Below are 71838 nucleotides of genomic sequence, written 5' to 3'. Positions count from 1 at the left end.
AAGAAATGCGGGACTGAAAACGGAAAACTGGCCGTGCGTTGTCGTGTAAACGCAGCCTTAGAAGACTATATTTGTGACAAGACGACGGAACCACAACTATACATGACGAACTGAAGACGAACACATCATGAACTCAAGACGAAGACACACTGAACTCAAGACGAAGACAGCTTTTCACACCACAGCAACACGCGCATGCACCAACATGACGTAGATCTACACACGACGTACACAAAATAACGTACTACAACATATGTATGCATACTAAAGTATTCCTCGACTCTCTGTTATGACATAATTGTACTAATAACGGGGTCGCAGAGGTACTGTCAGTCAACAAATATTCGGTGCATGTCTATTTTCGGCTATTTTCGGCCTGGTCATGTTTGGCCGAAAATTTGTTGCAGGCGAATTTTTTTCCAATGTTCAATGTGGCAGTGCATACCATGTATACAGGCGGCACCAGTATGGGTCGAAAATTTGATGCAGCCGAAATGTGTTTTAGCCCCGGGAGGCCGAAATTCGAATGGGTCGAACATTAATTTTGTAGACTTACAGCACGCAGAATGATGATAGCCCAGCTGTGTTCTTTCATACCCACTCTACCCAGGTGGTGAGGAGGATTGCGTGCCCTGACAATGACAAGTTCCTGGTGACATGTAGCTCACATGGCTACGTCGGTATCTGGGACATCACTCGCTTCGGCACGGCTCCACTGCCGCATGGTGAAGACACGTTTGACGAGATCATTGACCCAGAGATCATGTGTGAATGGCAGGCGCATACAAAGAGCATCAATTGTGTAGAACTAATGGAACACCGTTCCTTGGTAGGTTGAGGTCTCACTACTCTACTAATCCTTTTTCATGTCATGTGAACCACATTTGAGGATGGTTTGTTTTACAATGGCACTGATGATGATGTCATAGCATGATGTCATAGCATGATAAAGGTACATGCCGGAAAGGTGCAATGCTACCGGTGCCGTTGTTGTCGTTGGTATAGTTGTGGTTGTTGTTGTCGCTGCCGTTGTCGCTGTTGCTGTCATTGTTGCTGTTGCTTTTGTAGTTTGCTTGCTTCTACTAGTGCTGCCGCACGTATACTATATGTGCATGTGCATATGTGTGTTTGCATATGTCCGTGAATGTGTGTCCGTGAATGTGTGTCCGTGAATGTGTGTGTGTGTGTGCGTGTGTGTGTGTGTGTGTGTGTGTGTGTGAATGTGTGTGTGTGTGTGTGTGTGTGTGTGTGAATGTGTGTGTGTATGTGTGAATGTATGTGTGTGTGTGTTTGTGTGTGTGTGTGCACATGCGCGTGTGTGCGCGTGTGTGTGTGTGCATGTGTTGTACATGTGGCTGCACGTGTTGTCTCTTTGTCGTACCTGCTGCTGTAGTTGTGTCTCTGTGTCATACATGCTGCTGACCCGTACATGCTGCTGCGCTGCTTTGTTGTATTGCTGACACGTGCACCTTGTTGTGCTGACATCGAGTACACCACGTTGTGTGCTTATATCGAGTACACCATTTTTTGTGCTGATGAGGGCACCAATTTCCGATATGTTTCCTTTTGCCAGCTGTCAGTTCTCCCGTCGTCCTGAAGTGCATTACAGAAAACCTCTCTCTCTCTCTCTCTAGAAATAGAGAACCACTACTTTCCTAGACCCTTTGTTTGTGTGGCGGGACGAAAGTGGAGAGGTAGTTCGTCCTTAGGGCAGACAACATTTGGCGCCCAGCGTGGGGCTTGAACCCACGACCCTGACATTAAGAGTCTCATGCTCTACCGACTGAGACACATGTATGCGTGTGTGCGTGTTTTTCTATGTTTCACGTCTGTTCCAGCTCTTGACAGGCTCTGATGATACATCTGTGCGATTGTGGACACTTGAAGGCGACTTCATTGGCTCGTTTGGCCAGGAGTGTGCGTGGGCACTCGACCAGCCGGGTACGTTCCAGCATCCGCGAGGCCCACCGGATGTGGCCACGTTGGCTTACCTGCATCCTGGCTGGACAGCCAAACCCAGTGGCTTTCAGCGGTTTGACTCCATGATGAGCACTGACAATGCGGCGGTTGCCGGTGGAAATGAGAGCACCAAACGTGCAACCAAAACCGACAAAGTTGACCGTGCTAGCACCACAGATGGTGCGGATATCACTGATGCTGCGGATATCACTGATGGTGTGGACGCCACGAGTGCCACTAACGACACAGACAATATAGCTGAAAGCCTCGCCGCCGCGACTGCGATGGCGAATGCTGCCATTGTTGGTGCCGCCGCCCGTACTAACGTTAGCAACGGGCGCGCCGTAAAAGACAGCGTATTCGACCGTGTTGCCAGTGCAATGGCAGGTACAGACGGGCTTCTTGAAGGGAAGTCTGTGAAACTCCCCGCTGACAACAGGAAGGCACAAGGTGGACCTCATGATAAGCTATATAAGCCTACTATCGGCAATATGGATACGGAATGGCTGTCTGCAAAAAAGACAAGTTTTGCAGAAGCTCTCGGTGAGTTGGAAGACTTGTCCAGAAAGGAGAAGTTACGGCGATTCAGACAAACTGACTCCACCGTGAAGGATACTATCTGCGATTTGCTACACCGTGCCCGGGACTGCAATAGAACTCTGCCGTGCCCGCGCTTTGCCAAGTCTCGTGTTCGGCGTTCGGCCACCGCACACCAATCAGCCCCAGCTGGTTCTCGACAGACTCCACCGAGCACGGCGACGAGCAAGGTCAAAGAATCCCAGCAAGCACCATCTGCAACTGAGCAAAATGAGAAAATGAAAAGTAGTCCTGGTCAGCCAGCTGCTGCTGCTGGACATGGCCTTGTTGGTGGGGGGAGTGTACGTCCTCAGAATACAGCAGCGGACACAGAACAAGCTAGCGGGAAGAAAGGAAAACCACACGACCAAGTAGGAAAGGAGAGGAAAAGCAGATCAATCGTCAACACTATTTCTTGGCCAAGTCTACCTAGCCAAGTTGACAGTGGACTCACCGGCATGCAGGGCAAGGCGGCTGGTGGAAAGCCGATATCTCGGCAGAAACATCTGCTGGATCGCCACAAATCATTTGCGCACAAACCATTTGACGATACGCTCTACATGAATGGTTTTCTGAGAACACCAGGACCGATGGTCAGTGTTCCCGGACCGCAGGTGCGTCACGTGATTGCCCAGCAGCAAATGAAGAGGAAGCCTGCGGCTGCCGTGTTTGATTCCACGTACAACAAACTAAATGTGTACGAGCTGAAGGATATGACGCTGCCAGTGAATGCCATACACTCCTTCTTCAGCAGGAAGTTGTCAAAAGAAACTCTTCAAAAGTTGCAACGGAGGAACCACCGGAGGCAGGGCGAGAACGGTGCTGTGAAGTTGCCCAAGATCTAGCTCGACAGGGATCGAGGACAGGCAAATTCAGTACTTTCGGGTGCATGCTGCATTCCTGGGCTGGGCATGGCTCATCAGTTGTTGTCACGTCTTTCAATGTACAGTACACAATGTACAGTACACAATGTACGGTACACCTGTTTTAGTCTCCGCATATCCGCCGTGAATGCTTCATACTATACTGCCACCATGCCATCAGCTGCGATGATTAGCCACGTGCCCTGAGGTAGGAACACACTGACACTGTACACTGTAGCCAAGCAAGATAACTACTAATACTATGCACATAACTATTTAGATTAGTAATTCAAAAATGGTTCTATCATAGGCGTGACTGATGTAGCGATGGGAATTTTGCCATTATCACAGGCCTGCATGTCTGAAGCTCGCTGTGAACTTTATCATAACTCAGAGCTTATGTACAAGACATTACTCATGAGAAAGGCATTCATCGAATGATCTGCACATGGTGCTGCCTGTTGTTCTATACACCGATCCGACTGTGCTTTATACGTTATACCGACCGAATCCTAACGTAACTGAAGCCACAGATTCACCCGGCGCCACTGCCAAACTGGTGCCGCCGCTGCCACGGCTGCTGCTGCTGCTGTAGCTACGTGATTGCATCACATGTCTTAGGGTCTATCCTCGTTAGGCCACCCTTTGTTAATTCATTGTTTAACGTCCTTTTTTTCGCGAAAAGGTACGCGGGAGGGCGGAAAAAAAACAAAAGCCCATTCCAAAAACTGGAAACCCCAATCAAACATTTTGACCAGTAAAGCATGCGATATATATACAATATTTCTGGGTCTAGCGGCACTTGCAGGCATGAACAACACTCTTTGATGGTACATTGGAGCACATGCCTGATGAATCCAACAAAACAGGTACATAGCATGGAGTTAGCATGTCATGAATTCATTACATCTGGATTTTTACTAGGGCACACACCGTACGATATTTAAAAGCCAACAAAAAAAGAAAAAGAACACAAGACAAAGGCATGCCCGGGAGGCAAGATTATAAGTTTAAGGTCATGATCGGCACACTGTGAAACTACACAATCATGTATTTACAACTTCGCATATTATTGGTACTACTACTTTCTTGTTTTTTTTTCAGGTCGGAGGCAAAAAGGTACGCGGGCGCGGACGTTAAACAACGAAAAAAGAAAGGGTGGCCTTAGTAGACAACCCGGGGGAAGGGTTCCAATTTTTGCCGTATATCAATGAGTATTATCTACTATCCGGACTTAAATGTACGCATTTCACGTGTCAGGGGATTTTGGATCGTTGTCTACTAATCATCGGAGGTTTGTCGTGTAACCGATGTCGTGCTACCGAGGGTAGACCTGTATTCCACATGCAGCTCAGTGTGTTATTACTGCCCAGTATGCAGTTTGACTGGCTGCTCAAGACTAGAGGTTGTGGTGTCCCAATAGGAATGTCCTATAATTACCCAGTCGCTGAGTCTTGTGACTCACAAGACTCAGCGACTGGGTAATTATAGGACATGAGTCAGCAGTGACTCAGCACTTCAAAGTATGGGTCGTGCAGCCTGAGTTCACACAACAACCTAGGCAATGCCCTTTTTAATACAACAATAATAATAATCACTGCCATCCGCACGGGACAGCATTCAGTGCGTGCCAACTAGTTACTTTCACCCCAGCTAGACGTCATCAGCTACTAATATCCGGGGAAGTACCGTAGTTGGGCCACTATTCTATTACCCTACCACGACCAGAGAGTGGCGAGCCGTACACTATTGTGACATAATCATACTGACTGTGATTATTTTATGGATACCCGGATAGGGCATTGTGCAATTTGTAGTCCCTACCAGTGACCATGGATTGGTGACTACAGTTTACAGTCAGTAGACTCTACGCAGTGGTCTACTCAGTAGTCTACGTAGTGTAGATACTAGTAACCGGTTGACCATGGTTGCCCAGGATCAGGGATAGGACTCTGACAAAGACCGTTTTGCTTTTAGTGCGTGCAGACCTACTATGGGGAGCCCTTGACTCACTGCTTGAGGCCTCGCCCCGCGACTTGGCCTGGACCGGTGGAAGTCACGTGATGTCCATTTTTGCATGTGACAGCCTGGCGTATGGTACGAGATTCCTGACGTATGCCGTACATGTATCAGACTTGGCAGCTCGAGAGAAATTTTTGAAAATAGACCTTTCTGTTCAAGTGTTGGTGTTCACTAGTCTTTATCACTTTACTTGTTGTATTGTGCTGCATGAAGAGTACTCTTGCTTGTATTGTAAGCTTATAAGCGACAGTAGGACAATGGCGTCCCACGGAGCCAGGTCTCTAGATAGCGCCGTGGCCCAAGAGGATGAAGCCCCGCCACCTGGTCCTCCTGCTCGTATTGGAAGCAGGCCAACTCTCTGGCGAAATTGGGTAAGTTCCCATCAACATTTCAATAGCACTTGTGCAAGATTCAACGTTGCAGTACGAAAGTTTCTTTTCATTTCATTAGGCAAAACGCAGCTTCAGTGCCGAGAAAATGTGAATGAGCAGCTTTTCTTTTCACTGAGGTTTACACTGTAGATATTAGGGAGGTTTAGTCCCACGTAATCCGTGGGTACTTTACGTGTGTGTACCACGTGATACTCAGTGACCCACGTACAGACGTTTTCTGATTCACGACATACCGTGTATGGAGGCTCACCCACGTTCCGCCAGAACGTGGGTGAAAATCAGAATGGAGCGCATTTTGCGAGCTGTGAGGGTGCTCAGCTGAAGAAATTTCCGAAGCACGAAATCAAAATATTCGATGAGCTTCTTAGGCCCGGGTAGCTTCGTCTTTGACCAGGTTTGGGCCTTTCGCTTCATGCTTTTGTTTGTTCCGTGTGACTAAACACAACATTGCAACGTGGATGCCCTTCATCCACTTTACGTGGATCACCCACGTACGCGTTTCCGTTACGTGGGAACTAAACCTCCCTATTTACAACACAGTACTGCGCCTGTGTTTATGGATACACTGAGACTTTGTAATTTATGAATTCATGCATTATATGCACTGTGTGGTGAACTATCCGGTCGCATGGGTCAAGAAGCGCCCGCTGCTGTGCACGGGCGCTATGAACGGCAGCTGTGTGTGCACAAGCGTGTGCGGCGCCTGTGCACAAACAGGCACGGCATATCGATTGTTTTCACAAGAAAAAGCTGCTCACACGGGACACATGCACAATGCAATGCATTTAAAAAAGTTAAGACCAGGCTTTTCAAATAATTGAAATTTGGTTCAAGGTTTTCGAATGATTTCTTCGGAACATTCCTCAGATGAGTTTTTGCAATTTTCCTCATATCTATCTACATGACTTTCCCCTTTCCATTCCCTCGATCTGCTGAATCCATTCAGTCAACTTTGCGTATAACGACACTCGGCTGGGCATCAGAAAGGTGTCCTTATTCGCGAAGTGTCCTTATACCCGAAGTCTCATTACAGTACTGCCGGCCGCTGAAGAACGGCCAGGCTAGAATTTCACCAATTTTTAAGAACAGTCTAGGCTGGAATTTTTGCAGATAAGAGCGGAAACCGTAAATACAGTAATGTACACTCAGACGTCTAACTCTGCATAAATGTACATGTAAGACGGTGCCGTCGAATAAGAACGAAACCGCTGTGTTCGCTAAAAATAAGAACGGGCTAGGCTAGAACCCTGACCCCCCAGTTCTTCGGCGCCCCACAGTACTGTACATATGTATTGCAGTTACCCGCAGATTGAGTGTATTGCAGTTAGATGGGACTTTGCTCTGGGCATGGAAATTCTGTCGTTATATCCGCAGTCGTTTTTAGCGAAGTTGACTGCATCTACATGTAAGCGATTGGATAATCAACATCCATTTCTGAAAAATTATTCCCAATGCTTGCCGGAGCCAAAGTAATCACCAGCAAAGATTGTTGCAGGACTAACACTTTTTGTGTGTTTTGTTTGTTTGTTGGAATGACGGTCCATACTTTTGAAACACACCGTAACCGAATAAGCTCCTGGTTTGGGAAAGCATGAAGATGATTCTGATGGAATTCTGTGCATGCGGGTTACAAGTCGGAAGTTAACGGTCATCCACCTGAAGTACAAATTACTCGTGTGGTTGTGATGGCTTCTCTGAAAAATTTCAAAATTTAGAGCCCAAATCAGTGCTTGTCATTGATTCACGGGGTAGCTGGGGCAAAGAGTGATACAGTCAATACCGTAGTGACCGTAGCTTGTCCGACGCCCCTGGGACTCAGCCATGGCGCTGCACAGCGGACTGGAACACGAAGTAACGATATTCGAACGTCCAGCACACCCTGAGCTCGATTCCCCGGAACGGATTTTCATCCGTGCCGTGTGGAACATGCATTTTGAGGGTGGGTCTCCTGTGTGAATCCTTACGAAACTGTCATCTTGATGGCATTGGTACGGTGTTGTATTATACATAGCCTGTATACTCGAATAGGCACTGCACTACAAGAAATAGTCATATGAGTAACAGGACACTTTAGCTAGGAAACACATCCTCAAAAATCAAATTCCACTTGACTTACATGTATGAGGTTTGCATGGATGATGGTTGTCGATATATCCCTGAAACAGATTGCCTTCTTCTTACTCGGCACAATCAATAACATGTCCTATGTCATTATCAACTCGTCAGCCAAGACCATTGCAGATAGGTAGGGTGTGTGCGTGTGTGTGTGTGTGTGTGTGTGGACGCGTGTATGGTGGTTGGGTTATGGATACGCCACTCCTGTGATTATCGATTTGTGTTTGCAATGACCGTGTTTGGGTGGTCATTCTCGATATTCTGATTGTCTTGTGCGTAGTGCTTGGCTGTCAGACTGTGTACTAGTAGCTGGTTGTTGTCTGTGATTGTTGGAGTGTCGTGAGATAGTATGGCACCTTTCTCTTGATGACTGCACCTACGAAATCAACTCTGCTCAGTAATGCGAACATTAGGGTTGTTTTATTTTAAGTTTTGTTTTGTAGCAAATACCGGTGCTCACATACTGGTGGCCGGAATTTTTGTAAGTTCCATCTCCCGTCTGTTGCACATCATGCATTGCACCAAGCAGACGTGGGGTGGTGAAAAGTGTGTGACAATGAGTGCATGTGAAAAGAGAAGCATCATGCATAATTCTGTCTCTCGCTTCCTTACTGCTGTTGTTGTCTCCACTGTGCAGCTTTCACAAGTCAGATGATGTGTCACTGATCCCTTGGGCAAATGTGGCGTTTGGCTTTGGAGCAAAGTGTAAGTGACCAATTCCAGTCACGGTGCCAAATGTGTTCCAGATCCATATTGCAGGTAGTAAGAAAGGGTAAAGTGTGCACGTCCACGTGACAACTGGCTCTACAATTGTGTTGAGAAACACAACCAGCTTAGGAAGTTTCGCTTGCGCTAGGCCACCACCATGCCTTAGATACTTTGCAGGTAATGCATTTAATCATTTACTTTCTCCTGGCCTGGCATTGGGTATTAAAATATAATATTTTAATACCCAATGCCAGGCCAGTTATTTAATAATACTGCACATGACCATGCATTCCAACTGCAGTGCTGTGAAGTGTTGTTGTCTAGCTGCTATACTTAATACCCTGTGTTACTAGAAATACAACTAGTACTAGTGCTGTCTCTTGTACACGCTACTCGCGATAAGTCACTCACTTTTAAATCACGCATTTGCAAAAGGTGGCGCACTTTTGAAGTCTGGACAGTATGTACTTTTGTATAATTATGTTGACACTAGACTTGTGTAAGTCACACACTTGTGATAAGTCACATATTTTTTGTCTCCAAGACTGGGTACGAGACTTATCGAGAGTACACTGTACTCAAAGCGGCGCCATTTCTCTCTCCCCCCATACTACCCGATGTATAGTAGATGCTAGGTTATCTTTACTAGCCTCTAGCGCTCAGTCTCATTACGTGCCTTTCTGTTCTAGTATGCACTGCACCGTTTGACTTGCTGTACTGCATTCCGGCTGATGAAACTGTGTAGAAAATCTTTTGGGAAATGTTTTTGAGTTGCTTTAGTTGTTACATTGTCCGCCTTGTTGCTATGTATGGTTGCGTTTGTGTCTCTTAGCTTGCTTTCCTCCTTGTGTTACCACTGGCAGTAGTTGTGCATTGCTGTCTGAATGCCGCTGTGTGGCTACAGGTAATGCTTTAGTGGTTTTCTTCTCGCTTTGCAGGCTTGAATGCTTTCGTCCTTGTTCCACTTGGTGTTCCCTACGGCATTCGCATATTTGTCAATGGCGTCCTTATGCTGGGTGGTACGTCTTATGCTGGAGCGCCCTCTCCACCTCCTTGTCTGTTGTCCACTGTCTATTAACTTTACATGTGTGTGTGTGTGTGTGTGTGTCCATGTGTATCTGTGCCCATGTGTATCTGTGCCCATGTGTATCTGTGTCCGTGTGCGTCTGTGTCCGTGTGTGTAGTGTATGTGTGTGTGTGTGCATGTGCGTATGTGTGTATGTGTGCATGTGCGTGGTGTGTGTGTGTGTGTGTGTGTGTGTGTGTGTGTGTGTGTCTGTGTGTCTGTCTGCCTTCGTCTATGTCAAAGTGTTAGAGTCGAGATGAATGTTAAATAATCTCAAGCCATTGGTAGAGCACACAAGAGGTGGATAAAAGTACACCCATCAGATATGCATAGAAGAGCCAAACTGAAAGCAACATTCATATGAAACCAATGTTGATGTGGGATGATTGTGCATGTAGCTTGACATGTACTACCAAGAGTACATAACCCCCCAGAGTGTGCAACGCCGATCCAGCTCTGTGTAGGGTCTTGGTCGAGCGGAATCGGATCTTCTGATGTCATGCGTACACTTCACACCAGCGCAAGGCCGGTCTCGAGGCAGGGCACCTGTTACTAAGAAAAGCTCACTAAAGGGAACGCACACTCACACAGTGACACATTCCACATTCGTGCACAACGGAAAGCGATTCGAAGAAACAATAACCTTGAACTTTCTACATGAACTCCGAAAAGCAACTGTTCACACCAGCTAGTCTAAAACACTACTAAAAGTCCAACAACCAGGAACTAAACAAAAGCAGCGCAGCACAGCGCGGCGCAAGCTCCGGTGCATGCATCCGGGAACTCGCGAGACAGAAACATGCACGTGACCGCTCAGGTCTACAGTCAATGCTACCATGAATGCAAGCATACTAGAAGCCGATGCGTAGCAGTACAGCACAACCATGCATGTGACATATAGTCGTTGGTTCAGACCTCGGGATCTTCTGAACAGCACCATTGTTTTTGATCCAAGAGTACCCGCGACTCCCCGGGTTCCCCTCAGATGTGTACGGTATTATGACGCAAAGATCCGATTCCGCTCGACCAAGACCCTATGCAGAGCTAGATCAGGCGTTGCACACTCTGGGGGGTTATGTACTCTTGGTACTACCCACTCATAAGGAGTTTTTGAAAGCATATAAAACACGGCCAGAGTATGATTGTGTGCAGCATGTTAGTGAGTGGCATGTAGATGATTGATGATCCAGTGTAGTGATTCCTGCAGCGCCATCCAGCAGCAGCAGTAACGCAGCATGGTCGGCTCTGCTCGTATATGATACCTCCTGATCACACGGCTAATACTAATGTCCCAAACTTGGTTTTATTTGTGTGTAACCCTATCCACAGGCCTCATAGGTATCGCCTTCGCTCCAAGCTTCACAGTTGCCATTGTAGCTATTGTGAGTAGCCTTTGCATTGCCTGTCTCAGTTGATCTTTGCCTTTGAGGTAGACTGTATAAATGTTATGAGAATATTGTCCTGTAGAAGCGATGAGTATGTCCTTGATGACTGTATGTGTTTGTTTGACCATGATCTGCACTTTCCCCCTCACCAAGCCGAGTGTGCCTGCTTTCAGGTATTGGAGAAATCTGTTGTAACGGCTTAGTCCTCATTTGCTAGACTTGCTCGTCTCTATAAATGTAAATCTCTCTGTTTCTCTCTCTCTCTCTCTGTCTCTCTCTCTGTCTCTCTCTCTGTCTCTCTCTGTCTCTCTCTCTCTCTCTCTCTCTCTCTCTCTCTCTCTCTCTCTCTCTCTCTCTCTCTCTCTCTCTCTCTCTCTCTCTCTCTCTCTCTCTCTCTCTCTCTCTCTCTCACACTGCTTGTGTTTATAATGTTGTAGGTAGTATCAGGCTCCACTGCTGGATTTGGTGAAAAGTAAGGAAGTAGAGATGGCTGTGTTGTTGATACCAAGGACAGTGTACACATCACCGGAGAGCATACAGCTCCAGTCTACGTTGTCCGCAACGCCTGAATTTCACATCACGTGACACGATCGTGCACACGATCTGCACCCTGTGCATGATATCTACGGGGTTGTACACCGTTCTGCTTAGGGTACAAGTCCCTGGTGCTCCCCAGTGGTCACGCTGCCCTGTTTGCCAGCGTAACCGTTTGAAGCAAGTCAAGTGATGTGGAACTCTGCCGTCGCAGCACTGGATGGAGATTGTACAAACAGTAACAGTTGTACACTCTTGTGGGTCATGTACTCTTGGTTGTACGTGTATTGCTGTTTGCTCGTTTATGTACGGTGGTCCCTCTATATTCCGGCACCATTTCTGCCACGGAAAATCTGCTGGATTAGGGAGGGTGCTGGATTAACAAATCTGGTTTTCTGCTAGAATGTGCATAAAGAGAACATTTTGGCTACTGAAAATCGTGCTGGTTTATCGAGGGTGCTGGATTAGAGAGGGTGCTGGATTAGAGAGGGTGCTGGATTAGAGAGGGACGACTGTATAGTGTTTCTACTACTCACTGGTCTGCAATGCATTGGGGATAACAAGTAAGCATTTGCACTATGATGGTTTGCTTTTCCACAATATGGAGGCATGCTTGGAGGTGATGATATGGACCCGGCTTGACGGTAACCATTTGATGAAAGAGCTGCGGCACGAATACCTTGATCTAGACTAACATTCATGTGCTTGACGACCGTAGTCGTGTTATGCATGCTCATGTGTGTGTGTGTGTGTGTGTGTACGTGTGTACGTGTGTGTGTGTGTGTGTGTGTGTGTGTGTGTGTGTGTGTGCATGTGTGCACGTGTGTGTGCGTGACTGTGCGAATCACAGTGTTGTGCTGGGCTACTTGCGTCTGTACAATCCCGACCTGATCACGGCCTGGTCCAGCGGAACGGGAATGGCCGGTGTGCTTGGTGCTACACTCTACATTGGACTCTGTATGTATTTATAGCAACAAGCTGTCTCATTCCTGCCTTAACGCATGCACTAATAATATGCATTGGGAGAGGAAACTCAGAAGAGCAAACTACAGTCCATTAAAAAAAAGATGGACTCCTAGCCATTGTCCATAATGGATCAAACTTTGAGTTTTTTTTAGAACTTTTTCTGGCAATCCCCCATGGAATGTTCTTTCGGTATGTTTCTGAAGTCTATAGTATATCTCCAAAAAGCAAACAGTAACAAGAATAGAAATCCGGCCAGGTTTTCCTCCAAAAGCACTGAATTGGGGGAATCCAGGCCGTTTCACTCTACTTGCAACAGTACATTGTGCGGTTCGAACCCCAGTTGGGTACTTTTTTGGACCCCTTTTCACCATGCATGTACGATAAAGTCGCCAAAAACGGAAGCTCGCCAGATCAGAGCCAGGGTCCATCTATCATGGCTGGTTTCCGCGACGAACACGTCACTGCGATGGCAGAACAGCGTGGCTCTGGCCGATTTTTTCGACGATACCGACACAGGTCCATCCGAGAGCTGTTCGGCGAGCTATGGGTTCACCTGGTTCTCCTTGCACTTCTTCCAGGGCCGTATGGAACTCCGCGTGATCGAGACCAATGAGAATGTCGACCACCCTCGGGTCGGCAGGCTTGGGGAACTTGATGTCTTGCAGATGGGTGTATCTGGCGGCTTAAACGTTCCAATCGATTGGCCTCAAGCTGCCGGTCACATTCGTCGTGGTTATGGCGGTCATTGGGGCGATAAACTTTCCGTCGCTACTCTCCAACTGGAAGTCTACCGGCATTGTCTCAAACGACTCTATCCCACCATTCAGTACGCTGACAGACACCCGCTGCGTCTGCCCTTCTCCTCCGAGCTGAGCTGCAACCGAGGCATTCACATAGCTCTGAGTGCTGCCGTCATCCAGTAGCGCATTGAGCGCAATCCGGCGGTCCCCGCTCCGTGCCACAACGGAGACGGTTCGGAGCGCTATCTTGCCGCGCACGCCGAGGTTGGTGGTTTGAGCCGCTGATGAGCTCCCCTCCGTGGGAGGTAGCACTGCCAACTGTGTTCGCTCGGTCGCACCGGTAGCCTCGTTGCTCGACACTGCTGCTTTGCTGTCTCCCGCCTTCTCCGTTGGCTGCTTATACAATCCAATCTGCCGGTTTTCGTGAAGCAGACGATGATGGCTTTTCTGGCAACCGTCTATGCCACATGTCTGTGCCCTGAAACACTCGCGCCCTGAGTGACCAGAATTCAGGCAACGGAAGCACAGGCCTGTCTCCTTCGCGACCTTCTATCGCTTCGCCGGTGTTGCTGCCTTGAAGGGCATGCATTGCGTGATGGAATGCGGGCCTTTACACTGGGAACACGACCGTGGCTTGTTGTCTGGTGTGCTGACGAATGTGCTCTTCTTCGGACCAGCGAATGGTGTCGACCGTCGTGATGCGGAAACACTGCTACTCGCACTTGCCTGACTTCTCGTGTCGAGGCCTTCAATGGTTTCTGCTGCCGTGGTATGGAATTCAGCCTCCAGACTGCACCATTCAAGAAGGACCTCTACGGAGTCTGGCTTGGCTCGGTCGTATCGCCATCGGTGGAATTGGGTGAGGAGCTGCTGGTCGAACTTCTTCAAGAGCTTGCTGTAGAAAGTGCCAGGCTGTAGTTCTGCACTCCGCCCAGCATCCTTGAGGTTGATCACTGCTACCGAGAGTAGATCGACAAACTTCTCAAGCTCTTTTGGGCGATTCGCTCTCACTGACTGAATGTGATCCAGTTCTTCGACATGAGCAATGGACTGCTGTAGTCACATCGCTTACCTCTCCATGCGCGTGTGCTTGATGCATGTTGAGTTGTTGGATCTGTGCAGAACCATCCCCATGTCTAGTGGTCAGTTTTCATTTCAGTATAAGTCGTGTTTTGGAGCTGATCAGGGGGGGTTCTAGCTGATCATGGGAGAGGGGATTCTCGCTGATCATGGGTGAGGGGGTTCTCGCTGATCATGTGAGAGGGGGTTCTAGCTGATCATGGGAGAGGGGGTTCTCGCTGATCATGGGAGAGGGGGTTCTCGCTGATCATGGGAGAGGGGGTTCTCGCTGATCATGGGAGAGGGGGTTCTCGCTGATCATGGGAGAGGGGGTTCTCGCTGATCATGGGTGAGGGGGTTCTAGCTGATCATGGGAGAGGGGGTTCTAGCTGATCATGGGAGAGGGGGTTCTCGCTGATCATGGGAGAGGGGGTTCTAGCTGATCATGGGAGAGGGGGTTCTCGCTGATCATGGGAGAGGGGGTTCTAGCTGATCATGGAAGAGGGGGTTCTTGACCATACCCAACATACGTGGATCCGTAGTATTCATTTTTGTGTTAAAGTCACTTCTTCTTGGGTTTGTGCACCGGCTGGGTCAAGTACTAGCTCTGCAGTTTCACCAAGCATTGGGAGCGTCCATTTCTTGTCAGTGCCTTTCGATGAGCTGCGTGTAGTTCGGACTTGCAGTGCATTCTCAATGCCATCAGCATCAGTTAATCAGGGTGTTTTTGGTATGCAGTTTACACTGGCCAAGTGCGATCATGCGTAAATGCATACGCTGTAACTGACAAAGACTTTGTGTGTTTCATCACAGCAGTCGTCTTTATCTATTTTCCTTTCTTTTCTCTTGCCTCCTGTGGTCGTTTCCCCTGTCCTCTGTAGCGTGTGCCGTCCAAACTCCTCCCGGCACATCTCGAAATGACAAGCTTCTTCACATGAACCAGTACGTACAGCATTAGTAACAGTTACATAGTTATGATCTTTGTTAGACTGGCCCACCAAATGTTTCATATCACGAACTTTATGGCTGTTACCTATGCATTTTCCCCTTCTGTTCCTTTTCTTCCACCCACTCTTAATTAACTCACTCGCCCACTCTTTTTTACTCCATCACTCATTCATTCATTCACCCACCCTTTGTCAATATCTCACTCGTTCACCGTTTCTTTGTCACCGACTCGCTCACTCATTCACTCTCGCACTCATTCCCTTCTCCCCCCCCCCCCCCCCTCTCTCTCACACACACACACACACACACATCATCATCTCTCTCTCTCTCTCTCTCTCTCTCTCTCTCTCTCTCTCTCTCTCTCTCTCTCTCTCTCTCTCTCTCTCTCTCTCTCTCTCTCTCTCTCTCTCTCTCTCTCTCTCTCTCTCTCTCTCTCTCTCTCTCTCTCTCTCTCTCTCTCTCTCTCTCTCTCTCTCTCTCTGAGTCTCTCTCTCTCACTCACTTGCTCACTCACACACACTCTCTCTCTCTCTCTCTCTCTCTCTCTCTCTCTCACTCACTCACTTCTCCTCCTCAGAATGTGGCCATGGCTGTATCTTCACCTCTTGTTCCTATATTCAATCTTGACGTGTTGAGAAGGAGTAGATGTTCATTTGAGCTCCCAGTGTAATTGTTTGAAATGTTTTATGCTTCAGGGCTATTTAACCCCTTGTGCACAGTGCATTGTAAGTGTCAGGTGGTGCACTGTAGAATGCAATACTGTTGCATTGTCGGGTGCTGCACAGTAGAATGCAATTGCCGTGTATGCTATGTGTTTGCTATGTGTCCCACTGCAGCTATGTGTTTCTCCTGGCTACGCCCATCGTGCTGATCTACTGGCTTGCATACTTTGTAATCTTGAAGAAACCCGACGAACAACAGCCTGCTCTGACACGAGAGGAGCAAGAGTCCAGCAAGTACCGGACATCAGAAACAACACCGCTGATCCAAGGTAGACAAACTAGAGATGTACACTCAGGCAGCAGGCAAATAAACCTAGAGAGATAGAGAGAAAGACCGAGATAGAGACACACAGAGACACAGAGAGAGACACGCACGCACATACACACACACACACACACACACACACACACACACACACACACACACACACACACACACACACACACACACACACACACACACACACACACACACAGATTTGACTATGTGTGTGTGTAAGTGTATGTAAGTGTGTATGCTGTGTGCATTCCTCCTGTCCATTGCTTGCATTTGGTTGTGTATAGGTAAGATTAGATTGCTGTGACCCAAATGCATGCTGTGTGCTAAGTGGCAATGCTGCTCTAGCTGTAAGCGCTAAGCCTGGCCCATTGCAGTACATGTATGTCTCTTGGAACAGTGTTTTTATGTTTAAGTTATTGCAAGTGCACACATGTAAAGTAGAGAGGTTCCGGGGTACGATTTTGCCTGCCAAAATCCGTATGGGCGCTACGGATTTTTTCCAGGTGTGCTCCATACGATTTTTTGGCATGGAGAATCCGTGTGGACTGGCTTTCTTACGAACCATGTTTCGTATGGAGATTTTGCGTCATCATGGTCATCGGGTGCAGAAAGATTTTTCGCGTACAAATTTGGTACGAGAAACATCGATTTTTCGCGGGAAGTTTTTATTTCGGTACAAATTTTCAAAGTATAAAGGCATAGCGCGGGAATGTGACGTGTTTGCGATCGTAACCTAGGCAATGACGGCAAACACATAAGTTCCGTACTCCGGAACATTTCACTGCTCGAAAACGACGTATAAAAAATCCGTAGAGCCTCTACGGATTTTGGCGCGAAAAATAGTACTCCGGAACCTCCCTAGTGTGTGTGGTGTGTGTGTGTGTGTGTCTGAGGTCTGAGGTGTGTGTGTGTGTGTGTGTGTGTGTGTGTGTGTGTGTGTGTGTGTGTGTGTGTGTGTGTGTGTGTGTGTGTGTGTGTGTGTGTGTACTGGTTACCCCAGCAAGTGTAGGGTGTGCATAGGTAACTGTCTTGGCCGTCCTATTCCGATGTACTCCGTGTGGTGTAGACCAGGTGTGCATTGGGGGGTCGATTCACATGGCTTCGCCAGTTGTGTGGATTAGACAGTTATCTGGCGCTTGTCTTGATCTGTTTCAATCAGAATCAGATCCGCTATCGTTGCTATAAAGAGAAAATCTGTGGGTGCACATCCAGTGCATTTGCAGATTTGCGTGCTTCTCTTGCGACGGGCGTATACATGGTACATGGTGTGTGTGTGTGTGTGTGTGTGTGTGTGTGTGTGTGTGTGTGTGTGTGTGTGTGTGTGTGTGTGTGTGTGTGTGTGTATGTGCGCCATATGGTGCAGTGGTATGTGCAGCGATTTCCAATCGATAGGTTGCGGGTTCGATTCCCGACGATTATGCCATGGTCACACACGTCTTTCTTCTCTTTCTCAGACTCTTCCTGACTTTTCTTTCATTCTCCTGGGTGGTTACCAACAGCCTGTGCATGCCGGAGTACGTGGTGTGATGGTGTGCGTGGGAAAAAAATGAAAAGACCAAAAATAGGGATTCACTGGCCAGAAAAAGTCACTTCAAATAGCTGTATGGTGTAGACCAGGCTGAATAGTGACGGTCAATTCTTCAGCCTTGCAAGCTGTTGAATGGTGCCATCCCAGCACAAGTTGCTATGGCTTCTGCCGTAGCATTGCTATCATCGCCTCCGGCGATGGGCGTCAAAAGGTGTGTGTGTGTGTGTGTGTGTGTGTGTGTGTGTGTGTGTACCACTCGCCGTGTGTGCCAACAGGAATGCAAGTAGGAACGCATGTGGTTGTAATTAGATTGGTCGACTTTGAGCCTGTTGTGCGTAATTTGAATTCTGTAAGTGTTGCTGCCTGCATACTTGGTGTGTGTGTGACGTGTCGCACTACAGCAGAATCAGTATCAGAATCACGCAGCATAGAAGCGGCGGAAAGTGGATGCTCTCGCCTTGGCCGATGTCTTTGCTCGTCTGCCTGGCTGTCTTTCAATGTAGGTCTGTGTGCATGTGCGCACATGTGTGTGTGTGTGTGTGTGTGTGTGTGTGTGTGTGTGTGTGTGTGTGTGTGTGTGTGTGTGTGTGTGTGTGTGTGTGTGTGTGTGTGTGTCCCATATGGTGCAGTGGTATGTGCAGCGATTTCCAATCGATAGGTTGCGGGTTCGATTCCCGACGATTATGGTCACACACGTCTTTCTTCTCTTTCTCAGACTCTTCCTGACTTTTCTTTCATTCTCCTGGGTGGTTACCAACAGCCAGTGTATGCCGGAGTATGTGGTGTGGTGTGTGTGTAGAAAAAAATGGAAAAATGAAAAATAGGGATTCACTGGCCAGAAAAAGTCACTTCAAACAGCTGTGTGGTGGATACCAGGCTAAAAATAGTGGCGGTCAATTCATCAGCCTTGCAAGCTGTTGAATGGTGTAATCCCAGCACAAGTTGCTATGTCTAACATAGCTGTTCGCTATCATCGCTTCCGCGATGGGCATGTCTGAGGTCTGAGGTGTGTGTGTGTGTGTGTGTGTGTGTGTGTGTGTGTGTGTGTGTGTGTGTGTGTGTGTGTGTGTGTGTGTGTGTGTGTGTGTGTGTGTGTGTGTGTGTGTGTGTGTGTGTGTGTGTGTGTGTGTGTGTGTGTGTGTGTGTGTGTGTGTGTGTGTGTGTGTGTGTGTGTGTGTGTGTGTGTGTGTGTGTGTGTGTGTGTGTGTGTGTGTGTGTGTGTGTGTGTGTGTGTGTGTGTGTGTGTGTGTGTGTGTGTGTGTGTGTGTGTGTGTGTGTGTGTGTGTGTGTGTGTGTGTGTGTGTGTGTGTGTGTGTGTGTGTGTGTGTGTGTGTGTGTGTGTGTGTGTGTGTGTGTGTGTGTGTGTGTGTGTGTGTGTGTGTGTGTGTGTGTGTGTGTGTGTGTGTGTGTGTGTGTGTGTGTGTGTGTGTGTGTGTGTGTGTGTGTGTGTGTGTGTGTGTGTGTGTGTGTGTGTGTGTGTGTGTGTGTGTGTGTGTGTGTGTGTGTGTGTGTGTGTGTGTGTGTGTGTGTGTGTGTGTGTGTGTGTGTGTGTGTGTGTGTGTGTGTGTGTGTGTGTGTGTGTGTGTGTGTGTGTGTGTGTGTGTGTGTGTGTGTGTGGTAGCTCACTTTGAGGCATGTGGACCGAGTGTGTTTCGAATTGTAACCGGAGGGTTCTGTTTATCAGATGAGCACAGTTTGCTAAGCCTAGCGTATCGTGTAAACATGCCCTCTGAAATCACTGCATTGTGCAATCTTGAAGGTGTATCGTTTCCCCCCGGGACTGATAAGCTTGGGGCTTTTCGAAAAGACTCATCCCAAGTTGTGAGTGCAACTGGTCTTGTACTCTTTATGACTGTGTGTGTGCCCATTTGCAGCTTGGTGCGGTGTACTTTACGGAGTATGTGGCTCGCAGTTGCTCAGCCAAAGCTAAAGAAAAAGTGAGTATTTCGAAAGGAGTTGTTTTTCTGATCACCCGGTGTACAGTACTGTCGGACCACCGAAGAACGGCCAGGCTGGAACGGCCAGGCTGGAACGGCCAGGCTGGAACGGCCAGGCTGGAACGGCCAGGCTGGAACGGCCAGGCTAGAACGGCCAGGCTAGAACGGCCAGGCTAGAATTTCACCAATTTTTAAGAACGGTGTAGGCTAGATGTTTTGCAGATAAGAACGGAAACCGTAATATGCACTCTATTGTACACTCAGCATGTATAACTCAGCATAAATGTACATGTAAAAGCCATTATTCTAACGAGGCGCATATATAACGATTTCCCAAACTTGACTAGTTTACGTGTACCAAAGGTAACGATTCTCACTCATTCTCCACGCTCAATAGGACAGTATATGTATCGATTTCTGTATAACGATTTCTATTTTAACGACAGATTTCTCCTCGTTAACTCGTTAGAGTTAGCACTTCGTTATATATATATGGCTTTTACAGTAATGGAAGTGTGTATCATCGAAAAAGAACGAAATTGCTGTGTTTGCTAAAAATAAGAATGTGCTAGGCTAGAACCCTGCCCCCCCCCCCCCCCCCCCCCGTTCTTGGGTACCCGGCAGTACTGCACTAGACCACAGTGTATCTGTATTTGTAGTTATTGCTGACTCACTGCCATGATAACCTGTCAACCTATAGGCTAGGATATGTGCTCAGTCTGCGGGCAGAACTGTTTCTTCCTATGTGGACACATCAGCAAGACACAGAGAAAATGCCACAAACCTGATAGCATTGAAAAATGTTTTTTTGTTATGTTTCAAAGCCAGATTTAGACCTGAATGCACCAGTGACCTTGCTGGAGCTTGTTAGATGTAATCTAAATTGAGGTGCCTGGTTTCTGTACCGAAGTTTAAAGTTACACCGAAAATAAGGTGCTCTACAACTTCATCGATGCACTAGTATTTTGTCTCAGTATATATTGCTGTATTTTGGTATTACTCTTGTGAACCATTCTAAGTAGAACATGCTTTGCACTGATCCGCACCATGGGTTCGCCCGCCAGTAAATAGGCACTAGTCTCTGCAGGTTGAACATTCTCACTGCTAGTTTTTTTCATAAGTGCACTGTGCCGCCTTCATGTCTGTGCATCATGTCGCCATGGTAAGTAAAGACCTAACGGATCACTCGGGGTCGACACAGCGTTGAATGTGACAGTGCTGTCCAGAAGAGTACTGGGTCACCTGGCCTTGCAAGTCAACCTCAACTGCATTTGTCGGAAAATTGGTGAATGTTAGAATACAGTCAACTTCGCGTATAACGACACTCGGCGACACTCAGAAAAGTGTCCTTATTCGCGAAGTGCCGTTATACCCGAAATCTCATTATATGTGTCACAGTTGGATGGGACTTTGCTCTGGGCATGAAAATTTTGTCGTTATTCGCGAATTGTCGTTACATCCGCAGTCGTTATTAGCGAAGTTGACTGTCGCAGTTTCCCTGGTGTCACTATTCATGCCGTGTTGCGTTCTCATATCCCTGCAATCTGCGGTATCTACCACCTCATTTTCCCTGCACAGGGTGATCCAATCTATACACCGACTTGTCCCGAGTTCTATGCTGCTATCCAATTATGCTACCAGGTATGTACAGTAGAACCTGAGAGGCGGGTACTCAGAGGAGACTTGCCTACTCTCCTTGTTTCGAACACAGGGGCGTCGGAAGGTGATTTACATATAGTGCAGGGTGCGTAGCACCCTTGAAGACCCTGAAAGTTGTTCTTCCCCCGGGAATTCCCTGAAATCCCCTCAAATTTTGTATTTTATAGAAAATGTTCCTTGAATCCCCTGAAATTTGTTTTCCAGATCACGCGACCTGGTAGACCTCCGTACTCAGCGACTGACTGTACATGATATGCATAGATCTATGAGTGCCAGTCCGGTCACCTGTACTGGTCATGTGAGTTGACGGCCTCAGCGGCCAGCGCAGCTCGCGTAGATCTTTAGACTTTACAGTGTTTTTTTTACATTTGAGCCTTGATCGCCATGTACGCTCGACTATCGACTGCGGCACGACGGTTCCTGACTGTAGCGAAACTGGAATCCGCCACTGCAACTGTTTTTCCGTTTTATTTGTTTGTTTTGGCCTTCAACAAGACAAAGTGTCTTCAGTTTTTTTTTCGGAATGCCGAAGAAGTTTTACAGAGTTGTACTTGTTCTCCATGCCGAAAGGCAAGTGTGTTTTCAACGATCGCTGGTTGTCTTTGGACCCGTACAAAGACTGGTTAGTTCGCTAAGAACTTAGCGATGGAGAAGCGTGATGGTGACGGCAGCTCTACTACTTGTAGTACTGATGATCAAATCTTCGATTGTTGACATTCTGAATCAGTGAACCTCTGCGTGGCTACGGATATGTGGTGTCTAGCGACTGTATGACATCTGTGAATACCCTTGAAATGCCCCTGGAAATCCCCTGAAATTTTGTGTATATGTTGTGCTACGAACCCTGATAGTGCGGTACGGTCAGCCATCTGAAGTACAATTTACTTGTGGGGGAGGGGTGGCCGAGGCGAAAATTTTGGGAAATTAGAGCCCAAATCAGTGCATTTTAATGATTTTATTGATTCACGGGGTGCTCAGCTGTCCCTCCAGGAATCCGCGGACAGAAAGTTGAAATTCTGCGCAGAATTCTGCGGCACAAATCGCTACATTATGCGGCGGATAGCATGAATTCTGCGGCAATACTGCGGTATTTCTGCGGCGCTGCACCGGCGAAAAGACATGGCTATATGCTATGTACAAGTATCAATAAAAAATTTAGTGGTCGAAAACACACGATAGGCTCAATACAGTAACGAAGAAAACTCCCTCGACTTTGAATGCAACAAAATAGCGACAGGACACTGCACTGTGCATGAATATGAAGCGCGTGCTCGCATTGCCCCCAAACCGTGATTTTCACGATTCTGCGGTGAAAACTGTGAATTCCGCGAGATATTTAAAAAAAAAACATGAATTCCGCGGATTCCTGGAGGGACAGACTTGGGTCAAATAGTGGTGCGGTCAATACCGTAGTGACCGTACGCTGCCCCTCCCTGATGCATGCTGCAGGTGCAGTACTGCGCACGTGTAATCTTACTACTTGTACCGGCCTGTTTCCTTCCTGTCCTGACATGATGCTGTTGTAATCTTTCAAGTGGCATTTTACTACGCCCTACTTCTGAGTTCACCAGGTACGACATTGACAGAATGCTGCAAGGCGCAGAACCTACTGTAAGGTGGCAAGACCAGCCAGCCACCTTGATCTGAAGGACAATGGCTTGTGTTGTGTTACTTTCAGGCTGGTGTGCTAGTGTCCCGATCATCGCTAGGACTGGTGCAGATCAAGCGAGTGGGTATTCTCACCATCTTGCAAACCATCAACATGGTCGTCTGGATCATCATAGCTTGGGTAAGGTTGCATGAACATTCACTCACCGACAATGCGATCATTTAGAGGTCTTTCTGGTATGTGCTTTGGATACATACCAGCAAGAATACTAGTACAGTCAGACCTCGCTTATTCGTTCCTCTTTTATCCGGATCCCTCGCCATCCGGAAGAAAATCGTTGGTCACCGATACTTACAATGTGTGTTCAATTCCCTCGCCTATCCGGATATTTTTTTGTGGAAAACGGATGTGTGTGAGGTCTGACTGTACATAGCCTGTCCCTCCAGAAACTTGCGGAGACATTTCGGAAATACCGCGGAAAAAGTTGCGAGGTAAAATGCCACAAATTGCGGGGGATATTGCGGATTTTGTCAAATATTGCGGGATTATTGTGGTAAAATTGCGGAAAATGCGGCCGATTTTGGTACTTCAGTACTTGAACTGTAGTGTGCTGCAATGTACGAGTCGTACAGCATAAATTATGCACGTGTGCTGCGCTGTACTCGATTGCAACTGTGTTCAACTGCCTGACAGGAGCTTGCAAGACAGCTTTCCTCCATCCGTGGACAACACTCTACGCGAGCCTGACTTGTCAGCCGCTGATTTGCCCAGAAACTTCTCCATTCTGGTGTCTATCTCACAAGTAAACTACTGACGAGCTTGAAGAACTAAACAACATCGATATCGCGGGTGCTTTTCAAGTATCAACAGTACAATTTTCTACAATATCGCGGATGATTTTTCAAATATCGCGGATATCGCGGACTTTTGTTCAAATCGCGGAAAACAATGCGGCCGCGGAATCGCAAGTTCCTGGAGGGACAGCATAGCCCCCAAGAGCGTGCTACATAAACCGGAAAGGGCAAATCTGCACCTGCCCGGACATGTGCTGTGTACTGATGCATCGGCCCAACACCATTATATACCTCAAGTCGATTCACAGGAAGAAAATCGACAAGGGGCAGATTAGCAGTACTACGACATACAAGTTAGTACAAGTATCGTTCAGCGTTAGTTTGCGGGTATTCCGCATGTACCGTACGCGCTCGAATACACGCCCCCCTTCGAATAGAGCCCCCTCTCAAATAGAGCCCGTGTGTCAGAGGGAATCGGAATAATAAAGCCCCGTATCGCATAAAAGCCCGGGGCTATAATCGAATGCACAATGTCCATACTATGCAGTGCAGTTACGGGTACTTTACCGTACAACGATCGACTGTAGTCACTGCATGTACTGATCAGCATGAATAGTGTGAAACAGTTGGTATTTCCATTAGAAAATAGAGCCCCCTCTCGAATAAAGCCCTCTCTCAAATATAACCCCCCTCGATGCGTCTTCTGGAAAAATAGAGCCCCGTTACGCCTATACGGTATGTACTCTGTCCCCGGGGGAAATTGCGATTCCGCGGCCGCGTTTTTTCCGCGATTTTTGCGATTTTTTAAAAGACCGCGTTTTCCGCGATTTTCCCGCGTTTTTGAACTTTTTTGTTGCTCTACACGTACACACAGTGCACTGTTCGGTCAGCAACGTCTCATCGTGGCGGCTTTTTACTCAAATATGACGAGTGCTTACACCAGAGACTTGTAACTGATTGATTTCACTACATACTCACTGAAAATTGCCGCACATCAATATTATTCACCGCATACTTAGGGAGCATCTCATAAGTTCGCATTTTTTTTCTAAACGTAACGCATTTCGAAACGGGGGTAGGGGGGTAACGCCCTTTTCGAATAGAAAAATGACAATTCGCACATTTCCTGGATGTGTACATACTGTGCATGCAGTGCATGTGCTAGAGCGCTTCAGCAAAATGAGCGTGTTTAGGTGTAGAGCTATGTCACAGTATGTGCCTGTGTTTGGAGATCATGCCTTGCACTGCATGCATACAGGCTACTCAGAGGTGTCAAGTGTCACATCAGCATCATCAAACTGTGTACCTGGCCAGCTTTTACAGTACACAATGGTTGTGGGGGAACTCTGTTTATGTGCGTGTACATGTCATTTCTTGTACTCAGTACTTAGATGCAGACTGTATGCCATTCACTTTGACATTCATGTGCATACATGTGCATGGACATGCATGGCATGGACATGCACAGTACATGTACATGTATTAGATCCACACGGAAAATGTGCGATAAGACTTTCAAATAGAGGGGGGAGGTAGGGGGGTAAAGTCTATTCGAAATGCGTTACGTTTACAAAAAAAGTGCGAACTTATGAGATGCTCCCTTACCGCAAATTCACCGCAAATTATGCCATATTAGGGAGGTTTCGCTCTACGTAATTACGTATGAAAATCCGTATGTCGTACGCGCCGGGGATCGAGGGCAACTTTCATACGTAAATCTCTCTATGGATTTCCGTAGGAAAGCTCTTTCCTACGTTGGGTCCTCCGTAGGATTTTTTGAAATATTTTTCGCATTTTCCGCATTTGTCCATGGCAACGTTCAAGCCGCGCGAAACACAAGGTACACACACCGTACACCACGTGCAAAATAAGATGGAAAACGCGGTTTCGGTTCATGGTGCACGCGGTGGGCGCATGCAGCCAACGCGTCTCCAAAGCAACAACGCATGTTTAGCAGTCGTGGAGAAATCACGTAGAGCGAAACCCAACAGCTCTGATTTTGACGTATGAAAATTCCGTGCAGTTCCTACGTTATTTTCATACGTAATTCCGTAGAGCGAAACCTCCCTATTATGCCGCATTTTTCCCCGCGTTTTTTGCGATTTTTTCCCGCAATTTTCCCCGGGGACAGTGTACTGGGTCGTTCTCAGATATGGCACTGTGTTTGTGAAACTATGCCACACACACACGCACGCACGCAAGCACACACACACGTGTAGGCTGTAGTGTGCGCTACAGCACTGTACCCGAGAACGATATCGTACACCAGCAGCCACTACTGATTCATTCAGTCATGTGCAGTAGGTGATATCGTACTCCAGCGGCCACTACTGATTCAGTCATGGATGTGCAGTAGGTTGATGCGACGTGTGTGAACCTGTTCACGGCTGCCAGCTTCGCTGTAAACAGTTGGATAAGATCTACACGGCATTGTTGCCAGCGTGTGGCAGTGATGTTTCTATTGTGCTGGTCCGTATTCAACTATTCATGCAGGGTTTCTGTTGTCCTGGGCTGTGTTCTCTTGCGGAGAAACACTTCATGCGGTGATGTTTCTGTTGTGCTGTTGGTCTGTGGTCACTTGTGCAGAATCACTTCATGCCTGTCGCTGTGCTACCTGCCTACATGATATTTGTTGGACTGCTCGGAGGTGAGAAGAGTACCAGCTCACTGTGTGAACAACTGAAGGCCCTATAGCAACAAGAGTCGCATACGCTTTTCATGTGCCAGCCGTACACGACTGCATGACGCCACTCACTACACACCACATGTACCCATTTCACTACATGCCAGCAATACAGACACACGTTCACACGCCCATGCACGTCCGAACAAACATGTTCACACCGATGCAATGTTTCAGATCAAAATGCTGTGCATATTGGTGTTGGGGAGTTAGAATCCATCTTAGTGGGCACTCCTTTGCCGTACACGACTGCATGACGCCACTCACTACACACCATATGTACCCATTTCACTACATGCCAGCAATACAGAGACGCGTTCACACGCCCATGCACGTCCGAACAAACATGTTCACACCGATGCAATGATGCAATGTTTCAGATCAGAATGCTGTGCATATTGGTGTTGGGGAGTTAGAATCCATCTTAGTGGGCACTCCTTTGTTTTCTGTTCCTTTAGGTGCGTCCTACGTGAATACGTTCAATCTGCTGCGCTCGGATACGAATATAGCGGATGGAGACCGGGAGCTGTGTATCAACATTGCTGGTTTGACAATATCACTTGGTAAGGCCTGGTGCTGTATGACACACATCACTCCCGTTGCTGTTTGCCTTTTTGCACCCCAGTGCCTGCTATGACTGTGCTGCATGCTGGCCTGATGATGCTACGATGGGCATGCCAAACCCAGGACAGGAAAAATGCACAAAGGGACAAACGTGTGTGTGTGTGCGTGTGTTCCTGCTTTCTCTGTGCAGGTATATTCGCTGGCACAGGTTTCAATACGCTACTATTCCACTTGGCAGGATTCAAGTAAAGCGGCAGCAGCAGCATTGTTTTCACCTCCACCAGCTACTGCAGCTTATTACAAAATACAACTAGTACATACACCAACCAATGTCTCGATCTATTGAGATATCGGCTTGTCACGTTCAACATAATATTCTACAGTACAATGTGTGTGGGGCTGGTTCCTCCCAACAAAGATGCATTTACCGCTACTATGAAATACAATGACTTGATCGCACCCCACGAAAATCTAGCCTGCTGTATTCATGACCTCGTATTTTTATCATATTTTTAGTTTCACGTATGCTCTTTTACGACGCAGTGTGGCGTTCGTGGAAATTAGCTGGCATTCCTTGAACCTCAAATTATTGTGTTTCTTTAGTCTCATTTTTTACCCAATTTCAGTAGGGGACCATTCATAAATACCGATATTTTTCAAGGTAATCTCAACTTTGTTCATTTCTACACAGACCCGTCTCACCTCCCTAAAAAAAAACATACACGTTTATGCAGGAAGATCTCCTATTGAAACATGACCAACCGGAACTATACACCTAGGTTTACAGTTGCAACTTTATATTGCTAGGGTCGCCCAACCAACATTTTCTCGAAGTTAGTTTTTAACACAATCCTTTTTCATGGACAGCCCAACCGGGCGTAGAACCCGATGTCAGTGCTGTTTTTAACCAGGTGGTTCTATGTATGTCAGCACTAACAGCGGGCTTACATGTAGGGGATGTCACAAAAGTTCTTTGTAGTCCCTGAAACAAACATCGTTCATACTTCGGGGTTACTGATGGTTTTTACAAAAGGACTTGGGCTCCCCACGTGCTAGTTTGTACGTAAAGTGTGTGGGTTACAGTGAGGTCTGCGTCCCACCCGCACGTCTGTGTGGATTCACGGGAAGTGTGAGTTACAAAGTCTGAAGAAAATGTTGAACGGCCTCTGCTGGGATGGTTCGAGTCTTGGTGGTGACAGTCAATTTTTCTTCAGACTTTTTGCGTCTTTCCCTCAAACCAGTGAAAATGAAAAGTTTTAGTATTTTTCCACTGCACTTTACCCTAAAAAGGAGTAATTTATAAACAGTATTTATTGGCTTTTGCTACTAGGTACATACTTTGAAGTACAAGTTATGTAATTGCAATACATCCTTCGGCGCATTTAATACATGGTATATATAGAGCAGAAACGGTTTTGTTTATAATACGGGAACGTGAAGAGCGTTCCCGGGATTCTTCGCGTTCCCGTAACATAGAGCAGAACACCAATATTACAGCACTGATAATATGTCAGGCAGTGAATAGGTAAGCGAGGAGGGGCACAGGGTCTATGATGCTGTAAGGAACACAATCATTTAGGATGTTTCTTGTTTTCTCCAGCCCATTCTCTGTTCTCATGTTCACTGGGAATGCATAAGATTCAAGATTCTCGCATCGCCCTTTACTTACCTGTACGGTATCTTCCATGACTCAGTGAGAAGGAATAAGCACTAAAGCACAAAGTAGTGATAACTGCTTCTTACGCTGGACTAGGGACTAGAGATTGCCAGGAAAGAACCAAGACGACGTCCAATAACGTACGGACTAACGGCGGTGAAGGCACCTGTTAACATAATGGCATGCCACTCATTGCACAGTCCATCACAACCGCATGTATCCTGTTCTGCGTGCTCTCAAAGCCAACCATACCGCCCAGCACCGACGCAAGCCCGCACAAGTCCTGCAAGACAGCTCACCAAAACTTCAAAGCCGCGGACGCGCCGACAAATACCGCCCAGCACCGCGTGTCAAATAAGAAACCAACGCGTGTACGGACAATCAGTTCTATACGAACTGCCCAGGCAAAACACCACAAGCACCGCAAGAATGCGCACCGACCAGCGTCTTCGACGTGACACTCCGACCACTACATGCGCATGCAACATGTGCTGCATTCGCCTCCACCGCTAAGCACACCCGCAAACTCCATATAACCATGCACAGCCACCACATGACACCGGGTCACATGCACAGGCGCGCACACACAGGTCAGAATTAGTAGAGCCAGTGATGGTAATTTTGTACAGCATGGCAACAGCATCACACAAGCGCATGTGTATCAAAACAATCAAATCCTAAACAGGAGCATACACCGCTAAAATAGACCACCATAAGTGCAGGCAGGCTAGGTGAATTAAGAGCCTACAAATTATAATCAAACACGCACACACACACACAAAGCAAACACAGAATATGATAAAAAATGAGCACTAAAGGATAAAGACGAGGGCTTAGTATGTACAAATGCCTAGTATGGCGGGTAGCTCACAACACTCATTGAGCCATGCACACATCATCATCATCACACACAGACACACCCACACAGGCACACGCAGGAACACACACACACACACACACACACAGACACCCACAGACCTATCATTACAACAAGAAACCCTGTTACCACTTGTAGGAGGTTGTTGGTGCTGTCTTCGTTGTAGTTGTCGCGGCAGGATTTCCCAGGGCAGCTGCACCTCCAAGGGTAGCTAAACTTGATAGCGTGTTGAGATCGAGACCTAATCCGGCTGCACCTAAGCCAGCAGCACCCGACAAGCTGGCACTGTTCAGTCCTGTGCCTGCCAAAGCGAGCTGCTGCAGTAGGGCCTGAGATGTTAGCGCCTGCGACGCAAATGCATTGGCCACTTGCTGAGAGTTGTTTTGCTCCTTCTTGCGTGGGTTGGGCACGGTGACATTGATCTGCACACCGTTCAGGACGTGATTGCCAGTATCCAGAGCAGCACTGGCCGCACGTGGGTCAGCAAACGTAATAAAGGCAAATCCACGGAACGGGCTTGGCACGTACACATCCGTCACCTCACCATACATTGCAAAGTAGGCTAGGAGATCGTCGCGCGTGATCTGCTGCGTCAGGCAGCCGACAAAGAGCTTGGTGACACTTGACTGGCCACCGGTACTCTAGTGAATAAATAATAGTACACAGCACAGGCACATACATACACACACATACTCATACCACATTCACTTAACACGCCGGCTTTTGCTACCCACACAGGCAACTAACTATCAACCATAACTACAGACATAAAGGTACTGCATACCTAAACAATGACACCAGCAACACACTACCTTGCACATACACACGCACACACAGCAAACTCACCCGTCTCTGAGGGAGCTTGACTTCGCAACGACGGCCACCGACTTGGTAGAATTTCGTCGCCTCCACCGACTTGTTAGTCTCCCCATCCATGAAGCGAATGAAGCCAAAGCCCTTCGACTGTCCAGTCTTGTTATCAAGGACAACCTATGACCAATGAGGAAGCAAACGTTGATCTGAGTGAGTCTATCTATGTCAGCTGTTTAAAATAGTGATACAATTGGCATTTTAGATGCACACCCACCCAGCGACAGGGTAAGCACATAAGCACCGGTTGTCAACATACCTGGCACACCTTTAGTTGTCCAAACTGCGAGAAGAATGCTTGAAGGTCGGCAGTTGTGAACGTGTAGGGAATGCCGAGTACAATGAGGTCACTGTCCGTAACATCTGTCTCCTCGACCCTGGACTTCGACAACTTGGCTGGTGGGCCGTCCAGGCTGGAGTCAGCCTTACGTTTCGCTGAAAACATTAACAAGCATAGACACAAAGTTGGGAAATATCAGCGCTATAAAAAAAAATAGGGCTGAAACGATTATACCAATTACTCGGTAATCGATCGATAATTCCTTATCAATCAAGTAATCGTTACGTTATAGATTACTCGTTAGGAATTTTGAGTCCAAAAAGTACTGAAAACCCTTGTTTTTGTGAAGTTTGAATCAGTTTCCACTGTGAGTATGCAGTTGCCAGGGGCATGGTGCACATTCTGAGGTTAAATTGACTTTATAACTACCATGTTTCTGAGATACCATGTCACTAATGCAAATTTGTGGTATTATGATGGCTTAGATTTCGGAAACAGAGCAATGTTTGCACAAAATTCTGACACTATCTGCTAACGATTATAATCGATAAATCGATCGTTAAGCTCAAGAGTAATCGATAGGTGAAAATCCACGATCGTTTCAGCCCTAAAAAAAAAACATCCATTCACGGATGAGAACAGGTGTAATATTTTTGGGGAAATGGTAGTTGAGTGCAATGCAGCCTCAGTACAAGGGAGACAGTATTGCATAGTATACCCAGCATCAACGAAATACCAGTCCATGCATGCACACACACAATATTCTAAAGGCAATCATGTAGATGAGCAGTCATTGCCACATACAAATACACGAACATGTACCAGTACAAGTGCTGTAGATTTACAGGTACATGTATCCGTGACTCCATGCATACTAGGACTAGCAAAATAGGTTCAACACAGCAGTTTCCAGGTTGAAAGAAAAAAGGAAAAGACTATCGCAGCGGAAAGGCAACTGCCAGGCTCTGTAACAACATTCCAAAGTAGTACCGGGGCAAGTTTGCCATATGTGAATACGAACAAGAAAATACTTAGCGATAGGGCCATTGGCTACAGCAAGGAGTTTTTGTAAAGTTTCACCAGCCCTCTATTCCAGCAGTCCTAACTGGCCAGACCTCCTGACTTGTGTGCTTACCTGTACAGACAACCACATAATTAGCAGCTGTTTCCCATCCCTCTGTAGGTGGATGGACTTTGTCGTCAGCCACTCTAAGGCCACGGAAAGCTCCTGATGCTGCTCGGTACTTGAGACCAGAAGCTCCAGCGAACTGACTTTCGAGCGTTGTTACAAGAAGCATTCCATCTTCCTCAAGAGGAACCTCGACAAGACTATCGGGCTTGCTTTCATCGTCGGTAATAACAATGTACTGACTCATTATGACTGAAATTGGGAGACGGAGAATAGAAATGCAACAAGTGAAGTCAAACTCAAAGGAGAAAGTTACTTGGAGGAAGTAAATTTTAGTTGCCTGAAAAATCAAAGCTGAGTTGTCGATATGGAAGGGCCGGCTAGCTGCGAGCTGCGCCAAGCAAAAATGGCGTTTGGCGGCCATCACAATTCTTTTACTTCAATGATTGTTTTGGATGATGTCATGGCGTCATGTGGAGTTTGACGCACGCGCACATGCATGTGTACCCTGCAGCCAGGCGCTGGCGCTAGCTAGTACTGTGTAGTAGTACATGTAGTAGTACTAGTACTAGTAGTATAGCATAGCGCTAGGCCCCGGCCCCGTACACATTCCCGTATGCACAGTCAGTCATTTTACTACAGTTTGGCTTATTAATAACAAAGTCATGTAGTAGTAGTTTTTTTTTTTTTTTTTTTTTTTTTTTACTAAAAAACACAGCCCTACTAATAATCAGGGGAAGAGGACAACTGAAATGACGCTGGACAACAAGACAAAGGGGAGTAGGGGCGATGTGCCGATGTGGTTGGCGAGGCTCATCCGACCGGAGGTCTCGGAATCATAGCCTACGACCAGGCATCGTTAGGAATGCAGCTAGGGAGGGAGGGAGATCAAGTGAGAAAGAGAGAGAGAGAGAGAGAGAGAGAGAGAGAGAGAGAGAGAGAGAGAGAGAGAGAGAGAGAGAGAGAGAGAGAGAGAGAGAGGGGGGGGGGGGGGAGAGGGAGGGAGAGAGAGAGGGAGAGAGAGAGAGAGAGAGAGAGAGAGAGAGAGAGAGAGAGAGAGAGAGAGAGAGAGAGAGAGAGAGAGAGAGAGAGAGAGAGAGAGAGAGAGAGAGAGAGAGAGAGAGGGGGGAGGAGGGAGGGAGAGAGAGAGAGAGAGAGAGAGAGAGAGAGAGAGAGAGAGAGAGAGAGAGAGAGAGAGAGAGAGAGAGAGAGAGAGGGGGGGAGAGGGAGGGAGAGAGAGAGAGAGAGAGAGAGAGAGAGAGAGAGAGAGAGAGAGAGAGAGAGAGAGAGAGAGAGAGAGAGAGAGAGAGAGAGAGAGAGAGAGAGAGAGAGAGAGAGAGAGAGAGAGAGAGACAGAGAAAGAGAGAGAGAGAGAGAGAGAGAGAGAGAGAGAGAGAGAGAGAGAGAGAGAGAGAGAGAGAGAGAGAGAGAGAGAGAGAGAGAGAGAGAGAGGGAGGGAGAGAGAGAGAGAAATAAATAAAACAAAACAAGAAAGAGATGAGAAGAGAAATAAAACAAGAAAGAGATGAGAAGAGAAATAAAATAAAACAAGAAAGAGATGAGAAGAGAAATAAATAAATATAAAACAAGAAAGAGATGATGGACGAGGGTAGTTGCTCATTGACGGGTGGCATAGCCTCACAGGGAGTCCGTAGCCCAGAGCCAATTCTTTTGACGCAAGTGGCGATGGACCTTCGTCTTGAAGGATTGGAGAGACTTCAACTGGGGCATCGGATCCGGAAACATGTCTTGCGGAAGCCTGTTCCATTCATCCACTACACCATATGGGAACGAACGCTGGAGAAAGTTGGGGGCCGTAGGGAGGAGCACTGCTTGTAGCTGATGCTGGTGGCGGATACGGAGCTGCGACCTTGTCCGCGGGACGAGGCTAGCTTCCTGGCGAGGCGGCACGAGCGCAGAGAGATCTGGATGGTCTTGAAGGCACATTAGCTTGTACATGTACGTGAGAGCGTACACTTGGCGGCGGGCAGCTAGGCTCTGCAGCAAGGCGTCAGGACCAATGATAGCAAGGGCCTTCCGCTGTACTCGGTCGAGACTTTGCAGGTGAGAGTTGGCTGCGCCCATCCATGTCAATGGTGCGTATTCGAGTACAGGGCGTACGAAGCCTCTGTACGTTGTCAAGCGTCCTTCACGACCAAGGAAACTTGATGCTCGACGCAGAAATCCTAGTCGGGCTACGGCACGAAGAGAAACATTGCGGAGGTGGCGTCTGAAGGTGAGTTTGCTGTCGAAGGTCACTCCCAGAAGCTTCAGCTCGTCCCCACAGGGAATATCATGGGCTCCGAACGTTAGGTCTGGGAGTGGCCAGGGGTTGCGGTGGTGGCCAATATGCAGCAGCTGCGACTTTGTCGGCTCAAAGCGAATTCGCCATTGTTCTCCCCAGCTACTCAATCGATCCAGGCTAGATTGCATGTCTGCAATACTGCCAGCAGAGTCATGTCTGGATCGTATGATGGTGTACAGCGTGGTGTCATCTGCGTACACACCCATTCGTGTTGATGGGGAAAGACAGGTCTCAGCATCGTTGACATACATCAAGAATAAGGTGGGTCCCAGGATGCTGCCTTGGGGTACGCCAGCTTTAATCTGGAATTGAGCAGATTCCTGTCCATTGACGATTGCGCTTAGTGTGCGATTCCGCAAATAGTCCGGGTAGTAGTACATGTACAAGCCAGGGAGTAGTACAATACTCCCTATTGGAAGCAATGCCGCATTACATTGGTAGTACGGAAAAACGCTGCAAATACGGAAAATCAGAAGTCGCACTGCGCAAAACAGACCCAATTGGTTGGCAGCACTGGCCTTCTACCGTCATCCCAGATATTCATTGCTTCAGGTGTGTGCACGACTTCTTTCTCGATCTCCTCGACAAAATCAAGGTTTGAACTGAAGAAAAAAGCAGTAAGTAAACCACTGACTCCATCGCATGCGCAGGGTGCGCCAGTCCGCCAAAGTACAAAGGTCGAAGGTCATGAATAGCACAAAAGGACAGCAAAAATAATTGCCGTGCATCCTCGTTGTCATGACGATTCACGTAAACAACAAGTGAGCTATGTACATAATACATGTATGTGCAGTGTGCACTGAACAAAACTCATGAGCAACTAATTATTATACTACTATTACTAGTTGTATAGTGGACCGCGCTCGTAGACTCTTATACGTAGTGTGCAACGGACCTAAAACAGCCTAAGAGTAAAACCAAGAGTAAAACTTTGCTGGTCTAGTTAAAATAGTCGTGAGACCTTTCTCACAAAGACTGCCTCTATCGCCCACCGAATGCAACTGCTGATTTCTGGGGCCACCTGGACTCAGTCCTCCACAATGCTGCCACAATCACACCATCAATGACACTGGTGGGTGACTTCAATATCAATCTTGCTCAAGGCATGATCATTCGTCCTCACCAGCGCTTCTTGGACCTTATCGGATCATATGGGCTCCAAAACTACGTCCAGTCTGCCACCCGAGTCACACCCCGATGTCCGGATGGAACACTGCTGGATTTAGTGCTCTCCACCATGGGTACTATCAAGAGTACATAACCCCCCACTCTTGGTACTATAAGTCACTGCAAAGTTGTACCCTGCACGATCAGCGATCACTTTCTTGTGCATGCAAGTCTGTCTCTACCCTCCTCGCAACACCCACTGCAGCGGAAATTAGTCACCCCCAAGAACCAAGTTCGATTGGTCCACACCATCGACATTGAGTCTTTTCGCGAAGACATTGCTGCATCAGACTTGGGTGAGTTCCATCCCCAATCCACGATAGATGAGATGTGGGCACATTGGCACACCCAGTTTATGGCCGTCCTGGATAGGCATGCGCCAATGGTACAGACTCACCGGCGCTCCCATCCCACCCAGCCATGGTCAGAGAGAGAACTATACCAATTACACCAGCGCAAAACACGGCTCCATAGGCGATGGCTCCGCAACAAAGCAGATACTGCCCTTTATGCGCAGTTCAAGCAAGCTAGGTCGGACGCTTCGACGGCGTATCGACGGAAAAGAAATGCGTACTTCTCAAGGCAATGCCAAGACAGTGCTCAAAACCCTCGGAGGATGTGGAGTGTTATCAACGCCGTGACAGGGCGAAGAAAACCAAACCAGACGCCGACATGCAGTGCAGACTCTATTTCCGATGCGTTCCATCAAATCGTTACAGACACTACACGACCACTTCATCTTGAAATCCCCAGTGGCCCCCATGACCGGAACGGTATCCAGTGTTTCCAGTGCCCAGATCTAGCCACAGTATTGAAACTGCTTTGCAGGATTAATCCCCGGAAGGCAACGGGGAGTGATGGCATACCAGGGCTGCTCCTGAAGAGCTGTGCCGATCTTCTTGCACCCTCCCTCTGTGAAATATTTAGTGTCTCGTTATTTACAGGCGTCGTTCCCTCAGCTTTCAAGACGGCATTGGTGAGACCACTGTACAAATCCGGCGATCCCTCAGTACCAACCAACTACCGTCCGGTGTCCCTTCTACCGATTGTGTCTAAGTTGCTGGAGAAGTTGGTTCAGCGACAACTGGCAGACTTGATTCAGGCGAATAATGTGCTGCCCGTCACACAGTATGCCTTTAGCCGGAGCCAGGCACTCCACCGAACAGGCCCTTGTAGTACTCACAGATGGTCTGCTTGCTGCTAAGGACCAGAAGCTCCACACGGGTGCATGCTTTCTGGACATGTCGAAAGCTTTCGACAAAGTGCGTCACCATGTCCTGATACAGGATCTGTTTGAGGTTGGCGTAACTGGCAGGGCATTGTCATGGATTGCCAGCTATCTCAGCATCCGACAGCAGTATGTCCGATTTGGCACCCTCCAAAGTGGCATGAAGCCGTGTACATGTGGTGTTCCACAGGGCTCAGTGCTTGGCCCCCTGCTGTTCAGTGTCTATACCCGGGATGTCCCATCGGTTGTAGAGCCAGCAAAGTAAATCCAATTTGCTGACGACATTGAGATTCAATTCAGCCACACGTCAACGGATGTCATCTCAGCTAATCTCTCCACAGCAGTCACAAAGCTCAGTGACTGGCTACGTCAACGTGGCCTCATTCTCAACGAGACAAAGAGTCATCTCCTAGCAGTGTATGCCGGACGCAAACAGCCAATACCACCGATCAAAGTCACCTGCGACAGAACACCCCTCCCAGAAGCCTCCTCAGTCAAGTATCTCGGAGTGACCGTGGACAGCGCTTTGACATTCAAGGAGTACATTGACGAAGTGGCAGCCAAGATGGCTCAGAAAATCGGGGCACTCTGGCGCGCACGCCGCTGCCTCAGTGAAGCTGCAAGGGCACGGTACGCGTATACGTGAAGGGCACGGTACGCGTATACGTGACCTCCGTAGTACTGCCAGACGCCCTATACGCCTCGCCCTCTTTCAGTGGCTCACTGTCGAGTGCTGAGACCAGGAGGCTGCAGGTTCTGCTGAATCGAGCAGTCCGCACTGTCTACGGTGTGCCCACGCGACACTCAGCTGAACCTTTAAGCTTTGCTGACCCGGCTGGGAGTTTTCCAGGTGTCAGAGCACTTCCACCAGAACACCTTAGCTCTTGTGTGGAAGAGCCTACACGGTGAGACATCGCAGTCCGTCACAGAACTAATGACTCCACAAATGACCAGAGAAACCCGCCTTCAGCAGCAGGACGGACTCAGTCTTCCAGTTGCAAGAACAAACGCTGGCAAGTCGAGGTATGCCTTCAACGCTACAGGTAAATGGAACAGATTACCTGGAGATGTCCGCTCCAGCACAACTCTGGAGACCTTCAAAGCTGCAGCAGTACCCTACGCAATTGCTCGTTGACTACATGGAACAGTAGCAAATGCCATGTTTGACAATGGATCCGATTTCCAGCTGACTATCATTTCCAGTGCATACCCACTTTTTTCTTTCCTTCTTTTCTCTCTCTCTCTCTCTCTCTCTCTCTCTCTCTCTCTCTTTTTTTTTCTTCCCTCTTAAGATCTTCGCTACCTTGTCATTGGGAAGAAATTCCCGTTTGGATTTTGCGAAGTAAAACAAAGTTTAAAAAAAAGAAAAAAAAGACCAAGTGTACGTACTGTATGTCTACGACTACGTGCCGTAACGCCGTGGGCTCCACGTAAGACGAAAATAGTTCAGAAGATTCTTGATAAAACATGCTGCTCAGTTGGCGCTGTGTTGGACTATCTTGCGCCTGCATGATTCTTTGCTGGCGTCCACTCCAGGTCGGGTGGAGCGTGGGCGTTGTGGTATGAGGTGTAGCGGTGTGCGTGTCCAAATAATTACCCGTTCTACAGTACACATAGAAATAATGAAACAACGATGCAATTGCGAGAACACATGCATGTAATACTAGGCGTGACATACATGTACATGTATAGTGCGAAAACAAGCGACAACCAATGGACATACATGTACATGTACATGATTGTAACAATCATGTACATGACTTTGTAACTAACGGTTTTTTTTTACGACCTACCTATTAAACAGCCTATGCAGAGCTCACTGACTTGTCAGTTTGAGCACTCTGGCAAGGTACGTTCGGGCCTGATTGGAAATTTTTATTTCCATTGCTATCAGGTTCGGCCTCATTTCCTCTGTGCTGCGCTGACGAGTCCACAAAGGACGAAACAGTTCTGTCCGCAGATTGAGTATTTCGCTCCTGCTCTTGTAGCAGTTGAGCACTCTTGCGTGGGGTAGTGCCTTTGCTGTTTGCGTAATGCAGAGCTCACTGACTTGTCAGTTTGAGCACTCTGGCAAGGTACGTTCGGGCCTGATTGGAAATTTTTATTTCCATTGCTATCAGGTTCGGCCTCATTTCCTCTGTGCTGCGCTGACGAGTCCACAAAGGACGAAACAGTTCTGTCCGCAGATTGAGTATTAAACAGCCTAAGTGTGAATCTAATTTGCTTCTGTATACTAGTAGGTCACGCGTTTTCGCTGTTAGTTTTAGACCCACCAGGACTCGAACCCGGAACCTTGCTTGTCATGAGCAATACGCTAACCTAGAGCTATGGGATCAGGCCGAAACTAGAACGCGCTGAAGGGTCTGGAGTTTTTTTTTCACTTTTCAGGCGGTTTACTTCCCCGACTGATCCTTTTTTGAATTCGATGTAATCCCCACCCTAAAAAATGGCGCTATTACAAAAAGGTTTATGTCCCACATAATCAACTGGTTTACGGCTACTGTACATATTTTAGATACATAATATAGTCATTGATCAGCATGACCAGCATGATTGTAATACAGTCAAAGCAATAATTTCGTGAAAAGGCGACAAGGAGACAATAATCTACATGTAGAATCGCAATTGCGTAATCTGACTGAAGACCATCACAATAAACCGTTCTCAGATAAACCAAACCGTCCCACCTACGATGTGCGTAAAATATTATTATGCATGTTCACAATTACTGCGCATTTTGTACTATTCATTGCGATTGTGTGTACATTGTATATTATGAAATGACCCAGAGGCAATGTTCACAACAGGGAGTCGTATACGACTCCCTGGTTCACAATTACACGTACTGCGCATTTTTGTACTGTTCATTGCGATTCTTACAATATTTCCGCCGACAATGTTGGGCATTCGCCGGTGATATTGACCCTCACAGTATAACACTCATATTCACTGGTTTGAGGGAAATATGCATTACGCTCATATTTAGATGATAATCCAGGTTAATTCAGCTGCCTAGGCCACTGGTAACGGCCAGTCAAACCAGCCCTTCGATGTCGCTGTAAGCCAGGCTTCGAAGAATATGTACCACTAGCCGACAATGACGCTAATTCAGAGCCCAGTACTGCTGAAGTAGCAGTTCAGCACTCAGTAGTGTCTCAGCGATCCTCATCAGTATGGTAAGAATGAGCATCATGTATTGGGAACACATCCAAGGCGTGTGCAACATTGCGAATGTTACTTCTCCCCCTGGCCCCCGTCACAAAACACTGCTACAACTGAATAGTTTGTCTGACTTCTTCATGACAAGAAATAATTACGAAGGCGCAGGAGAAGAAAAGAGAAGATGAACAAAAAAAGACAAAGGGAAAAAAGACTCAGCAACGGAACAACAAAGAACAAGCAGTCATGAAAGTAAAAGTGCGGACGTATCAAGGCGGACAATCAGAGACCAAAACGTACAGAAAACATGACCAAGACCAAGACAACCAGACCAGGGATGAATCACTCTCGCTCCCGGGCGAAACTAGCAGTACGCATGAGGGACACTCACTTGACAATCCCGCTCACTCTGACAACACGTAGATCTACTTTTGCATGCTCCACACACAATACGGGTCACACATTCCATCATACTCACACTTGCACTAGATCATATACGGGCAAACAAAACACAATTTGAAATTTATGGAGGAGTAGAACACAATTCAAGTAGTGAAAACAAGTTTATTATTATTATTATTAAATTTTTGATAGGGCAATCCCCACAGGCCTAAGGCCTTTTGACAGGGTACCCTTATTTATGAAAGGAAGAATGTGATAAGTCAATTGGCACTAGATCATAAAAATGACATCAGACATCGGACTCTACAAGACAAGAACAACAAGCGACAACGTGCGTAAATGATAATCTGTGATAACTTCGTAACACATGGCAACAGATATTCCGATGTATTGAACTGAGGGGATGCATTAGCTTCGACAGGATTAGAGGAAATGACCGAGCCAGCACTTACTTATGGGTTTTGGAAACATCCAACTGCCCGAATAGGGCTTCAATGCTCGGCGAGGATGCAGCAGGTTCGACTGCACTGGTCGCCTTCGACGAGCCTGCATCATCCAGAGGAGATAACTTCGCAAAGTCAAGGTGTTCATTAATCTCCTTGACTACTTGCTCCATGTTCATACGCTCAGCTGCATTGTGTCGCATCATGTAGTACATAATCTTATTCACACAAGGAGGCAGGCTAGAAGTAGACAATCCTATAAATTTCAGAGGCCGATATGAAACCTTCCCCATAATGTCATTCATCGTTATAAACTGCTTATATAAATCGTCACTCAATATAGCTTCACTCCATAATGAGTCGCAGGGGTCCCGAGTCATCACTTTTAAAATACACAATCCAAACCTCCAAGAGTCTGCTGATGGACTAACCATTATCCAATCACTTTTGGGGTGGTCTATGCCTGGTTGTGGGAACAGTTCAGGAGGTCTATATGAGCGAGTATCATCGAGTGTTCTGCAAATATCTACCTTCTCGCCTGCGAATTTAGCAGAACCTAGGTCGATCAACTTGGCGATCCGTGTGCCGTCAGCTCGCATGAAAATACAGATATTTCCTGGCTTCACATCAAAATGGATAATTCCCAGATGGTTGAGGAAGTGGAGGCCGGAGGCAGCATCCCGCAGCAAACCTAGTCGTTCTTGATCATGCAGCTCAGTGCTGGGCAGCTGGCGGAGCGAACCTTCTGGAAAATACTCCAGTTCAAAACCCTCACAACTGTTGAACTTGTACCAAAATGGCTTGCACATTGCAAACAATCGATCCATTTTGCCAGGTTCGGGCTGTCGAATTCTTTCCTCGCACTTCTGCACATACAAGGTTATAAGCAGTTCTTTATACAGCACTTTAGTCGGGTACCTGTTTTTTCCCCCAGAATCCGTTTTCCTCAACTTCAGCACAGTTGTATCGGCTTCAGGGCTTTTGGAGCCCTTCTTGGGGGTGACCTTCACCACACGTCTGCTCGTCGAGTCTGAACCATAGATGAAGTCACCTTCATCCTTCACATCCTCCACATTAGGTGTTTCTATAATGGTAGGTGTGTTGGACAGGCATATGGCCTTCGCTCTTTCGAATTGACCCGGTACTGGGATTGTGTGGCGATACGTAGTGAGGTAGTCCTCTAAGAAGCACTCCTCCACTGTGCGCGAATCTCCCGTTGCCATTGTCTCTGCTGCTTGTCCTCCTGCCGACGCTGTTTGGCGGTTACTTCGTTTCCTTGATAGCGAGCAGTCGGGAACAGCAGTGCGGCACGTTTCAAACCAATGTTCAAACCTTCCGTCGATCCCCTTACGCCACGGCAGATCTCTCACTGTCTATCTGTTTGTCGATGAGTTGCACTTCTTTCGTTTGATAAAATACGACTTGTGGAATTGACCTTTCGCGCTCGGGAGAGCTCGCAAAGGCTGCTCCAGTCCAGACTGACGGAATACTAAGCCAGTGAAAAGAACACTCTGGGCGAGCAAACGAAGTCGAAGTGACGCAGTTCTGTCGAGGCCTTGTAATGTAAAGTAACATTTCGCGTATCAAGCAAGTAAGTTTCTGGTCCCAAAGTTAGTTGCGAAATCTCGTGTGAAGCGTCTCATTCTCACATAAACTAGACTAACGAAAGTTTGTACATTTTCGTTTCGCAGCACCTCCACTTGGTTAGAAATTTAGTTGTACATGTATATCTACCACATCTTTGCGTGGATTTGTTCGCGTCTCGACACGCGCCAGTGCTGTGATACATCGTAGATCTGTCGTGTTTTATGACTCCCTGATGTGAAGTCCACGGTGCAAGTTTTAAAGCAATGTGAAATGTGAAGCTGTATACACTGTTGCAGTTTCAAATTTGGATTTCACGGAGAATTTCAAAGTATTACAATTGTAGAGGCCACATGCCTCGTACCGCTCTTTTTCTCTCCGAAACTCGACACTTGCAAGCCGGATACTTTCTTTCGTGTCTGGCTTGCAAGGGTTGAGTTTCGGAGAGAAAAAGAGCAATACGAGGCATGTGGCCTGTATTTTCCTGTATGCACAGTAGTGACTGTACCGGTAATAATACCAGGAACTTATGTTATGCTCTTGATAGTACCAGGAACTTATGCTCTTGATAATACCAGGAGCTTATGCTCTTGATAGTACCCGGAGCTTATGCTCTTGATAATACCAGGAGCTTATGCTCTTGATAATACCAGGAGCTTATGCTCTTGATAGTACCAGGAGCTTAAGTTATGCTCTTGATAGTACCAGGAGCTTAAGTTATGCTCTTGATAGTACCAGGAGCTTATGCTCTTGATAGTACCAGGAGCTTAAGTTATGCTCTTGATAGTACCAGGAGCTTATGCTCTTGATAATACCAGGAGCTTATGCTCTTGATAGTACCAGAAGCTTATGCTCTTGATAGTACCAGGAACTTATGCTCTTGATAGTGCCAGGAGCTTATGCTCTTGATAGTACCAGGAGCTTATGCTCTTGATCGTACCAAGAAGCAACCGGCCCACTACTACTAGTACACATCCTTTCCATGTAATTTTATTCATCGACCACTGGAACCCGCTATGACTATGACTATGACTATGACTATGGTTTTCAATGGTAGATCTACATGTAAGTGATGACTATGGGATGCAATAACTAGCCTATAGGGGTCAGCGGGTAATGCTGAAAAGAAGCATAATTATATTGCTCGCATAATGCTCTGGGATAGTTACTAAGACACATCAAACATGATTATGGGACATGACATTCAAAGGATACGCGGAATCATTATAATGCCTCGAAATTTAAAATCCCATATGATGCTCAATATAATGCGGGCATTACCAACCCGCTGACCCCTAGCAATGACTCATACTCGTTTCTTTTTGTTCTCCACCTGTATTCCAGTACTAGTAGGGCTGTGGCAATAGTAAAAAAATACAATGTTGATTGTTGTGCTACTACAGACAGTACAGTGTACTTGAAGTACAATACAATCATGATGACATCATTGTGTACTCATCATACATGTGCATTAGTTAACAGGGTGGCGCTTGGCGCTGCCCGCACACTGTGAAGGGTGGCGCGTATATTTTGAAAGGGGCCGGTCAAAACGTGAAGGAGGGCGCAGCGCCCGCAGGGGCGAATCCAGGGTAGCCCTCTCCCAAAGACGCTCGACACTTTCGCAACTTTCTTCATTTTCATAAACTACTTCGCAACCTTTCCGCAATTATGTGCAGAGAAGCGCCCTGGAGGAGACCATTGACACTGTTCGTGATGCTCCGCTTCAACAAGAAGCGCTGAAACACTGCATCCAATCATCATCTGATCATGGCAAGTGTGATTCTCGAAGTACATGTATGTACATGTACTTGTATGTGGCAGCACTGACTAGCATGCCGCTATATCCTGAATGCTGTGCGGAGGTACACCAAAAAGGACAATGACTCAGTCCAAATCTGTTCATTTTCCATAGCTAATATGCTTTAATTTTGGCATCATAATGCACAAAGAACTGGTTCATTTTGAGTTCCTATTTCAGCAACTTTCACTTGTTTTGGCATGGTTCCGAAAAGCATAAGTTGCGAACTTTTTTGGCATCTTTGGGAAAGGGCTAATCCAGGGGGGGGGGGGGTAAATGAACCCCTAAATTTTCCCCACATAGTTCAGGTATGACCACTGATCCATGCAGGATAATTCGCCAAGGGCTAATCGTGTCCGTTCCAGAAGGGAACTAACTCACGACGGCCGCTAACACCCGGTAAACCCTACACTACACTGTACTTCACGCAATTGTTAGATTGACAGCATGCGTGAACTACAACAAGGTTTATCTAATACTGGTTTACCAGTTTTGGATTATATCATACACTGTACTTGTACAGTATTATGAAATTGAATACAAGCATATATACTGGTTGCCATGGTTACATTGAGCTGCATGCCAGCCGCAGGGTCATGTAGATAAAAAAAAGTCCAAGTGACTGATCTGTGCAACAGATAAACTATACATGTAGTATAGTATAGCCACTTCGCTCTGGGGAAAGGATTTGCTGTCCCTTCACTGTGACACAAGATGGCAGCATCGCCTGTTCATTCTGGCTAGGTAAAAATTAATATTGACCAACCAATCTGTTGAGCTGCTTGCAGACTTCCATCTTCTACTACTTGAAACAAATTTCAACTAGTTTCTTTGTAAAATACTTCAAAGTACTTGTACATGTAGTGCAGTGCTGTAGTTACTGTCGTTGCTCGTGCTTTTTGAGTTGTCTTAGAGGTAGTCAAAACGTCTACCTCGAAGTAAAAGCTGCCGGCTGCAGATGCATAATTGTATAGGTTTTTGGACATGTAATGTACATTATGTGCATGAGCTAAAGTTCCTCTTTAAAAAGAACATGTACCCGAGAAAGCCAGGGCTACATGTACAATGTATGGGCTTTCGAGCCCTCTCGTCTATTTTTTTTTTTTTTTTTTTTTTTTTTTTTTTACAGGTCGTTTTCATTAAATTGCTTTGGGCTCAACTGATGAAACATGGCAAGGGGGATTTGGCGGCTATGGTCACTGTACGAAGATTGAGAAACCCCAGTGTTACAGCGTACAGTGTACAGTGTTACAGCGTACAGCGTACAGTGTACAGTGTACTGCTCAATGAAATCCGGTCCCGTGAGTCAAGTACAGGCATTGTACACGCTGGACGCTGTGCACCCATACTGGCCATAGATCTGTGAACAAGAGGAGTTTCAGCGGAAAAAAAGGGCTGGAAGGTTTTCCTCGCTGTTTATTTCTATTGCATGATTTGCATCAGGAGATGATCCCCTTGATCAAGAATTGACCGGCCATCGCCTCTGGGAGATCCTGTAAATAAAGATTATTATGAAAAAACTTCGGGTGACTCACTGGATCGGATTTCATTGAGCAGTAACTTCGTGTTACTGTACTTGTACAATACAAATTACACTGTCTTTCGGCAACTGTCCCAGGCCAGTGCAGCGATAGATACAAATTACACTGTCTTTCGGCAACTGTCCCAGGCCAGTGCAGCGATAGATAGATCATCATCGGGTTTGTATCTGGACCTTTCTTACTTGAAAGCCACGCACCAAACTCGTAAACAAGAAAGAAGGAGGCAATGACAAACATGCCAGACTAACAAGATACTGGCTGACTGGGGCTAAGTGGCGATGGGGCACTTCAGGCTCCGTCCGGCGACCAATGGTCTTGCGCCTACCTCACGCACCTGGCGAGTCATTCGAGTAACAAGACTTGACATTGCGTAGCATATCATAATACATTTGACATTGCGTAGCATATCACATGCATCTCCAATGTACATGTAGTTGCACTTCTCTATTGGCAGTATTGCTCTTGCTAACCCTTTCCCAAAGGTGCAATCATTTTTCGCAACTGATGCTTCTCGCGTGTCGCAACTGGTTCAAAACAAGTGTATGTTGTTGATATGGCATCCATATTTCCAGTATCCAGCTCAAAAGCTGCTAGCATCGAAACTTCAAATGAGAGAGTCACTGTGCATACAATGATCATGGCAAAAACGACCAAAAAAGACGTGTTTTTGGCCGTGACGCCGAGACCTCAGGTCGGCAGAGTCATCAATGCCCCACCATCACTGCTGCGTCTCGGTGCAGCGCCTGCTCATTAGTTGTCACGTTTGTCCTAGTCTCCGTACCATTGTCTTTCCTTATTCTTTTCGAGCTGGTTATGTGAACGTAGTAAAAAAAAAAAAAAAAAAAACGTATTCTCCAGGCGTCATGGGCCCAGCCTCACCGCTCTCCCAACTCGCCGCTCTCCCGACTCGCCACACACAACAACGCAACTGAGCTAAAGTACTGTATTACATAATTAATTAACAAGACGGCGACGGACAAACAAGAAGACCGGACACGACGGGGTAAAACTGGAAGCTGAATACATGGCAATCATCATGGCAGCTATGAGCATGCGCAGAACAAAATATAACACGTGACAAGGACGTAACCGTCGGTTACCCCCATGATCACCCCAGAACACTGCAAAACATCTTTCCCTGTAATCTACCGATACGTATCACGACGAGACCAAGGTTGCAGAAAAGTATGGCAGGAAATGAAATGTCCAGAATGAAGAAAATACAGAGTATTTACATTGTAAATGAAGTCTTGACTAGTTTATGAAGTGTACACATATTGTAGATATATTAGTCAGCATGACCGGGATGTAATACCTTCAACAGTCCAAGCAATTTGCGTGCATGTTGTTGGGCGGTGGCCGGTGAACGTGAGTCTCACAGTACTTCACTTATCTTTGTACTGTACATGTAGTCCAGGTGAATTCAGTTGTCTAGGCAACTGGTGCAGTGGTGGCGGTGAGTTAAACCAGCCCTTCAATGTTGCGGTAAGACAGCCTGCGGGAATGGATATGACTGTACAACTACTCAGCAATGGTGATAACTCAGATCCTACTTCAGCATCGTCTCTGCGGTCCTCATCAGTTTGGTAAGAGGAGCATTATGTGTTGCAAACACATCCAAAGCAGCACCACAGCCATTCCGGCGATGTATCTTACAGAGGGGATGCAGCTGCTTTGCCTGGATTAGACACCATGACTGAATCAACATTATGTGCTTTGGATGCATCAGCTTTCAACGGACTAGGGACCTTTGCCATGTTGGCACCAGACGAATACATTATTGGCACAAAGAAAGGTGCCCATTTATCTCCCTGACCACCTTTTTCATGTCCCAACGATACTCTTCACATAATCGCAACAGGTGGTGCATCAGCATTTCAGCTACCGGGTGCAAGCTTGATGTGCACAAGCCCGGAAACGTCAAAGGCTTATTGAACCCCACGGCATGATTCAAGTCTATGAATTGCTTGAAATATGGGTCACTATCTGAAGCTGTTTCCCATACGATGGGGAATCTGCGGCGAGTCATGACTTCTACAACACACATTCCCAGCCTCCAGGAGTCCGCTGACGGCTTAACCAATTGCCAGTTATCCAAGTCTTCGTGGTAGCCTGCTAGTCCTACATGCGAGTTCGGGAAGAGTTCTGGTGGTCTATATTCCGGAGTATCATCTAGTGTTCTGCACCGGTCTACCCTCTCACCCACAAATTTAGCAGCACCCAGGTCGATCAACTTTCCAATCCGTGTGCCGTCGGCTCGCATGCTAACACAGATGTTCGATGGCTTCACATCAAAATGCATTATACCCAGTGAGTTGAGGAACTGGAGACCGGATGCAGCATCCCGCAGCAAACCTAGCCGCTCGTTATCATGCAGCTGACTGCTGGGCAGCTTGTTAAGTGAGCCTTCTGGAAAATACTCCAATTCAAATCCCTCACACCTTAAGAATTTGAACCAGCTAGGCTGGCAAGCTGCAAACAGTCGATCCCTTTTCTTAGTTTTGTCCTTTCGAATAATGTTTTCCTCGCACTTCTGCACATACATGGTTATCAGCTGTTCTTTGTACAGTACTTTAGAGTTGTTCCTGTGTTTACTGCCGTCAATTGTGCGTAATTTCAGCACGGTTGATTTAGCGCCTCTGATGCCAAACTTGGGGGTGACCTTCACTACAAGTCTGCTCTTCGAGGCTGACATATAAATACAGCCGCCTGGCTCCTTCACATCCTCGAGTCTTGGTGTTTCGATAGTGATAACGTCACGTTTGCACGATTGGCATATAGCCTTCGCTCTTTCGAAATCATCCCTGTATGGAATGGTGTGCTCGCGAAACCTAGTGAAACAGTGGTCCTCCAAGAAGCACTCCTCCTCTGTGCGCGAATCTCCCGTTGCCATTGCTTCTACCGCTAGTGTCGACGACGACGCTGCGTGGCGGTTACTCCGTTTCCTCGATAGCGAGCAGTAGGGAACAGCAGTGCTGCACGTTTCAAAACTAATCTTCTTACCTTTCCTTTTTTCGATCCACTATGACGCGAGCATTGTATCACTACTAAGTCTTGTAAGTTGTAGAATCGACCCTTCTCACTCGGGAGAGCTCCCGAAGGCAGCTCCAGGCGGACGGAATTAATCCAGTGGAAACAAAATCGTCTAACACTAACTGAACTGCAAAGCGAAATTAATGACAGTCTTGTCGAGAGTCTTGGTCTTTGTACCACGTTTTTTCTGTGGCGTTGCTTCGCGTGCTTTGACGTAGCCGTACTCGTAGACCGTGCGTGTAGGCGTAGCTACCTAGCTAGACCTGCACTGAGTCGTAGGCATGCAGTCGTAGATCGACCTGCTTCGCATGGCGTGACCACTGCCACTGCGCTGCACTGGTGACCATGGTGACTCAGTGCCATCTGCAGTTCACATGGCTCAGGGCCCGGGGGAGGCGCTACTGACCTGTATACTCTGAGGTTTTGCATTCCGTACAGCGTTTTTCGGTCATTTAATTGTCGAACATCAAAATGTCGAATTTTCGCACCAACGTTTGTTTTGCAAGTCGAAAATGATGTGTTTTCATTTCGTGAATCGTGAGCCCCAGCACCAGCAACGTCATGTCCCGTGCTCCTTTTCTTGCTGATTCCGACGAACTTTGATCGCCCAAAGAGTCGAGGGCCAAACCTGCCTCCTTAGTCGCCTCAGAAAAACCAACTCCATGGCCAAGTCAACTTTTATGCGTATCGCCATAGTCTTTTCAGCCACACAGATGACGGTGAGGACATTCCAGGCGAAAGAGAGTCGACAGGCAGTGGAGAGGAGCAATCAAAGGTAGCTGACGATGCCATGTCGCCAAAGACGCCTGCCAAGCGATGCTGAGATAAGAAACCTCTTTGAATAAATCACGCGCTAGCGCTCTTCTACAAGAAAATGCATCCGAAAAATATTTTCGGCAAAGTGAGCTTTTTCCGAACAAACACGCCGAATCTTCGTGTGCATTTTCGACCTCGCTCCCGCGTGCCGAATCTTTTTGCCGAATTTCGGAATGTAAAACCTCACTACTTTCAGAAATTTTCGGTGTCAATATTTTCGGTATGAGGGCAAAAGGCCAGGTTAGGTGAACAGAAATTTTCGGTACAGGGAAGCTGTTCCCTATTGGATTATGCGTGTTAGTGTTTGTTCGGTGTATTGAAATTTTAGGTATGAAGCAGATGCACCGAAAGTACCGAAAATAAAAGTACACCAAAAATTTGTGAAACTACAGTATTTCGGCGCTGCAAAATTTCGGCACTTCACGATTTTTGACATTTCGGCGACGATTTATTTTCGATGCGTAAGATCCGAGAGCAAGCTCTACCCGCGTCAGACCTACCAGCAACTTTCACACAATACGCAGACGACACCACTGCCCATCAGAACGAGCGATCATCTGTGGAAGAAACCGTCCGTGTGTGTGAACCCGTTTTCTCGGATGACAATCTGAAGCTGAACGTGGCAAAAACTCAATATTTCACTGTGACCAAGGAAGATGATTCCTGGAAATCGGTGAAGCTGCTGGGGAGTATGCTAGGCACAGCAGAAGACATAGCAGCCAGAGTGTCTGCTGCAAATCGGGCATTTGCAAGCATTCCATGGAAACGCCACAACTTGAATTCCAGGCTGTGTATGTTTTCCTGCCTGATATTGCCTGTCTTGCTGTATAATTGTGCGCTTTGGACCTTATCGCAAACATTAACCGACGTCGTCAATGTATGGCACCGGAAAAAACTACGTACCATCATTGGTATCACGTACCCACAACGAATCTCGAACACAGCGCTGTATGCCAGAACCGAGCAGACCCCACTATCTCAAGTCTGCAGGCAACGGAGACTGCTGTGGTTCGGCCATGTAGTGAGGGAAGGCGAAGAATCGTCCTCGTTCCAAGCCCTCCTAATGTCAATCAACACAACAGACATACGACGACCCCGAGGACGACCACGTCTGAGATGGATCGACGTTGTCAAGAAAGACTTACAATGCATTAATCTGTCGCTTCTGGATGCTGTGCAATCTGCTTCTGATAGAGCTGCTTGGCTCGAAATTGTTAACAGATGCGTTGACCTCATGCAATGAGTGAAATGCGAACTGTCATTATTATTATTATTATTTTCGACGTGGGCCGTGGGGTAGAGGAGCTCGAGGGCATGGTATAGTGCGACAGATTCTGTGAAAAATTTCATCGGCGTTTTAGGCGTTTTGGGTCGGTGCCGAATATAGCCGAAATTAAATAGCTGCCGAAAATTTGTATAGTTACAGTACACGTAGTCAAGTTCCACAAAGTCAAAGGTTGCAAATTATACAACCCCGTTATCACTTGGACGCAGTGCACACCTGGCTTCTCTTGTCCATTCTATTAAGCTTGAGTTGTACCCAACTCATCTCATGTATTTTAATTGGTTCTCTTCTCTAAGAACTAGAAACTCGCTCTTACTCCCTAAGTGTAACTCATCCACTCTTTTGCGCTCCCCTCTCTTTATTGCTTATTCTGTTTGGCTCACTCTACCCAGAGAAGTTAAGGACCTGACCTCACTCCGCCTGTTTAAGATCCGTGCCGCCCCTTATTTACTACGACATACATAGCTCATTATCCGCATGTCCTTTGCGTTTCTGTGTTTTTCACTGTTTTTATTTGACATTATCTTTCTTTACGGAGTTGTTGTTGCTGTTCGTTTTGCTACTCTTTCCTTTTCCCTCCCCTTATTTCTATTTATCGCCGTGGTTGGCAATCACTCACTCTCTTACATTGGCCGGTGTTTCCACCGAGTCTTGAGATGTTGTAATAAATAATAATAATAATAATAATAATAATAATAATAATAATAATATACAAGATATTTAACCGGAACACGCTAAAGTTCAGTTAAAGTTGCATGTCGCCACCATCATCAAGCAACACAACAATAGTATCCTCCGCAGCGACCACCAGAATAAGACCAAGGATGTGAGAACCTGCAACTGCCGTGTCAAAAATGATTGCCCCTTGGAAGGAAACTGTCGAGCATCGATAGGCCTTGACGGATTATGCTAATATTTTCGTGAAATTATGCTTTTCGCATTGCTGAAAAAATGGCAGAATTATGCTATTTTTATGCTAAAAGTTATCTATTATTATGCCGCATTATGCTCACATATGCTGCTAATGTATATGATGATTCTGTGCAAAATAACAGGGGATTTTTGTAGAGGGCGCTGTACTGTAGACGTGTAGTAGCAAAAGTTCAACGGGGTCAACGCACCGTTCGACCTACATGTAGCTACGACCGTCACTGATTGTTATCAAGGGAGTCGTAAACCTACGACTTCCTGGTGCATCAACTTGTACTGTAAGGGGCCGTTTACATGAGGAAAATAAGCCCGGGCTTATTCGCCTCGGGCTTATTTTTCAACCGTTACATGACCAGATGACGGTTGTACGGGGCTGAGTTCAGGTGAGTGACTGCGAGTTCTGCGCGCATTATATTTTTCAAATCGCACATGAACGCAGTGGTAAATGTTCGTGTTTGATGAAATTTGGATCAAGAAATGCCGGCTCAGGTTTCTACTGCCTTTCCAATTGTCACTTCTTTTTCGAGAAGGTGAAGGATGGGCTAGGACCTTCCACTGGACAAAAACCAGAAGAAAACATACCAAGAAATAAATAAAAGAGACGCACTGTCCACGGCCACATTCTCTCAGGTTTACGAGGCAAAATCGAAAAATACGGAAAAACTCGCTTATAAGCCCTTCTTGACCGTTTACATGACAAAATAAGCCCTGGGGGTTGGATAAGCTCGGGGGCCAAGGGTAGGGCTAGTTCAGCTCGGGGCGAGCTGAATAAGCCCGCCTGACCATGTAAACGCGCGCTCTAAAATGACTGGGTGACTGATCAAGGCGGGCTTATCGTAAGCCTAGGGTTGAATAAGCCCGGGCTTATTTTTCTCATGTAAACGGCCCCTGAGTTGTAGAACATGACTGTACAACTGTATGGAATTTGATGCGAACAGGCGGATTATTCCAATTTTATGCGATTCGTATGCAATTTGCCTCGAATTATGCGATTATTCGATTTTGGTAGGAATTATGCGAAAAGTTATGCTAGCATAATCCGTCAAGGCCTATGCATCGAGCATTGTGTACAGGGCACATGTAACCGGCAGCGACATGAAGGAGTATACTGGATTAACGGAAGGGACATTCAAGACACGATTCAATGGTCATCAACATACTATTCGCCACAAGAAGCACGAGACCTCAACGAGACTGTCCGGACACATCTGGAGACTGAATGATGAAAACAAACCTTACAGTATCAGGTGGTCCGTTGTGAGGAGAGCCGCACCATACTCTAACATCTCGAAGCGCTGCAACCTGTGTCTGGCCGAGAAGCTAGAGATTGCCTGGGCCGACAAGACCCGCTCCCTCAACAAGAGGTCAGAGCTTGTGTTAGGCCTTAACATTCTTTGTTCCGTTGGGACTGTAGCTAGGGCTCATTTTCGTTGCGCTTACCTAAGTTACCTTCCCCTTTTTGGTCTCTCCATAACTTTACCTTGAACCTTCCGAGTTGGAAGGCTGTCGGTTAGCGCTATGGAGATGTGTTGAAGCTAAGTGTCAGGACGTCGAATGTCTCAGTACTCTGTCAGTTTTGTGCCTAGTTGTTGCACTTTCTGACTGTATAATATCTAGTTACAGTGGTGGAGAGTTATTATATATTTGAGGATTTCCCAAAGACATAGTTACTCTTAACTCGTTTCCATATGTCCTTTTTCCTTTCTGCATTAATTTTATTATTGGCTCAATACCCGAGTTTCAAATAGATTAATAGGTCGATACGCAGTAGGCTGACAAGGATCATTACTGCCACCTTTGAATAGCGGCGACACATTAGCAATTTTTAATTAAACTGATGGGGAACACACCCCTGGCATAGCGAAGTATTGAAAATCATGCTGAGCGAGGGAGCCAGTATTGGTGCCGAGTTTCTAAGGGCAATACCCGGCAAGTCATCGTGTCCAGTCGCTTTTGACGCGTCAAGGGACTGGAGAAGGGCCATAACGTCCTCCGTCGAAACAGACGCAAATTCCGTGAATGCTGGTGCTTCACGTTCGGCTGGTGCGTTGGCGCTACTTCGAAGTAGACATTTCCCAAATCGGCCCGATTTTTTCGCCTACTAGTAATCGGCTTTTGGACCAGCTAAGATTATACTGAAGTATTATGATTGTATTATTCTAGCTAGGCTGTTCATTAGCCATCTACTGTCTGCTATCTCAACCCTACAGCCTCCCATTATAATGGAACTCCCTTCAATTTAGACTACTTGTACGTCTTTGGGAAATCCTCAAATAAACATGTATATAATAATGATAATAAATAAGAGAGAGAGAGATGGGAAGCTTTGTTACAACTCTGAGTTTCACGTATTACTACGATCATCAGGCAACTGAAGGATCCAAAACGGGCAGCCAGAACATTAGGGGGAGCAAGGTGGGAAATTCTGAGGGGTATCATAGGCGACGCGTATCATAGCGCAAGAGTCAGGTGCAGGCGTGAAGTTGCCAAGTCTTCAGACTTGGGGCTATGCAGCAGTAGTTGCGGCGTGAGTGATATAGAATAGAGCTGGGGACAAATGCCAAATCCACACATGCCCACACCATTACACAAACATACACCCACACTCTCTCCCTTTTCTCACATACACATGCACTCACACGGCAGTCTTTGACATATGCAGAAAATACCAATTCATTTATTGTGAACTTCCCACTGTTATGTTCAAGATCTGACCTGGTCTAAAAAGTAGCTAGCTGCTAGTGGACTCTATGACAACGCTTACTTTTGCATACGCCACACACCATACGCCACACACCATACGCGCGCGTCACGCATGGTTGTGGATAAACCTTGCTTTTTCAAGTTTTGTTTACATCATGACGGTAATGTGTTGATAATTTGACAGCAGCATGAAACAAGGTGGAGGACACCGAGGCTCTACCAATCGTTGTGGATGGTTGCAGAAAGTTCACTGTTTCCGAACACGGTGTCCTCCACCTCGTTTCATGCTGCTCGCAAACTATCAACACATACTCACATGATTGTCCACAACTTCAAAAGACCATTTAATTATGATATCAGATACATGTATCGGACTCTACAAGACAAGAACCACATACAGTGTACAACAAATGTGCGTAAATGATAATCGAACTTCGCAACACATGGGCACAGATATTCGATGCATTGAACTGTAGGGATCCATTAGATTGGACAGGATTAGACGAAATGATTGAGCCAGCACTCACCTATGTGCTTTGGAAGCATCCAAGCTGCCCGCACAGGGGTTCAGTGTATTGCTCAGCTAGGATGCAGCAGGTTCGATCGCACTGGTTGCCTTCGACGTGCCTGCATCATCCACAGGAGATGCCTTCGCAAGGCCAAGCCAAGGTGTTCATTAATCTCCTTGACTACTTGCTCCATGTTCATACGCTCAGCTGCATTGTGTCGCATCATGTAGTACATAATCTTATTCACACAAGGAGGCAGGCTAGAAGTAGACAAGCCTATAAATTTCACAGGCTGATATCATGGATATGATCCCCTCCCCAAGATGTCATTCATCGCTATAAACTGCTTGTACAAATCGTCACTCCATAATGAGTCGCAGGCGTCCCGAGTCATCACTTTTAAAATACACAATCCAAACCTCCAAGAGTCTGCTGACGGACTAACCATTATCCAATCACTTTCGGGGTAATCTATGCCTGGTTGTGGGAACAATTCAGGAGGTCTATACGTGTATGAACTACGGTCATCGAGTGTTCTGCAAAGATCTACCTTCTCGCCTGCGAATTTAGCAGAACCTAGGTCGATCAACAGGCAATGTTACCTGATTACATGAGATCGACTACAGGCACACAAATATACATATAAGGACACAAGGAAAAGATTAAAAGAAAACCAGATGAATAGAATAGAATAGAACAGGGTTTAAGACAGCAGAGGAAAAATTACATAATTATTTGATCAGTGAGCAACGTTAGTCAGTGACTTTTAAGGTGGGATAAAAGAGTGGTCCGGAATTGACCGGGTTTCTCCAGTGATCGTATAGATGCAAGCAACTTATTCCAGAGAGTGGGACATTGATATCATGGGCTGTGTGTGGCGGCGCAGATGTGACCCCCGGGAAAAGAAGCAGGGAAACATCTGTGCTCCTTGTTCGACGAGTGTGTGACAGAGGTGTAAAGAGGTAATGAAGAAGCACACTACATCAAAATGGATAATTCCCAGAGAGTTGAGGAAGTGGAGGCCGGAGGCAGCATCCCGCAGCAAACCTAGTCGTTCTTGATCATGCAGCTCAGTGCTGGGCAGCTGGCGGAGTGAACCTTCTGGAAAATACTCCAGTTCAAAACCCTCACAACTGTTGAACTTGTACCAAAATGGCTTGCATGTTGCAATCAATCGATCCATTTTGCCAGGAAGTTCGGGCCGTCGAATTCTTCCCTCGCACTTCCGCACATCATGACAAGGTTATAAGCAGTTCTTTATACAGCACTTTAGTCCGGTACCTGTTTTTTCCCCCAGAATCCGCTTTCCTCAACTTCAGCACAGTTGTATCGGCTTCAGGGCTTTTGGAGCCCTTCTTGGGGGTGACCTTCACCACACGTCTGCTCGTCGAGTCTGAACCATAGATGAAGTCACCTTCATCCTTCACATCCTCGACATTAGGTAGTATAATGGTAGGTTTGTTGGACCGGCATATGGCTTTCGCTCTTTCGAGTTGACCCGGTACTGGGATTGTGTGGCGAACCTCAGTGAAATAGTCCTCCAAGAAGCACTCCTGAGGTGCGCGAATCTCCCGTTGCTGTACTGGTGAGACCTTTAATGGCCGAAGCAGCTTGCTGTCTACAGCATTGGGTATATTCATGTACCTGTAAATAATTCGGTTTTTTAGTTTGACAGCATATTACAAGGTGGTGGAACACGGTGTTCCTTCGTGTGGTGTGATGTAGACGGGTACATCCCCTTGACACGGTCCGCCTTGCTGCTTCACCAAGTCAATTTCGTATCGCAATCCTAGATTGGCTAGGGTACCCCATAAGGAGACAATAGGTCTGTGGGGACTGCCATAGAAATATGATTCAGAAATATGATTCATAAAATACATATTACATACACAGGACTAGACCTTGTAATTGTTTGAAATACATGTATACGCGATGAGTACAACTCTGAGTACAAATACGGGAAACACCAATTCTTGTGATACGGGGACACTTGCTAGATACGGGATTCGAGACAATAATCATAAATGCTTCAGGTAGTCATGAACTCGGTGTTTTTCCAGCAGTACGATCATGTGTAGTGGGAGCACTGTTCCAGGCATAGTGCACTGGCCTGAGAGTGGGCAAGGTATAGCGGAGTTTGACTTTGTGTGCCACCACTGTCTCCAAGCATAGTGCACTGGGAGTGAGCAGAGATCAAGCCTGAGCGGAGTTCGACTCTGTGTTGCGCCAGTTGACATCGCAGGTAAGACTTAGCTGCAGCTTGTTGGCCTGTTTTCTAGGTTCGCGGTATTTTGTCGGCCTTTCTTGGATTCATAGTTTCTACCGAAATTTATTATTATTATTATGTGCTTGTTCGCGTAGACATCAGCATGGCCTGCAGCTGCATTAATGGGCATGCAAATCATGCAAACCAGCCAAAAATGTTCGCATAAGCCACTTCGAATAGATACAAAAGACCATAACAGTTTCAGAAAAAGAAGAAATATGCGAACAGAAGACAAAAACTAGGGTGCCGACACCACTCGGGCACAGATGCCTACCCAACCGCTTCGGTCAGCAGCAAGGGCACGGAACGCCTCCAGATCTCCCGAAATAGCTGGTAATATTTATATTTATATTTATTACAACATCTCAAGACTCGGTGGAAACACCGGCCAATGTAAGAGAGTGGGTGATTGCCAACCACGGCGATAAATAAAAGTAAGGGGAGGGAAAAAGAAAGAGTAGCAAAATGAACAGCAACAACAACTCCATAAAGAAAGACAATGTCAAATAAAATAGTGAAAAATACAGAGACGCAAAGGACATGTGGATAATGAGCTATCTATGTCGTAGTAAATAAGGGGCGGCACGGATCTTAAACAGGCGGAGTGAGGTCAGATCCTTAACTTCTCTGGGTAGAGTGAGCCAAACAGAATAAGCAATAAAGAGAGGGGAGCGCAAAAGAGTGGATGAGTTACACTTAGGGAGTAAGAGCAAGTCTAGTTCTTAGAGAAGAGAACCAATTAAAACACTTGAGATGAGGTGGGCACAACTCAAGCTTAATAGAATGGACAAGAGAAGCCAGGTGTGCACTGCGTCAATCATGGTTGACACCATGACACCATGTCACCATGTCATGTTGACACTGCACTGTGTCATCCGTGACTTGAGAATAATAATAATAATAATACTTCGCCCGAGTGCTGCTGAATAATGCTTGTTAAATTGGGGCAATTATTTTTTAAAGATTATAGTAGTAGAAGGCGATCGGGTTTCGAGAATGTGTGAACATACTAGATAAGCTTGATGCCGTATTGGGATAATTATTTACTAGAATGGACTCGGATATGTGGTTTCTTGGTCCTTTTTCTTTACTATAAATTATTTACTAGTTGAAGATTAAATGGTAAAAGGCGATCGGGTGTTCAAGAGTTTGTGGAAAGTTCTAGATTGCGGAACAATAACAGTAGTGACAGGAGTGGGTAATCAGCGAAACCTGAACGGTTTATCAGTGTTTAGTGGGGAATCAGCGAAACCTGAACGGTTTATCAGTGTTTAGTGGGGAATCAGCGAAACCTGAACGGTTTATCAGTGTTTTACTAGGCAGGCCCGTCGGAACCGGTCCGGTTGGCCAGGCCATGGCCGGACCAACGTTTTGGCAACCAGCACGTGTTTATTACTGTGGAGGTCACGTGTACATGTACTTGTATACTCTCCATATCATACACAAACTGTATGAAAGGCCAGGCAGGGTATGCCCGGACCAATCCCAAACTCCTTCCGTCAGGCCTGCTGTGAAGGAAGAGACAACGTGTAGCCCGGGGTTCCGACATGGTGAAGGCCTACCCATGGCATGACAATCCCCACTCTAACACCGCATACTCTTGCTTACACCATTCACCACACGCGTCAGACATCGCACCTCACTCACACGTGCGTAAATGATAATCAAACTCCGTTAAAACATGGCAACAGATATTCCGGTGTATTGAACTGAGGGGATGCATTAGCTTCGACAGGATTAGACGAAATGACTGAGCCAGCACTCACTTATGTGTTTTGGAAACCTCCAAGCTGCCCGCGCAGGGCTTCAATGTATTGCTCGGCGAGGATGCAGCAGGTTCGGTCGCATTGGTCACCTTCGACGTGCCTGCATCATCCAGAGGAGATGCCTTGGCAAGGGCAAGGTGTTCATTGATCTCCTTGACTACATGCTCCATGTTCATACGCTCAGGTGCAAAGGGTGGCAACAGGTAATACATGAGTTTGTTCACACAATGGGGCAGGCTAGAAGTAGATAAGGTCAGAAATTTCAGAGGCTGATATGAACCCCTCCCCAAAAGGTCATTCATCGTTATAAACTTCTCGTACCCATCGTCACTCATTAGAGCTTCATTCCATAATGAGAGGAAGCTGTTCCGAGTCATCACTTTTAAAACACACAATCCAAACCTGCAAGAGTCTGCCGATGAATCAGCTGGAACCCGATCATGTAGGGGGTCGGGTTGTCTAGGGCACGGGAACATCAAAATGGATAATTCCAAGTGAATTGAGGAAGTGAAGACCGAATGCAGCATCCCGCAGTAAACCGAATCGCTCATTATCATTCAGCAGATACATGTAGGTGGGGAGGTGGAAAAGTGATCCTTCTGGAAAATACTCCAGTTCAAATCCCTCACATTTGTTGAACTTGTACCAAAATGGCTTGCACATTACAATCAGCCGATCACTTTGTCCTTTTGAATTGTTTTATCAGCCGATCACTTTGTCCTTTTGAATTGTTTTTTCCGCGCACTTCTGCACGTCCATGGTCGTACGCAGTTCTTTATACAGCTTTTTAGTGTAGCCGTTGAACCTGTCTTTACCGGGATAAATCTTGCGTAGTTTCAGCACAGTTGTAGTGGCTTCACTTTCAGGGCTTTTGGAGCCCATCTTGGGCGTTACCCACTCCACAAATATATTTGTTGACCTATAGATGCAGTCACCTGGAATCTTCACATCCTCGACATTAAGTGTTTCGATAATAGTCGGTTTGTTGGACTGGTATATGGCCTTCGCTATTTTGAATTCAGCTGGTACTGGAATTGTGCGGCGATACGTAGTGAAGCAGTCCTCTAAGAAGCGCTCCTCCACTGTGTGCGAATCTCCTTTTGCCATTGTCTCTACTGCTTGTCCTCCTGCTGACGCTTTTTGGCGGTTACTTCGTTTCGTTGATAGCGACCATTCATCGTTATAAACTTCTCGTACCCATCGTCACTCATAAGAGCTTCATTCCATAATGAGAGGAAGCTGTTCCGAGTCATCACTTTTAAAACACACAATCCAAACCTGCAAGAGTCTGCCGATGAATCAGCTGCAACCCAATCATGTAGGGGGTCGGGTTGTCTAGGGCACGGGAACATCAAAATGGATAATTCCAAGTGAATTGAGGAAGTGAAGACCGAATGCAGCATCCCGCAGTAAACCGAATCGCTCATTATCATTCAGCAGATACATGTAGGTGGGGAGGTGGAAAAGTGATCCTTCTGGAAAATACTCCAGTTCAAATCCCTCACAATTGTTGAACTTGTACCAAAATGGCTTGCACATTACAATCAGCCGATCACTTTGTCCTTTTGAAATGTTTTTTTTCCTCGCACTTCTGCACGTACATGGTCATACGCAGTTCTTTATACAGCTTTTTAGTGTAGCCGTTGAACCTGTCTTTACCGGGATAAATCTGGCGTAGTTTCAGCACAGTTGTATTGGCTTCACTTTCAGGGCTTTTGGAGCCCATCTTGGGGGTTACCTACTCCACAAATATATTTGTTGACCTATAGATGCAGTCATCTGGAATCTTCACATCCTCGACATCAAGTGTTTCGATAATAGTAGGTTTGTTGGACTGGCATATGGCTTTCGCTATTCCGAATTCAGCCGGTACTGGAATTGTGCGGCGATACGTAGTGAAGCAGTCCTCTAACTTCGCTCCTCCACTGTGCGCGAATCTCCGGTTGCCATTGTCTCTACTACTTGTCCTCCTGGATTCGTATTCTCGCTACCCTGCCGTTGTTGGGTGACCTTCACAACAAATCTGTTCTTTGAGTCTGGCCTATAGAATCAGTCACCTGGAATCTTCACATCCTCGACATTAAGTGTTTCGATAATAGTCGGTTTGTTGGACTGGTATATGGCCTTCGCTATTTGGAATTCAGCCGGTACTGGAATTGTGCGGTGATACGTAGTGAAGCAGTCCTCTAAGAAGCGCTCCTCCACTGTGTGCGAATCTCCCGTTGCCATTGTCTCTACTGCTTGTCCTCCTGCTGACGCTTTTTGGCGGTTACTTCGTTTCCTTGATAGCGACCATTCATCGTTATAAACTTCTCGTACCCATCGTCACTCATTAGAGCTTCATTCCATAATGAGAGGAAGCTGTTCCGAGTCATCACTTTAAAAACACACAATCCAAACCTGCAAGAGTCTGCCGATGAATCAGCTGGAACCCGATCATGTAGGGGGTCGGGTTGTCTAGGGCACGGGAACATCAAAATGGATAATTCCAAGTGAATTGAGGAAGTGAAGACCGGATGCATCATCCCGCAGTAAACCGAATCGCTCATTATCATTCAGCAGATACATGTAGGTGGGGAGGTGGAAAAGTGATCCTTCTGGAAAATACTCCAGTTCAAATCCCTCACAATTGTTGAACTTGTACCAAAATGGCTTGCACATTACAATCAGCCGATCACTTTGTCCTTTTGAAATGTTTTTTCCTCGCACTTCTGCACGTACATGGTCATACGCAGTTCTTTATACAGCTTTTTAGTGTAGCCGTTGAACCTGTCTTTACCGGGATAAATCTGGCGTAGTTTCAGCACAGTTGTATTGGCTTCACTTTCAGGGCTTTTGGAGCCCATCTTGGGGGTTACCTACTCCACAAATATATTTGTTGACCTATAGATGCAGTCATCTGGAATCTTCACATCCTCGACATTAAGTGTTTCGATAATAGTAGGTTTGTTGGACTGGCATATGGCTTTCGCTATTTCGAATTCAGCCGGTACTGGAATTGTGCGGCGATACGTAGTGAAGCAGTCCTCTAAGAAGCGCTCCTCCACTGTGTGCGAATCTCCCGTTGCCATTGGCTCTACTGCTTGTCCTCCTGCTGACGCTTTTTGGCGGTTACTTCGTTTCCTTGATAGCGACTATTCATCGTTATAAACGTCTCGTACCCATCGTCACTCATTAGAGCTTCATTCCATAATGAGAGGAAGCTGTTCCGAGTCATCACTTTTAAAACACACAATCCAAACCTGCAAGAGTCTGCCGATGAATCAGCTGCAACCCGATCATGTAGGGGGTCGGGTTGTCTAGGGCACGGGAACATCAAAATGGATAATTCCAAGTGAGTTGAGGAAGTGAAGACCGAATGCAGCATCCCGCAGTAAACCGAATCACTCATTATCATTCAGCAGATACATGTAGGTGGGGAGGTGGAAAAGTGATCCTTCTGGAAAATACTCCAGTTCAAATCCCTCACAATTGTTGAACTTGTACCAAAATGGCTTGCACATTACAATCAGCCGATCACTTTGTCCTTTTGAAATGTTTTTTTCCTCGCACTTCTGCACATACATGGTCATACGCAGTTCTTTATACAGCTTTTTAGTGTAGCCGTTGAACCTGTCTTTACCGGGATACATCTTGCGTAGTTTCAGCACAGTTGTATTGGCTTCACTTTCAGGGCTTTTGGAGCCCATCTTGGGCGTTACCTACTCCACAAATATATTTGTTGACCTATAGATGCAGTCACCTGGAATCTTCACATCCTCGACATTAAGTGTTTCGATAATAGTAGGTTTGTTGGACTGGCATATGGCCTTCGCTATTTCGAATTCAGCCGGTACTGGAATTGTGCGGCGATACGTAGTGAAGCAATCCTCTAAGAAGCGCTCCTCCACTGTGTGCGAATCTCCGGTTGCCATTGTCTCTACTGCTTGTATTCCTGCTGACGCTTTTTGGCGGTTACTTCGTTTCCTTGATAGCGACCATTCATCGTTATAAACTTCTCGTACCCATCGTCACTCATAAGAGCTTCATTCCATAATGAGAGGAAGCTGTTCCGAGTCATCACTTTTAAAACACACAATCCAAACCTGCAAGAGTCTGCCGATGAATCAGCTGCAACCCAATCATGTAGGGGGTCGGGTTGTCTAGGGCACGGGAACATCAAAATGGATAATTCCAAGTGAATTGAGGAAGTGAAGACCAAATGCAGCATCCCGCAGTAAACCGAATCGCTCATTATCATTCAGCAGATACATGTAGGTGGGGAGGTGGAAAAGTGATCCTTCTGGAAAATACTCCAGTTCAAATCCCTCACAATTGTTGAACTTGTACCAAAATGGCTTGCACATTACAATCAGCCGATCACTTTGTCCTTTTGAAATGTTTTTTTCCTCGCACTTCTGCACGTACATGGTCATACGCAGTTCTTTATACAGGTATTTAGTGTATACATGTAGCCGTTGAACCTATCTTTACCGGGATACATCTCGCGTAGTTTCAGCACAGTTGTATTGGCTCCACTTTCAGGGCTTTTGGAGCCCATCTTGGGGGTTACCTACTCCACAAATATATTTGTTGACCTATAGATGCAGTCACCTGGAATCTTCACATCCTCGACATTAAGTGTTTCGATAATAGTAGGTTTGTTGGACTGGCATACGGCTTTCGCTATTTCGAATTGAGCCGGTACTGGAATTGTGCGGCGATACGTAGTGAAGCAGTCCTCTAAGAAGCGCTCCTCCACTGTGTGCGAATCTCCCATTGCCATTGTCTCTACTGCTTGTCATCCTGCTGACGCTTTTTGGCGGTTACTTCGTTTCCTTGATAGCGACCATTCATCGTTATAAACTTCTCGTACCCATCGTCACTCATAAGAGCTTCATTCCATAATGAAAGGAAGCTGTTCCGAGTCATCACATTTAAAACACACAATCCAAACCTGCAAGAGTCTGCCGATGAATCAGCTGGAACCCGATCATGTAGGGGGTCGGGTTGTCTAGGGCACGGGAACATCAAAATGGATAATTCCAAGTGAGTTGAGGAAGTGAAGACCGAATGCAGCATCCCGCAGTAAACCGAATCGCTCATTATCATTCAGCAGATACATGTAGGTGGGGAGGTGGAAAAGTGATCCTTCTGGAAAATACTCCAGTTCAAATCCCTCACAATTGTTGAACTTGTACCAAAATGGCTTGCACATTACAATCAGCCGATCACTTTGTCCTTTTGAAATGTTTTTTTCTCGCACTCCTGGCCGTACATGGTCATACGCAGTTCTTTATACAGCTATTTAGTGTATACATGTAGCCGTTGAACCTGTCTTTACCGGGATACATCTTGCGTAGTTTCAGCACAGTTGTATTGGCTTCACTTTCAGGGCTTTTGGAGCCCTTCTTGGGGGTGACCTACACCACAAATATATTTCTTGACCTATAGTATAGTATAGATGCAGTCACCTGGAACACATCCTCGACATTTTAAGTGTTTCGATAATAGTAGGTTTGTTGGACTGGCATATGGCCTTCGCTATTTCGAATTGAGCCGGTACTGGAATTGTGCGGCGATACGTAGTGAAGCAGTCCTCTAAGAAGCTCTCCTCCACTGGGCGCGAATCTCCGGTTGCCATTGTCTCTACTACTTATCCTCCTGGATTCGTATTCTCGCTACCCTGCCGTTGTTGGGTGACCTTCACAACAAATCTGCTCGTTGAGTCTGACCTGTAGATGCAGTCACCTGGATTCTTCACATCCTCGACATTAGATTTTTCGATAATAGTAAGTAGGTTTGTTGGACTGGCACATTGCCGTCGCTATTTCGAATTGAGCCGGTACTGGAATTGTGCAGCGATACCTAGTGAAGCAGTCCTCTAAGAAGCGCTCCTCCACTGTGCGAATCTCCCGTTGCCATTGTCTCTAATGTTTGTCCTCCTGCCGACGCTGTTTGGCGGTTACTTCGTTTCCTTGATAGCGACCAGTCGGGAACAGCAGTGCGGCACGTTTCAAACCAATGTTCAAACCTTCCGTCGATCCCCTATGCCACGGCTGATCTCTCACTGTTTATCTGTTTGTCGATGAGTTGCACTTCTTTCGTTTGATAAGATACGACTTGTAGAATTGACCTTTCGCGCTCGGGAGAGCTCGCAAAGGCTGCTCCCGTCCAGCCTGTCGGAATACTGAGCCAGTGAAAAGAAAACTCTGGGCCAGCAAACGAAGTCGAAGTGACTCAGTTTTGTTGGGGCCTTGTTTTAAAGTAACATTTCGCGTATCAAGCAAGTTGCGTAGTTTGTTTTAGTTTTAGTTTATTCGCGTATCAAGCATAGTTAGTTGTGATATTCGTTCTCTGACCGTAACCAAATCTAGATGTAGGAATCTGTTGAGCAGGAGAGCGATACAATCATGTCTTAACGCCCGATGGCTGTCCAGGCTGCAGTGGTGATGAAGAAGACACGATCATCACCCCGAGATCGATTGTAGCGAATTGGAAACTCGTGGTGAATTTGCTTCCACTCCAAGGCAATGTCGAGGCATGAAAGATGCTCATACTGCCTTCCAAAGTGAAGCGGAGATGAACATGGCCTTGCATAGCTCTTGTTCTACGCCAGCTTACCTGCTGTTGCTGGTACCGTCGTGGTATATTGCAAATTTCGTGGACGAACAACCGCTGAGAGTAGTGAGCATTTCAGTTCGAAGTAGTGTCTATAGACAGCATGGTGTTGCATACGTTGTGAATATTGTGCGAATCTAATAATTGGGGGAGGGTAGTGATTAGGCAGAGTATTGTTACAATACAAGGTACTTTGTGAGCAGATAGCAATCAATATCACGACATGGTTTAGACAGGAACGCATAAACGTCACGAAATTGATTGGCCAAAATAGAAATAATTATTATCCCCTGAGTAGTATAATAATTATTATGGTGTTCTCCTGTGTTTACATGCAGATCCTTGACTTTGTTGGACGAGCGACAATATACATTACACAAGCATGTAGCTCATAATGTGGGATAACTGCCGTATTGCATTGCCAACGCAAACCCATCCTGTGTCAGTGCAGCCATCCAGGAACTTGTACTTGCCGGACCAGATGCCTCTGCAGCTGAACACCATTCCAGTGGAAAGCCAAGAGTTGATGGCGAAGCATCCCGGTCTGCACAGTACAAGTCAAAGAACAATAATTATGAATTAGAACGCACTGTAATCCTTCCCAAAAAAGGGCAAAACCTGACAGGCTACTGAGACATTCAACGACCTGAGACCTGGAGATGTGTTAACAAAACTCGGCTTCGCCTCGATTTGTACATGTACTCGTAGGTTTATATTTCTGTTGATACCTCCTCCCGTACGTTGTACAACCTTTTCCAAGCTGGCCTGAATGCACCCTCCTACTCACCTTTTGTCTCCTTTACTATTATTGCCACCTTTCGTTCCCTTGGCCTGGGTAGCTACTTGCGCGCCCATATTTGCCATAGTTACCCAGGCCCTTTATCTTGCCGCGCCCTCACTCGATCTCTCTCTCTCGTTTCGTTTTTCTTGGTCCTTCGTCTCCCATAATAAATGTCTTCCCAACTACCTGTTCCCGTTGTCAGTTGTGTCTGGTTGGTTGAGTGACTCCTTTTCTTACACAACATTTCCCTTTAAATTATAATCAACTGGTTAGGTCCTGGGTTACCTGAGGGCCAGCATAGTGGCAGGAGTGTGTGGTCAAAATTTCACTCAAATCCATTGAGAAACACCAAAGTTACGGTCAATTGAATGCCATATGAAATTTATGGGTAGGCTGCCCCCAAGGTGGCAGACTACCCAAAAATTCGCTGAAAAATCGAATTTGTAAATTCATATTGAGTGCTACGTCAGTTGAAAGAGCATGAATAGCTGCAAATTCTCTGAAAATTGTGTCCCGATCTGACCGGCCGTTCAAGAGTTATGGCCGAAAATGTGCCCTTGCAAGGAAAGATTTTTTGTTGCACGCTGTCATTTGTTGGCAGCACTGTATTTGAATGTGAGCAGACCGTGCGCAACTTGTCGTATCATGGAAACACGTGAAAGTGTGCAGAATTTTGCTCCAAGTCCAAAAAATCAGGTTTTTGAGCCACGTATTGATTAGTATTGGGCTGCACGGCGGCGGGCGAAGCCCGCCGCCGTGCAGCAAGACTTTTGCCAGCACCCTCGTGACGTTGCAGATATGTTGCTTGATTATTGTAGTTGACGTTGATTTAGTGACTTTGGCAAGTTTGAGTCGTGTCAAGAAGTCAGGTAGGATTCAGTACTAGGCAGTAGTGAAACGTGAGTGGTAGTCTTTGCCGGTTTCTGAGGGTATCCTGGATTTGGTGTGCAGCGCTGTGGAAATGGCTTGCTGTGGAGGTCCCAGCACTGGATGTTGTATCAAAGGTACAACCTCGTAGCACGTGTTAATTTTAAACCTAAAAAAATTCAAAAATTGACTTGGGTCTGTGGGAGTGTGTGAGAGAACGCCCACTCGTTCTGTTGTAACAGATTCCAGGGCCTCGTTGAGGGGCCCTACCCCATCACCCATGGCTGCTTCTGGACTTGTTCTAGGTTTGAGTCCCGCGCACGAACAGAATGAGCACGAAAATGTGAAAAAATTGTAAATGCATTTGTTTGGCTCCTGGGTGGCTCGCACACCGTGGCACTATGCCGGAAATTTGAGTTTTTCCGGCCTGGAAAGCCTGTCAGTGAGGCGCAAGAACTTGTAAATCATGTCCTGAGGGCCAGCATAGTGGCAGGAGTGTGTGGTCAAAATTTCACTCAAATCCATTGAGAAACACCAAAGTTACGGTCAATTGAATGCCATATGAAATTTATGGGTAGGCTGCCCCCTTAAAGGGGAAGTGCATCGATTTTTCGAGTAGGGTCCAGAAGAAAGACAATTTGATATCGGTTCGAATGGCATATCTCTCGCTTCCATACGATAAGCCAAACTTGCCAAATCGCCAATTGTATGCTCACGTTGCCATAGCGACCAGAGCAGTGATGACGTATGAAAGGCTTAGCTCCTCCACAGAGAAGGTCGATCACTGCAGAAATTGGTCATTTTTCAATTGTCTTATTGTATTCACGATGTGAAAGAAGTGCTGTGTTCAATGCTGTTAGTGTCGTGAACTATTTATCGCCCTTCTCATGCATTTCCCTAGGCTGACTGCGCCTAGGAAATGGTTTCCTCCAGGACAAGATTCTTGGAATTCGCCATCTCTCCTGAGACATTTTCAGCAAACTTTCAAACCTACGACATTATTTCATTCGTCAATCTCCACCACCCGTCGTCTCACCTGGCTTCAGAAGATGTTACGAGAGATAGCAGAGTCGCCAGGAAGCATCACATTCATCTTCAGGAAGTGGAAAGAGCAAACGGCATGGTCCTTGGTTGGGGGAAATGCTGAACGTCTGATTTGTCCCAACCAAGATTTCAGCATTTTGTTCGTCACTATTTTCGCTTGTCTGCTGGTGTCTCCGCACTCCAGCTTTCTCCTGTCGGTGTCACGTCCCAGTACACAACCGAGAGGACTACTAACAAACAGTTCACTGCACTAACAGCATTGAACACAGCCCTTCTTTCACTTCGTGAATACAATAAACCAATTGAAAATGACCAAATTCTGCAGTGATCGACCTTCTCTGTGGTGGAGCTAAGCCTTTCGTACGTCATCACTGTGCTGGTCGCTATGGCAACGTGAGTATACAATTGGCGATTTGGCAAGTTTGGCTTATCGTATGGAAGCGAGAGATATGCCATTCGAACCGACATCAAATTGCCTTTCTTCTGGACCATACTCGAAAAATCGATGCACTTCCCCTTTAAGCTCATCTTTAGTAATAATCCAGGTTCATCCAGTTGCCTAGGCTACTGGTGGCGGTCAGTCAAATAAGCCTTTCATGTTGCGTGGAACAACCTGTGAAGGACAGGACCACTCAGCAATGACGTTAATTCAGGTCTAGCGCTTGGCGGATTATGCTCGATAAATTGCTGAATCACGCTTTCCATTGTGCCCAAATTATGCCAGTGATTATGCTACATTATGCTGGAATTATGCTAATGATGGTGCCAAAATTGGTCGCAATTTCTGCAAATATACCACAATATTCCCGCAATTTTTGACACAATCCGCAATACTAGTAGTATTCCCCACAATTTGTGGCATTTTACCTCGCAGCCTTTTCCGCAATATTTCCGAGTTATTTCTCCGCAAGTTTCTGTACCTGAAACATGACCTCTGTAGACTGTACCCTTGCACTCTTGTTCCACTTTGCATTATTACAACGACTCTGGCACCATGACACAGATAGCACGTACCATTCACCAGGTTATTTCCTGTAGCATGCCTAAATATGTCAGAAGTAGCGACAAACTCGCCCATTTGAAAATAATCTTTAAAACCGTCCACGTCTCCACACTGCGCTCTTGGCCCGCATTCACAACACCACACCATAGCGAGGAAGTTCGTTCTTGGGTAGATGTTCCATATCCTCCAGACAGCTGTTTCAAAGTTACGTCACGCAAGTTGTCATCAACGCAGGAGTGGCAGCGGGGGAACCTTACCTTCAACTTCTTTGGGTATACCACTTTTCTATGTAGAAAGTGCGAAATTGCTAGCCATTGGCGGACTATGCTCGGCCAATCGTCAAATTATGCTTTTGATTATGCCACAATTATGCCAACAAATATGCTGAATTATGCTGAACTATGCTCGGTTCCACTATGTATTCACGCTGTACATAGAGGATTGATAAACCACGCATACACACACGGCCATGCCCTAGGCATAATTTTTGTCTTAACCGAAAGATTATGCCGACCCTGCACGTTGGAATCCGTATATTATGCCGGAGCATAATTTTTTGACGAAATCTTAAGATTATATGCCAAATATCATGCCGGCATAATCCGCCAAGGGCTATGACAAGGAGTCGTAACTGGGGTATTTAAAAAAAACAACATCTGCAGGCTTTCTGACAAAGCTGTATTATGCCCCTAAGCATAATTTTTGTCTACACCGAAAGATTATGCCGACCTTACACGTTGGAATCCGTATATTATGCCGGAGCATAATTTTTTGACGAAATCCCAAGATTATGCTAAATATTATGCCGGCATAATCCGCCAAGGGCTAGCAATTGCGCCACTTTACCCTATCAGAAGTCCTTTACGCCAGGGCATACTTTTAGACAAAATCTGAAGATCATGTCAACAATTATGCCAACATAATCCGCCAAGGCCCATTCTGGTCCTAGTTCAGCAGTGTCTCTGCGGCCTCATCAGAATGATAAGAAGGAGCATTATGTGTTGGGAACACATCCAAAGCGTATGTGACATTGTGAATGTTGCTTCTCCCCTGGCCCCCATCACACAACACTGCTACAACCGCATAGTTTATCTGACATAATGCTTGACAACAAATAATTACGAAGGCGTAGGAGGAGAAAAGTGAAGATGAACAAAGAAAAGACCAAAGGAAAAAGCCGATGGAGCAACAAAGAACAAGCAAACGAATGTAAAAGTGCGGACGAATCGAGACGACCAGTCAGAGACTGAGATCTACAGAACACATGATCTAGACAATCAGACCACGGATGAATCACTCTCCCAGCTGCTGGGCAAAACTAGCAGGCCACATGAGGGACACTCACTTGACATTCCCCCTCACTCTAACAACGCGTAGTTTTGCACACTCCACACACCACACACCATACGTGTCACACACTGCACCCTACCTACACTTGCCCAACAAAGTTAGTAGACAATATAAGTATGACATCAGATATCGGACTCTACAACACAGTACAAAAACAAGAACCACATACAACAACGTGCGTGAAGAATAATCGAACTTCGTAACACATGGGCCCAGATATCCGATGCATTGAACTGAGGGGACGCATTAGATTCGACAGGATTAGACAAAGTGACCGAGCCAGCACTCACTTATGTGCTTTGGAAACATCCAAGCTGCCCGCGCAGGGCTTCAATGTATTGCTCGGCGAGGATGCAGCAGGTTCGATCGCACTGGTTGCCTTCTGGGTGCCTGAATCAACCAGAGGAGATGACTTCGCAAAGTCAAGGTGTTCATTGATCTCCTTGACTACTTGCTCCATGTTCATACGCTCAGCTGCATTGTGTCGCATCATGTAGTACATAATCCTATTCACACAAGGAGGCAGGCTAGAAGTAGACAAGCCTATAAATTTCAGAGGACGATATGAAACCTTCCCCATAATGTCATTCATCGTTATAAACTGCTTGTATAAATCGTCACTCAATATAGCTTCACTCCATAATGAGTCGCAGGGGTCCCGGGTCATCACTTTTAAAATACACAATCCAAACCTCCAAGAGTCTGCTGACGGACTAACCATTATCCAATTCTTTTCGGGGTAGTCTATGCCTGGTTGTGGGAACAGTTCAGGAGGTCTATATGAGCGAGTATCATCGAGTGTTCTGCAAAGATCTACCTTCTCGCCTGCGAATTTAGCAGAACCTAGGTCGATCAACTTGGCGATCCGTGTTCCGTCGGCTCGCATGCTAACACAGACATTTGCTGGCTTCACATCAAAATGAATAATTCCCACAGAGTTGAGGAAGTGAAGACCGGATGCAGCATCCCGCAGTAAACCAAGTCGCTCATTATCATGCAGCTCAGTGCTGGGCAGCTGGTCAAATGAGCCTTCTGGAAAATACTCCAGTTCGAATCCCTCATAACGGTTGAACTTGTACCAAAATGGCTTGCAGGCTGCAATGAGCCGATCCCTTTTGTGCTGTCGAATTTTTTCTTCGCATCTCTGTACATACAGGTTTATAAGCAATTCTTTATACAGCATTTTAGTGTAGAGTCTGTGTTTACCAGCATAACTCTTGCGTAACTTCAGCACAGTTGTATTGGCTTCAGGGCTTTTGGAGCCCTTCTTGGGGGTGACCTTCACCACACGTCTGCTCTTTGCTGCGGAAATATAGATGCAGTCGCCTTCAACCTT

General features: G+C 46.5%; 3 protein-coding genes and 1 long non-coding RNA gene across 7 annotated transcripts in view; 3 read left to right on the top strand and 1 right to left on the bottom strand.

Annotated features, from left to right (window-relative positions):
• The window catches only part of LOC135809302 (WD repeat-containing protein on Y chromosome-like), a 42760-nt gene extending 38924 nt beyond the window's left edge, over positions 1-3836 (top strand). For all 3 annotated transcript variants that reach the window (XM_065322630.1, XM_065322632.1, XM_065322631.1), the window contains 2 exons: positions 611-829; positions 1839-3836. In XM_065322630.1, the coding sequence (XP_065178702.1) occupies positions 611-829; positions 1839-3380 (1761 nt within the window). In that variant the 3' untranslated portion in view covers positions 3381-3836. The remainder of the gene's footprint in view (positions 1-610; positions 830-1838) is intronic.
• Positions 3837-5578: 1742 nt separating this feature from the next.
• On the top strand, positions 5579-27998 carry LOC135809300 (battenin-like). 2 transcript variants are annotated; one of them, XM_065322628.1, is made up of 16 exons: positions 5579-5791; positions 7978-8057; positions 8565-8632; positions 9574-9654; positions 11031-11083; positions 11524-11558; positions 12471-12577; positions 15267-15327; positions 16170-16324; positions 18268-18362; positions 19738-19800; positions 21379-21441; positions 23138-23248; positions 26449-26509; positions 27004-27108; positions 27300-27998. In XM_065322628.1, exons 1-16 carry the CDS (start codon positions 5678-5680, stop codon positions 27356-27358), a joined length of 1311 nt encoding a protein of 436 aa, XP_065178700.1. In that variant the 5' UTR covers positions 5579-5677; the 3' UTR covers positions 27359-27998. The 2 variants fall into 2 exon arrangements, with proteins under 2 accessions (XP_065178700.1, XP_065178699.1); XM_065322627.1 differs by having other exon boundaries at positions 5581-5791; positions 18265-18362.
• A 1369-nt stretch (positions 27999-29367) lies between these two features.
• LOC135809301 (TAR DNA-binding protein 43-like) lies at positions 29368-32294 on the bottom strand. The gene is made up of 4 exons (XM_065322629.1): positions 31929-32294; positions 30773-30948; positions 30490-30633; positions 29368-30284 (listed from the first exon to the last, which is right to left on the bottom strand). Exons 1-4 carry the CDS (start codon positions 32167-32169, stop codon positions 29769-29771), a joined length of 1077 nt encoding a protein of 358 aa, XP_065178701.1. The 5' UTR covers positions 32170-32294; the 3' UTR covers positions 29368-29768.
• A 24714-nt stretch (positions 32295-57008) lies between these two features.
• Positions 57009-66423, top strand: LOC135810808 (uncharacterized). Its single transcript, XR_010552402.1, has 2 exons — positions 57009-57067; positions 65796-66423. It is a non-coding gene; the product is annotated as an uncharacterized LOC135810808 (long non-coding RNA).
• The last annotated feature ends 5415 nt before the right edge of the window (positions 66424-71838 follow it).

Source organism: Sycon ciliatum, chromosome 2 (assembly GCF_964019385.1).
Source record: "Sycon ciliatum chromosome 2, ocSycCili1.1, whole genome shotgun sequence".
Classification (NCBI taxonomy): Eukaryota; Metazoa; Porifera; class Calcarea; order Leucosolenida; family Sycettidae; genus Sycon; species Sycon ciliatum.
Note: the sequence above shows the minus strand (reverse complement) of the source record. Positions and strands in the feature narration are given on the sequence as shown.

Coding starts and splice junctions, on each gene's coding strand:
- LOC135809300 (XM_065322627.1), top strand. CDS start 5,678: ATGGCGTCCCACGGAGCCAGGTCTCTAGATAGCGCCGTGGCCCAAGAG. Junction 11,559..12,470: donor ACTGCTGGATTTGGTGAAAA/GTAAGGAAGTAG, acceptor TGCGAATCACAG/TGTTGTGCTGGGCTACTTGC. Junction 12,578..15,266: donor TACACTCTACATTGGACTCT/GTATGTATTTAT, acceptor TGTCCTCTGTAG/CGTGTGCCGTCCAAACTCCT.
- LOC135809301 (XM_065322629.1), bottom strand. CDS start 32,169: ATGAGTCAGTACATTGTTATTACCGACGATGAAAGCAAGCCCGATAGT. Junction 30,949..31,928: donor TTATGTGGTTGTCTGTACAG/GTAAGCACACAA, acceptor TAATGTTTTCAG/CGAAACGTAAGGCTGACTCC. Junction 30,634..30,772: donor GACAACTAAAGGTGTGCCAG/GTATGTTGACAA, acceptor CATTGGTCATAG/GTTGTCCTTGATAACAAGAC.